The sequence below is a fragment of the Callionymus lyra genome, chromosome 15 (assembly GCF_982586985.1).
Source record: "Callionymus lyra chromosome 15, fCalLyr1.hap1.1, whole genome shotgun sequence".
Lineage (NCBI taxonomy): Eukaryota > Metazoa > Chordata > Actinopteri > Syngnathiformes > Callionymidae > Callionymus > Callionymus lyra.
The window spans coordinates 21,762,397-21,834,485 of NC_141832.1; the positions used below are offsets into that span (position 1 = coordinate 21,762,397).

At 39.6% G+C, this 72,089-nt stretch overlaps 3 protein-coding genes and 2 long non-coding RNA genes across 5 annotated transcripts; 3 read left to right on the forward strand and 2 right to left on the reverse strand.

The window, feature by feature from the left end:
• Positions 1–7,205: 7,205 nt before the first annotated feature.
• On the forward strand, positions 7,206–13,378 carry LOC148065348 (alpha-2,8-sialyltransferase 8F-like). Its single transcript, XM_087808383.1, has 8 exons — positions 7,206–7,225; positions 7,385–7,459; positions 7,589–7,715; positions 9,173–9,285; positions 9,343–9,435; positions 9,504–9,927; positions 12,803–12,922; positions 13,109–13,378. Exons 1-8 carry the CDS (start codon positions 7,206–7,208, stop codon positions 13,376–13,378), a joined length of 1,242 nt encoding a protein of 413 aa, XP_087664509.1.
• Positions 11,772–28,957, forward strand: LOC148065349 (alpha-2,8-sialyltransferase 8F-like). Its single transcript, XM_087810150.1, has 7 exons — positions 11,772–11,833; positions 21,987–22,058; positions 22,567–22,641; positions 27,147–27,273; positions 27,390–27,502; positions 27,567–27,659; positions 27,733–28,957. The coding sequence occupies exons 2-7, from the start codon at positions 22,012–22,014 to the stop codon at positions 28,169–28,171; spliced, it is 894 nt and encodes a 297-aa protein (XP_087666276.1). The 5' UTR covers positions 11,772–11,833; positions 21,987–22,011; the 3' UTR covers positions 28,172–28,957.
• A 6,252-nt stretch (positions 28,958–35,209) lies between these two features.
• Positions 35,210–38,213, reverse strand: LOC148065350 (uncharacterized). Its single transcript, XR_015713462.1, has 4 exons — positions 37,931–38,213; positions 37,003–37,077; positions 35,414–35,538; positions 35,210–35,331 (listed from the first exon to the last, which is right to left on the reverse strand). It is a non-coding gene; the product is annotated as an uncharacterized LOC148065350 (long non-coding RNA).
• Positions 38,214–41,393: 3,180 nt separating this feature from the next.
• On the reverse strand, positions 41,394–46,932 carry LOC148065351 (uncharacterized). Its single transcript, XR_015713463.1, has 3 exons — positions 46,584–46,932; positions 42,580–42,642; positions 41,394–41,508 (listed from the first exon to the last, which is right to left on the reverse strand). It is a non-coding gene; the product is annotated as an uncharacterized LOC148065351 (long non-coding RNA).
• Positions 46,933–58,767: 11,835 nt separating this feature from the next.
• Positions 58,768–63,134, forward strand: LOC148065352 (alpha-2,8-sialyltransferase 8F-like). The gene is made up of 6 exons (XM_087810153.1): positions 58,768–58,876; positions 61,972–62,037; positions 62,112–62,186; positions 62,356–62,452; positions 62,587–62,699; positions 63,038–63,134. The coding sequence occupies exons 1-6, from the start codon at positions 58,800–58,802 to the stop codon at positions 63,132–63,134; spliced, it is 525 nt and encodes a 174-aa protein (XP_087666279.1). The 5' UTR covers positions 58,768–58,799.
• The last annotated feature ends 8,955 nt before the right edge of the window (positions 63,135–72,089 follow it).

The following is a 72,089-nucleotide window of genomic DNA, read 5'->3' on the forward strand; positions in this document are numbered from 1 at the left end:
AATCTCACGATAGATTGCCCAATTCATTCTTTCCTTAACACGGATCAGTCGTCCTGTCCCCTTAGCAGAAAAACAGCCCCAAAGCATGATGTTTCCACCCCCATGCTTCACAGTAGGTATGGTGTTCTTGGGATGCAACTCAGTATTCTTCATCCTCCAAACACGACGAGTTGAGTTTATACCAAAAAGTTCTACTTTGGTTTCATCTGACCACATGACATTCTCCCAATCCTCCATGTGCCCTCTGGCAAACTTCAGACGGGCCTGGACATGCACTGGCTTAAGCAGGGGGACACGTCTGGCACTGCAGGATTTGATTCCCTGTCGTTGTAGTGTGTTACTGATGGTAACCTTTGTTACTTTGGTCCCAGCTCTCTGCAGGTCATTCACCAGGTCCCCCCGTGTGGTTCTGGGATTTTTGCTCACCGTTCTCATGATCATTTTGACCCCACGGGATGAGATCTTGCGTGGAGCCCCAGATCGAGGGAGATTATCAGTGGTCTTGTATGTCTTCCATTTTCTGATAATTGCTCCCACAGTTGATTTTTTCACACAAAGCTGCTTGCCTATTGTAGATTCACTCTTTCCAGTCTGGTGCAGGTCTACAATTATTTTCCTGGTGTCCTTCGACAGCTCTTTGGTCTTGGCCATAGTGGAGTTTGGAGTCTGACTGTTTGAGGCTGTGGACAGGTGTCTTTTATACAGATAACGACTTCAAACAGGTGCCATTAATACAGGTAAGGAGTGGAGGACAGAAGAGCTTCTTAAAGAAGAAGCTACAGGTCTGTGAGAGCCAGAGATCCTACTTGTTTGAAGTGACCAAATACTTATTTTCCACCATAATTTACAAATAAATTCTTTAAAAATCCTACAATGTGGATTCCTGGATTTTTTCACATTCTGTCTCTCACAGTTGAAGTGTACCTATGATGAAAATTACAGACCTCTGTCATCATTTTAAGTGGGAGAACTTGCACAATCGGTGGCTGACTAAATACTTTTTTGCCCCACTGTATATATAAATTCTGAAAATATGTTTTTTACCATAAGATATTTTCTGTTCTTTGTTTGGACAATTTCCAACCCATTTGATGTCCTTTTAAATATATAATACCAATTTGTTCCTTCTTTAAGCATTAAGTAAAGTCTTATTAGTTTGAGGGAAGTTGTATTTATCTCAAATCATGATTTCTTGTGATTGGTAATTTCTACATCGTAACTATTTCACCAAATGTCCAAAGAGTAGTTTCCTAAAACTAAAGTTTTTCATACATACATTTAAACCTCTGCTAGTCAAGGTTTTAGCTTTACTCATGTTGGCTCACGTTTCTTGTTCACCTTCTAACAAGGAGATCATTTCATATATTTAAAAGTCTGCAGTGGACAGTGGCTTTTTATTTCTCCCTCACTGGAGAGCTTCTCAACACCACCTCTAACAGGATAAGAACGATCAGAAGTTATGAGAAGGTCAGTTATGAATCTATTCAGGTGGTGATCAGGGCGTTGTGTATGTGTCATGAGTTGTGTATTCCAAACTTTGTAGATCTGTGGATGTTAAAGTTTGTCATGTTTTGACTTCATGGAGAAGAGAGAAAGAGAGGCGGGGGTTTGAGGGAATTATTTCATTATCTCACACACACACAGGGAGCAGGTTGTAGCAGTGACACTTTTTATCTAATTCAATTTAAAATTTAAGACATCATGTGTTTGTTTGTTTATCTCTGAGATCAGTGTGTTATTTGTAAGATCTATGTGAATGTCTTGTGTGTTGTGTGTATTCAAATGTGTTTAATGAATGTTATAGTTAATTTGATCAGGTGTCAGTCAGACCAGATCTACCCATAACAGAAATACAGTATTTATTCTAGTTTACTCGTTTGCTTATTCTTACCTATTTTCTTTAATATTCACTTCAAAGAGATGTCCTCTTGGTCTATAGGTGTTTGGTTTATTCAACTAGAGAGAAGAATGTCATGTTTATTTTTCTCAGTGTTTCTTTTAATTTATCTCTTAATCTATTGTTTTTTTCTTTGACCTTCCCTCCTACAGTATTTCAGTCTCTATTTTTACCATTTTCACTATTTAACTCTAATTCCCAAAGAACAATATATCATCAATTTCACTCACATCAAGATGGAATGGTTTAGTATAGTCTGTATAGTCTAGTCTCTATAGTATAGTCTGCAGGTGACAAGTTAGCAGCTATAGACAGAGTCAATTTTAATTAGTTAAAATAAAATTCAGCATCGGTTGACCACAAAAGTTTTTGTTTAGTGCCTTATGGCATCATAGCTCTGAGTGGAGCAATCAGAGTATGGTATTCTGGGATTACATTTTTACTGTTACATCTTAGACTCAGGAAGATATCATGTCTCTAACAGGCTATATTTGTCTGCTTTTTCACCGAATCGCAAACAACTTTGCATTTCTTAATCATGTGTCTCAGGGCCCTAGCTTCTCCACCAGCAACCACAGCAATAGCAACATGAGGGACAAAAGTGTCAGAGAGATCACAGAGAACACCTTGTTCAGTTGTTAGTTCAACTTCAGCAGCCACAACATCAGGACCCACAAAAAATGTCACCACAGGCAAGAGTGAAGTTCATATTTGTGACCAGATCATGCCATTTGTCGTCATAAGCAGGTTCATCATCATCCAAGACATAGTTCATAGTGCAGTGTGGGGGGTCCAAAGGGGGATCATAGGAATGAAGTCTCAAAAGTCCTTTCAAGATCAGAGAAACCATCAGATGTTCAATCACGTTGAACCAGTACACAGGGGCCTCCCTCTCTGGAGCAGAAGTTCATTCTTGGTGGAGAGTTGGGCGAGGTTGAGTTCCTGTTTGTAAAGCTCAGAAAATTGAAGGTGTCACCAATAGGGAACTGGACCAAAGTACCTGGACTAAAAGCCAAAGATGCACCATTGTTGACCAAAATTCTTTGTTTGTTTCCATACCCTCGTCCTCTTCTCCTGCCAGACCCATGCTCTCCAGCCAGTGGCCAATAGGGAGCTATGATAGGACCCTAGAACATTCATCAACTTTCATCTCTCTATCTTTAGAAAAGCACTTTTAAGTATTTAAGTTGAATCTTAATTAGCTGTATCCGGAGCTCAATAAGAGCACTTTGTGTAACTATTCTATTTTTTGTGAATGCACAGAAATGAGTAACGTTTCTTATTTTTCTTCCCTGTCAGGAGCTTTAACTTGTCACCTGTAGTAATAGTTATTTTCTCTTAAAAATATGAGGTTAATAAATGAATAGAACAAATTAATAATAATATCGATAATATTAATAATAATGCTCAAAATAATAGGTAAAGAAGCAATTACCAAAATAAATAATTAAATGAAAATATGAAAGGAAGAATCTAAAAATCTAAATTAAGAACCAAAACTTTAATTAACTAATTAAAATATTATAAAATCCAAGATAATAATAAACAATAAAACAAATAGTAAATAAAGATATTAATAATAAAAACAATAAAATTAAATGGAATAATTTGAAAATAATATATTTACTATAATATATACCATTTAATTAAAATTATTAAAGTCAAAACAATAGTCAATGAACAACTTAGTATTTATTTATTATTATTTATATAACTTCCTAATTAGTTCATATATATATATATATATATAGCACAATTGACAAAAAGGAATAGGAGTGACTGTCTTAAGACCAAATACAACATATAACTTAATATTCCTCCAATAATTAAAAAGGTAAAAATCCAATCACTTGTTTACTAATAATAAAAAGACAGTACGTCAACAGGTCAGAGAGACACACTATGCTACGTGGAACGAGACTCTAACTGGCCTGTCGTGTCTAAAGTGTTGAAGTAACAATCGCTCAATTAGCTTCCAAACACCCTGGATAGTAGACCCCTCAACTATTCCATCTATTTCAACCCCCGTCAAACTAACTCTAAACTAATCACCAATGAGACTTTATCCATCACCGTGATGTTCGGACAAAATTAACTAGCCCCGACTATACTGCCAAATACCTGTGGAGCCTCTCAACACAGAAACACAATGAGATCTAACTGGCCTACACACTGGCTGGCAAAGCCTTCGGACCAGGATATTTCTCTGGGAGAGACCCCTCAAATCCCAAATATCCCCAAATTTATGATGGCCACTTGTCTTAACGGAAAAGTACCGTAATTTCCGGACTATAAGCCGCACCAGCTAAATTTAGGGGAAAATACAGATTGCTCCATATATAAGCCGCGGGCGTTTTGATGTGTAATTACCGTAGTATATAGGGGTTCCTGCTACCACGGAGGGGATTGTCGGGACAGAGATGACTGTTTGGGAACGCAAAGCGTCCCATTTATTAACAATAAATCTTTCAATCATTCAAATCAAACTTTCACATCTTTGACATGGCGAACAGCATTCGTGCAGAGTACAAATAATACAACGGTGCAAAGTAATACAAAGTGCTCGCCTGTAACACGGCAGTAAAAGTGCAGTCCCGCGGCCGTTTACGTTATCAAAATAACCAGCCTACTACCGGTACCGTCTGCTCTCTGTGTGTTCACCCAGTCCTCAAGAAAGTTTTCAAGTTCCGGCCATCTGCTTTTATTACCTCTGAAGGATTTTTTTGTCTTTTTGCATTGAATCAGTTCTTCATGCTGCCGTCTCCATCGTCTCACCATTGATTCATTGATGTCAAGGGTACGTGCAGCAGCTCCATTTCCTTCTTTGACAGCCAGATCAATTGCCTTTAACTTAAAAGCAGCATCATATGCACTTCTCCGTTTGTTTTCCATATTGAGGGTGTTTGCATGAACACTTCCTTCGCGCAAACTGTGGCTGACGCTCTCCTACTCTTTGTTTTGCTCTCGTTACCTGGCGCCAGATATCTGCCTCGTAGTGTTGTGTCGTTCGCGAACGATTTGTTCGAAAGAATCTTTTTCGAATCTTTTGAGTGAACGTACTGAACCGAATCAATTCATGAAGTGATTCGTTCCTTTCTCAGTTCAGTTGAACTCACTCTGCCGCGATCGTGCCGGTGGGAGGATTCTATGATGATGATTATCATGATATGATGATGATGATTCTATGATTCTATGACTCGCTGAATCCTCGGCGTCAGCGAACTGCTCAGCTACTCGTGGGTGCGGGGGGAGGGGCTGAGGAGGGAGAGAGGGACTCCGCTACACAACATTTAGTTTTAAAGGATTTCTTATTTTAATAAATGTTTTTACTTAAACGAGGCCTTTTTAATTTATTGTTGATTGCATTTAAGTTTAAATTAAATCTTATTATTATTATTATTTTTGTTTTATTTTGTTTTATTTATTAAGCCGTAGAAAAGCTGCACCGTTGTATAAGCCGCAGGGACCAGAACGAGGGAAAAAAGTAGCGGCTTATAGTCCGGAAATTACGGTACGTCTACATTAATCAACCATAGGCCAAGTACCCTAACTAGTTTAGGAATCTGGAAAAACGTCAGATGCCTTTTACATGCCTTACATTGGTGATATACTCTGTTGATAGAAACATTTATTTTAACTCTATAAAGTAATGAGAGGCTCTACACTAGCATGGAATCAAAGTTATGGGAGGATTCGTTACACTCCAACAGCTAGCCCATTTATAGGGGTGGAGTTTTCTGAGGAGATTTTGTTAGCAATTTTTGGTCAGGGAATAATTGCAGGAGCGGTCTTATGGAAAACATCTGAGGAAAAGTGAGTGTTTTCTTTTTTTAATTTTTTAGATCTTAACTTTTAAAAACGACCACAGTTGTTATTTCTTTTCTACTTTTTCGATCATATGTATGCATTTATAGCTGCATTTTATCCAAAAGAGAAGGTTTATTTGTTATGCCCAGGTGTAAAATTGAATCTCGACGACGTAAGATAATTAGTTAGCACCAACACTAAAACAACTGGGACACATTATTTAGGTGTGTTAACAAGATATATATGGTACGTATACATGAACTTGTTCATGAAAAAAACTGTTTTAACAGTGGGATCCCTACACTGTATTGTATGTGCTACGATACATCTATATATATGATCCTTTACTATCCCATTTACAAGGACCAAGCAATATTGGGGTTATTTCAAAACCATTCCATATCAGAGACATCGCTTACGAACAAAACCTGGAAGACCACAAAGAATGACATGGTCGATGACAGAATAATTGATTCCCTAGTGAGTAATCCCGGCCTCATATTGGTTGGCACACCATGTGTGTCCAAGTTAGATGCTACAAAATCAAATGTTTGTGAGCCTCAAAAAAGAGAAAGGCCAAATACGAATTTGCCAATCAACATCTTAAAAACCCTACATTGTTTGCTTTGTTTCAACAGCATTACAATCAAACATGGACCTCCAAAGATGCTGAGACAACATATTAAGAACGTGAAACATTGTAAAGGCTGCAAGTGAGTATATCACATATCTTTGTCATGGCACATAATGATAAAGGGTGCTTTAATGTACCTACTAATAGTAGTATAAATATATGAATTTTGAAATGTTTCTTTTATAATATCAAAGTGTGTTAAAGTGTAGTTTAACAAATATTTGAAGGCTTACTACAACAATGTGCATTCAGAAGTGCAACTGCTACAATAATGAATGAATAAAAGATACTTTATTGAGCTCCGTGGAGAAACTCACAGAGAAATTTACAAGTGGTGCATTGGAAATGGCGAATTTCTGAGCAGTTGAGTTGAGTTCATCTTCTGCCTGACACATGAGAAAGTTTTGGGGGATTTTATTGTTAAAGGGACAGTGCACAAACAACAATTCGTCAAATACAAATATTTAATAATTAAATCTAGTTGACACATAACTATACAATAAATAAACAATTATCTGTCTGAAGCATATGTTGACAGACATACATTTTTGTGTCGTCCAGTTTCAGGGTGTTTTTTCTGTAACTAAATTATTTCGACTGAAAGCTGAAAATATACTTTCGGCCATTTTCCAACAAAAATTGATTAATTAATTCATTTTCTACCGCTTATTTATTTATGGAGGTTGCAGGGGGGGTTGTCCCAGTATCTTCGGACGAGAGGCGGGGGACAGCCTGAACAGGACGTCAGTCAGTCACAGGGCACACAAAGACATACAACCACTGACACACACACTCATACCTAAAAAATATTGCCCAAGTTCCTAATCAACCTCTGTATGTATTTGGACTGTGGGAGGAAACCGGAGCATGGAAACGCAACAGGGGAGGTTTTTTTTGTCCCATTGGCCATAGATTTGACACATGTGATTTAAAATATTGGAGGGACGGAGGAATGGATGGATGGATGCTAATGTGTGTTGTTGTATGTGAGCTCACATCAACATGATTAACCTATACAAATGTTTTGTGCACAAACTGACTCACAGGGCACTTGTCGATAATACAGTAAAACTTTATTCTAAAACCTGGAGGCGGAACAAGCAGAATTACCGGGATTTCAGGTAAGTTAAGATCTGTAACATTTGTAAGATTGGCCAACGGGAACACAGAGTTTTAAACTGACTTGATGCAGTTTGTCTGCAAATTTAAATGGTGTGAATTTAAGTGCGAAAACATAACATACATTGCAGATCCTCGCTGCACATGCAGTGCAATGCCTTTGACAATGGGATTGTCACTCAGACTAACTCTCCTGTTGGAACACACATCACACAAGCTTACGTGGTGAAAGAGTCCCTCTATAAACAACTACCAAAGGTGAGCATGATCAACAACATCTTCACATGAATTGGTCCTCAGAAAAGTAACTGTAGGTTATGTTATATTATAGCCACTTGGCTAAGTTTCCAGTGTCTAATATACTTGAAGTGTTTTATTCAAGCTCAGAACTATAAGATTTGGTAACATGGACCCATAGAACACAGATAAACTGTACAACAGAGCCACTGAGGTCTTCATGAGAAAAGAAGGATACATTTAATTTTCAACAACGTATGCGACATGGAGGAGATCCACGTCATTTGTATTTTAAAGGGCAAATAATGTTAAATGTCAACTCTTCTGACTGACTCACTTCAAATGTTGAAGTATTCCTCTCCAAGTTGCAGTAAGGCACTCATCATGACCAAGTTTTGAAGTTAATACTTTATAACGAGAGGTTATGCTGACACTTAATCAACAAATGAGTTTCCCTTTAATATGTTTTGAGATTTTATTTTATTAGTACTCAATCGATGGTATCACAGTTCATTCATTTTGTACCACTTTATCCCTTATGGAGGTTGCGGGGGAGACTAGAGTCTATCCCAGTTTCATTGAGCGAGAGGCAGGGGACACCCTGGACAGGAAAACAGTCTGTTGCAGGGCACACAAAGACAGACAACAATTCACACACTCATACCTACTGTAAGGAAATGACAACTTTACTGTAATCAATCATCTAGATTTAACACACATTTCAAATAGTCACTTGATTCACTGATAATCTTTCATATTCAATTCATATTAAATAATCATTGCATTGCATCCATTCACTGCAACAACTCAGGTTCACAGGCCCAGGTCGGATAAAGCCTTTCACACACTGAGAAAGATTAAACAATCCCAGATTCCCAGCAATTCTGTGGGAACCTGTTTGAGAACTCACACTGAAAGACACAACAGTCCAGCAAGTCGCTGGGAATAGATTCTCTCTAGAAGACATCAACCTTTGCTACATTTCCAAGATGACCACGTGCGGCGGCCTTCTTAGAATCAAGTGTTTACAGTTACTGAGTAACCGTGTGCCCTGGTAACACAGTTAAAAGGCAAAAATGCTTCAAATTTAAAAATGAATTTGGATCCACACATTTTTTTTCAGAAATAACAGCTCACAGCTTCACTAACACAAGTAATGAACAAACTTTGTGTAACTTTGAATATATTTTGGTGTACTTTAAGTAGTTGTTGATTAATATATTTAAATAGGCTTAATTTTTAAAAAAATTTGATCTATGATCTTGATTTTCTTAGTTTCTGTATGATACACCAGCCATGGTGGCAAATTGACGCTATCGTGAGGTGGATTTGTTAAGGTTGGACTAAGTATGACGTCACTGCTGGCCTAGGGCTGAAATGCATGGCCCACCACTGGAATAAGGCAAATCAAACAGGACATAATTTACAATATTTGATGACCAATGTTTGAATTTATTCTTAATTTATGACTTTCTTAGGAACATCCATTTTTAAATAAAACATGGGACAAGTGTTCTGTTGTTGGAAATGGAGGAATCCTCCTTGACAGCTGCTGTGGCAGGAAAATAGATTCAGCTGATTTTGTCATCAGGTAAGATTAAAAGTTAATTTAATTGAAAAAAAAAAAAGAAGTTTCGTTTTTATTTAGGTGCAACTTACCTCCATTGGGAAAAGACTTTGAAGACCATGTGGGCACCAAGTCTAACCTTGTGACTTCCAACCCAACCATATTTTTAAAACTGTAAGTGACGCTTGCTGTCTTTGTATATTTTATGTAGTGTCTTTCTCTAACTTAACTTTATATTGTAGGAGAAACCACACAGCGTTATTGAAGAGGTTTAAACCATTTGGCGACTCCATGATTCTGATACCTGCTTTCGGCTATCTGTCCTCTTTGGCCTTCAAAACCGTCCGCACTCTGAAACAATTGAATAATCCATCTCGCCCTGTTTACTTTAACCCTAGTTATTTGTCTAAGCTCACTCAGTTTTGGCGCTCCAGAGGTGTGAATGCTAAACTCAGCAGTGGTTTAATAATGGTAAGCATGGCTCTGGAGGTTTGTAAAGAAGTACATGTGTATGGATTTTGGCCCTTACCAATTCATCCCTTTGGACTTCATTTCTTGCCACATCACTACTATGATGATACACTCCCGAAATTCCATAAAATGTCAGTAGAGTTTAAATATTTGCTAGATCTACATACACAGGGAGTAATCAGACTGCATCTGGAGGTCTGTGAAAATTAGTTTTCTTTATTTTACATTACATGTCGTTGACTCGTAGAGTGACTGCTAAAAAATCTTTTTTTTTCAGTATCCTTTTGTCATGGAGTTCTTTTTAAAGAAAACTTGTATTTGCAACACTGCAATACATATAGAGTATTGAAATATTTATTGATTGAAGAATCTTGTGTTTGTTGAACTCCATAACAGGCCTGTGTGTTATATTACATAATATTACAATTTACTTGATGTATTTTTTCTTTAAATGTATTTATTTTAGTTTTTGTAATACAAATAAAAACTAAAAAGGTGAAAGGTTAAATGTATATTGGGCACATCTTTCTGGAGAACTCGAGTGCAAGACTACCAAGTTAGATACATTTTAAACTGTAAGTACTTAGACAATGAAATAAAGTTGTTTAAATGTGTGTGTTGAGTTATAGTCCGTTTTTTCTGCATTACTTAAGAGGTGTCATTTTTCTCTCCGCGATCAGAACAAACAAAGTTTAATAAGTTAACTACTGTGCGTTCATTTATGATCAATATTGATCGTTAATGTAACTGATGTGAACATCAACATGGCCACTGAGTGCCGCCAAATGGATGAACCAGCTGATTCGGACGTACTTGACCTACAGACCTTGTGGGAATTATGAATGTTTTACCGCTCTTTTCAGTGTTGATACATATTGACTTTGATGTGGAAAGGTTGCTAAGCACTTTTTTTTGTGGATAAACCCCATTAGTACATCAGTCCCCTGATGTCTAGAAAATGTACACAATATAAACAAACGATTAATTTTATTCCTTATCTTTTATAAAGTTTATGCTTTAAGACTTAAAGAGATATTACATTATTGGTCATGTAAATAAAGTTTTGTTGTTGAATTCAACGCACATGCACAATTTTTCTGATTTCTCAGATTGTACAAATTAAGACATGGGCCAATGTGCCTGTGCATACGTTTCTTCAGGGATTGCGCAAATTTCCCAGATCGCACACGGACGAATCCACATACGCCAAATGCCTTTTTCAAATCAATAGCAGCACATTTTTCGACCATTTCAGGGATTTGGTTTGCGTTCATGGTTTCCACTCCGACTGCTTTTCTGTCTTTAAGAAAGTGGCCTCCCCATGCTTTAGTTATTGGGAAGTGAGACAGGGTCCTCTGTCCATTGATATTCATCATCTGTGTGTTTACTTTTTATCTAATCTCCTAGACACATTACTTTCTCCCTAATCTCTCTCCAGCATTGTTTTTGGGTTATTTGGTTTTCAAATGTATTTCAAATATATATCTTAAATTCAACATTTTTATATAAAGTCAATCTCTCAAGCTATAATGTTTATATTTATTCTATAAACCCTGTTCAAACAATAAAAACTATCAATATGTATACATATGAATGTAACATAACACAAAGATCACTCATCAACCATCAACATTAAAGAACACTATCATATAATGTATCTGGATTTAATTAACAACATAGCAACTCATGCAAAACAATTCAAAAGGGAAACTGAGAACAGAGCTGAACAACAAGTAGATCCTGATCTACCGGTAAGTCACAAATAGGTTAGGTGAAAAAAAACAAAAACAAGAATGATCGCCCTCATGCCTTGTTTTTTTTCATTTTTATAGTTCATAACTATTGTTAGCTTATATCTGTGATATACTTTGTTCATAAAAACATTTATAATCACTATTTAAAATAAGACGATGGGGCTTACACTAGAAAAGTAATGGGAGGATCTTTAATAAAGGGGTGGAGTATAGGCAATTTGTTTGCCCACAGTAGAGAGAGAGCATAGTGTCAAATCACCTGAAGCAGCAATGAAGACCATTTCACTAGCAATTTTTGGTTTGGGAATCATTGGAGCAGCCGTTTTATGGATTATATCTGATCAAATGTGAGTGTTTTTCTTATATTTATTCTTGAACATAGAAATTGACCTTTGAAAAATCACTACAGCTTTTTTTTCTGACGACATCCATTGTTATAAAACTTTATTAGGATCCTTACAACTTCCTTTTTTTTCCTTGTTGAGGTCAAAATACAAAAATGATGTTATTGGATGGGTTGCATCATATATTTGGACTTTAACTTTCATTAATGTTCTGATTACAATGTTATATTTTAAACCAAGTAGCTAAGAAATGCTTTGGTTGTAATAATTGTAAAACACACACCCACACACATAAGATAAAAATAAAGTGTTGTCTACCTATCTAACTATACATACTCTTGTATACGGTTCATAAATAAATTCACATCCTTACCCAAACAACTTCTCATTTACAATGTAATCCTGAAACACCAAAAGTATATTTCAATTAATTTATTAAAGGACCATGTATATTAGAAACATCAGCGTTATTGTCTTTTTTGTATTTAAACACCAGCAGAATGGATTTGAAATAAAATCTAGCCCTTCAGATTTTAATTTAGAGTTTGTTTACGTCCAAATCAGGTGAACGGTGTATGGATCAATGTGTTCATATACAGTTTCAATCAAAATTATTCAACCCCCAATGCAAACAAGGTTTATAAGAAAAATGTACAAATGAGCAACCATTTGCAATAAACAAACCAAATGGAACAATACAAATGGCTCAACACAGTTAATATTACAAGCAGTTTCACCAAATTCAACACAAAATAAACAAATATCTGTTGATGGTGATGTTGTATAGCATGTTACAAATATGGCTAAGTTAAGAGAATTGTCCACAAAGTTCAGAGAAGAGATCCTTGCCTTACATAAACAAGGAAAAGCTTACAAAAAGATAGCAAGGTCACGGAAGGTTCCTACAGGTGGAAGCATAGTTGGTAAGTTTAAAGTGAAAGGAACAGTGGCTACACTACCTGGATGTGGCAGAAAGAAGAAGTCATCAATGGTTGCTACGTGAGGAGGCAGGTGGTTAAAAATCCTCGACTGACTGCGGAAGGCCTGCAGCAAGACTTGGTGGCAGCAGGCACTGAGTTTTCGGAGTCCACAGTAAGGCGCACACTAAATGCTGAAGGGCCCCATGCCCGAATTCCAAGACGTACACTACTGACCCAAAGACACAAGAAAAGTCAGCTTCAATTTGCTAAACATTATATTGAAAAGCCAAAGAGTTTTTGGGATTCTGTTCTTTGGAGCGATGGAACAAAACTGGAACTTTTTGTGCCTATGAATCAGTGGTATGTCTGGAGGAGGAAGAATGCGGAGAAGAACACCCTGCCTACAGTAAAGCATGGTGGTAGCTCAGAAATGTTCTGGGGCTGTTTTGCTTCCTCTGGCACTGGAAACCTGCAGCGTGTAGAGGGCAAGATGGATTCCATCAAGTATCAGAAAATCCTGGGAGAAAATGTCGTGCTGTCTGTGAGGAAGCTGAAGCATGGACGTCATTGGACCTTCCAACAGGACTGCCAGGGTGCGGAAGGAAACCCAGGCGCAGAAAGTTTCTGATTGTCAAACTTGACAGATTTATTAGCAGCAGGCAGAGGGATCATCACAGGTAGTCCAGCAAAATACATCCGACAGGTACGATATCCAGAAAAACAGGTCAAGGGCACAGGCAGGCAGAAAAACGAGGAGACGTACCAGGGTCAAAACCGGGAAGGCGAAACAATCTCGAATAGGGAGTCTAAAACGTGAAACACAAACTAGACGAACACGGTACAACATGTGTGACGAACCGACAAAGACTGAGGGAGAGTAAGCAGAATATGAAGGCTGCCAGCAATCACTGGCAACAAGACAGGTGGAGACAATAACAATCAGCAGGGGGAGGGACCGGAAAGGAAACCCCTTAGTTATCTATCATAACCTCAGGTTCTACGAATTGGTGCGAAGCCCTCTTATGGCTTCGCTATTGGTTTACCCCGAGGCACCGCCTCGTCTCTGAGAAAGCTTAATGAACTCGCCACCCAGCAGGGGGCAGTCCACTTCCTATAAAGGCGGGAAACACCCGCCGCACTTCCTCCAACTGAAAACTCTGCGAGAAGGGCGGCCGCTGGGCGACGAGGTTAGAGGGCTTCGCACCAATTCGTAGAACCTGAGGTTATGATAGATAACTCAGGGGTTCTACGTCATTGGTGCTCCACCCTCTAACGGCTTCGCTATTGGTTTAACCCAAAGGCGAAGCCTGACGGGATAAATGTACCCCCAGCTGGACGCCGCTCCTGGAGCAGCATCGCTAGGGCCCCACCAGCCCAGTATCCAAGTCTACTGGAGCCGTGGGCCTCGAGGGGGGCACAGCAGTGCTCAAAACTGTATGAGCTACTGATCCCGCCGTCACGTCGAGGAGATAGGCCTTAGCAAAGGTAGACGTGAACGCCCAAGAGGCAGCTGAGCAGATATCCTCTGCTGCCACACCCTACAAAAGAGCCACTGAGGCTGCCACACCACGGGTGGAATGTGCCCTCAGACCGCTAGGAGCGGTTCCAACCGCTGCTTGGTAGGCCCGGATAATGGCCGATCTCACCCAATGAGAAAACCTCTGGGAGGAGATCGCCTCTCCCCGTCGGCATCTACCGTGGCAGACAAAAAGGGCATCAGAGCGCCTAAACACGGCCACCCGCCGCAAGTAACAGGCCAACGCCCTCACTGGACACAACAGGTGAAGACGTTCCTGACCCGGGTCCGAGTGGGGCGGCGGATGAAAGGCCTGCAGCGTGATGGTCGACGCCCGGAACAAGGAACTCAGAATCTTTGGGTGGAACGCTGGGTTAGGACGCAAAGACACCGAAGACTCCTGGACGCCAAAGGAAAGACACTCAGGGCTAATGGAGAGAGCACAAAGCTCACTCGCTCTCTTTGTGGTTGTTAGTGCCAGAAGGAGCGATACCTTGAAAGACAAGATATCCAGTGGGACTTGGTCAAGAGGCTCAAAGGTCAGCCTGTGAGAGAGTCCAGTACCAACTGGAGATCCCACTGAGGGCTGGAAGGCCTTGCAGGAGGTTGAAGCCTGCAGGCACCCCGCAAGAAACGTGCCACCAGAGGGTGGGCGCGAGCCGAAGCACCCTCAAACCCGACATGCCTCGTCGCTATGGCTGACGCGAACATTCTCAGTGTCGCCACAGTCCGTCCGCTATCCAGCAAATGTTGCAGGAAAGACAGGATAGCGGAGACCAAACAGGAGCTGGGGTCCAAGGACCTGTCTGAACACCAGCGGGAGAAAATCCCCCACTTTGAGGCATAAAGCCTGCGTGTTGACGGGGCCCGGGCGTTCTCCAGCGTGTGGTCCAAAGTCCCGCTCAGCTCGTCCCGTGCAGGAGCCACACCTTGAGAGGCCGGCCCAGCACCGGGGGCGCTGTCAGAGTCCCCCCTGCCTGACACAGGGCAGCGGGGGCCCAAGGGATGGCCCACGGGGCCCCGACCGCTATGCGCACCAGCTATGGGAACCAGAGTGCCCCCGGGGAGTCTGGTGCTACTAGTATCAACCTCAGCCCCTCCCGCCTCGCCCTCCGAACCAAGGGGAGAAGGAGCCGCGGAGGAGGGAAGGCGAACAGTAGACCGTCCGGCCAACTCGAATGGGCTAAAGCGTCCACGCCTAGTGGGGGGCAATCCGATGCCCTGAGGGAGAACCAGAGAGGACATTTGAAGTTCTCCTTGCTGGCGAAGAGGTCTGCAACCGGGTGACCGAACCGAGACCAGATCTCGCTCGCCACTGCCTCGGACAGACCCCATTCGTCCTGGACGGCCCCCCTCGACAGTCTGTCCGCTACTGCATTCAGCTCGCCTGGTACATGCTGAGCTCTGAGCGAAAGCAGGTGACGGTCTGCCCACAGCCAAATCTTCTTTGCCACACTCAGAAGGGCTGGGGATCTGACTCCACCTTGGCGGTTTATGTACGCCACGGCGGTGGAGCTGTCGGATAGCACTAGGACGTTGGACCGTGACAGTTGGGGAGAGAGGTGAAGCAGGACGTTGTAAATCGCCTTCAGCTCTAGCCAGTTTATGTGTCTGAGCACCGGTCTGCTCCAGACCCCGTTGGCATAGGCCTGACCCGAGGTGCCTCCCCAACCTGTCAGAGAAGCGTCTGTGAACACCTGAGTGTAATGAAGGACGCAACCCAATGGAACTCTCCGTCTGAGGTTGGCTAGAGAGTTCCAAAACTGGAGCGGGAAGGCGCACTTTCCGACCTTGTTCCCGCTTGAGGTCTAGCTTGAGACGACCAAACCATCTCTGAAGCTCCCTCATATGCAGCAAGCCCAGCCGAACTACCGTGTGAGCTGCTGCCATGAGCTCCAGGAGGGACATAACAGTACCTGCTGTTGTCACATGACACCGAGCTTCCAGCAACTGTGTTGTCAGTCGGAGAATGGGCTGGATACGCACGTCCGGGAGGTGCGCGTATCCCTCCTCCGAGTTCAACAGTACCCCCAGGTAAACTAACTGTTGAACTGGAGTCAGAGCGCTCTTGCTGAGGTTCACCGTGAACCCCAGGGTGGCAATATGGCTCAACACCTTCTGTGTGTGAGCATAACTTTTTGCCTCTGACCTGGCAAGGATCAACCAGTCGTCAAGATCCTTACCCCACTCACTCTTAATGGCTCCATTGCCGCTTCCACACACTTGGTGAAGGTCCTGGGTGCCAGAGTGTAGCCGAGCGGAAGTCGAGTGTATTGAAACACACGATCCTCGAGGGCGAAACGCAAGTACTTTCGATGTCTCTTGACTATCGGTATGTGAAAGTACGCGTCTGTCAGGTCTATAGATGTCATCCAATCTCCTGGACTTACACCTGAGAGCAGTTTCTTGACCGTCAACATGCGAAACGGGCGGGTAGCTATGAATTTGTTCAAATAGCTGAGGTCCAGAATGGGCCTCCAACCCCCGGTCTTCTTCGGCACTAGGAAGTACCGGGAGTAAAACCCTTGCTGTGTCTCAAATCGCATACTAGCGTACTAAAAGTTAGTATTTTTAGTACGTTAGTGTGTCTCAATTCTTAGTATGCGAAATTTAGTGCGCCATGCATACTAAATTGGCGTACTAACACGCCCACAAAACTAGCATGGTTCGATGGACACTAACCATACTAAACAGCCGCCATTTTAGTGACGTTTTAAACGGAAGTTACGTCATATATAAATGCATATATATGCATATACTTAAATGTGTATTTTCAGCAGCAGTAGGAGGATAAACACGTCTTCGCTGCTGATACCAGCTTAAATATCTCGAGATTATTTAGATTCTCATATTTTTTCTTTATTTCTTTTTCCAAAGTTGCAATACGTGCTGCCAGCAGGTGGCGGCGATAGCGTTCAAACAGCTGCTTGAAACATCGTTAAATAGAAGTAGAAGAAGAAGCTGTCATGTGATTTCCGGTTAGTGTGTAGCTTCAGGGTTTGATTTGAGACATACTATCTGCGGAGAATTTGCGTACTAGTTAGTATGCATACTAAACTGATGCATACTAACTTCTAGCATACTAAGATTAGTATGCGATTTGAGACACAGCACCTGTCATCATCTCGGCTGCAGGAACCAGTTCTACGACCTCCTTCTGCAGCAGAGTAGACACCTCGTTTCTCAAACAGGATAATTTCTCCTGCTCCGCCACACGATTCCAGGGAATCCCTGAAAAACGCGGGGGTTGACAGGCAAATTGGAGCGCATAGCCCCGCCTGATTACTCCCCCCAGCAATTTGGAATGAAGTAAAACCAGGCGACTCCAAGCCGAATAGTGTTCTGTCAGAATCGCAGCCCTGGCGAACTTTGGGTTGTCCTCCGGCCCGCCCCCACGAACGTCCAAGAGCGGGCCGTAGACGAAAGGGCATCACACAAGCCGCGTCTGTATCTCTTGAATCAACAGAGCACGTACTCGAGTTGGATTCACTAGAACCCCCACTCTCATACATAAAATCCGGCTCTGTGGGAGAAACGCGCAAGTGCGCGTGAGAAACCTCAGATGCGTGTCGTGCGTGTTCCCTTTCCCCCCCGGAAGTCTTCCCAACTCCCTGAGCACTTCTTAGTGTCACCGGAGCTGACAAAACCCGCGATGTGGAGGAATGTGCTGGAGAATTAAACCGGAGCTGATGTGAGTTTAGAATAGGTTGCGCGCGCGTCGGCACCGCATCACTCACCAGGTCCCTTACATTCTCAAGCTCCGCTGGCGGTCCTGACCTGCTCATCACTCGTGAGATCCGACCGCCACGCACCTCTCCAGTTGATTGACCAGAAGAGGCGGAAGCTCCTCGCCCTTGCCTGGTCTCAGAACGGCGAAAAAACTCGCGCGTAAAAGCACCATGTTGCGTCAGTTCCATGGCGTTTCCTCTTTTCCGCCGCCATACGTGACGTCCTCCACGGTGCCAGTGCTTGTTGACAGCACTGTGGGGGAAGGAACAACCTCCGGTCAACATAGACACGTCCGGACTAGTTCCACTCACCTCAGCTATCAAGCTCTGTCGGGCACGAGCGCTGGTTGACGCGGAAGTAAACACAGCTGACTCAGCAGGTCTCGCGGACCTCTGCGCTTCTGTAAACAAAACATATGTGGTTGGAGTCTGCCCCTCATTCGTGTGGACAGACTCCGTTATTACAGTCTCGGCATGAACCGGACTAAGGGGTTTAAAACCTCCTTCGAACTGTGTTCTGAGAGGAAACTCACGCCGTCTATGAACGGCGGAGCATGTTAGCTTAGCATTAGCGGCGAAAGTTTCTAATGACGCCTGTGAATACGTCACACTCACAGGCGGAAACACATGCACACTACTAACATCACTCTCAGAACGAACCACAGAAACGTCATACGTTTTCTTCGTTTTATTCACATAAATCCCTTTAAAGGAGTAGGGGGGAGGAGGGCTCCCCCGAGAAGACTCCTCGCCGCCTCTGCGTCCTCGCCACCGCTGGCTCCGCTGCGGCTGCTGGCTCCGCTGCGGCTGCTGGCTCCGCTGCGGCTGCTGGCTCCGCTGCGGCTGCTGGATCCCGCTGCGGATCCCGGCGACGCTCGCTCGTCGCCCGCCGCGGCTGTTGCCGTTTTTGCTGGTGCTGCTGGGGTGGCTGGCTCTGGTGACGCTTTTAGTGAACTGGAAGCCTTTGCCCATGAGGAATGGGCTAAGATTTCCCAGGAACGCTGCCAGAAGCTGGTGTCTTGCTTTGCATCACGTTTGCAGCAGATCATAACAGCAAAAGGGTGCTCTACTAAGTATTAAAGTTGCTTATCATGAAGGGGTTGAATAATTTTGAAATTGCAGTGGTCATTAAAAATGAGATGTTGTGTTGTATTTGGAGAAACCACTTGTAATATTGTGTTGGGCTATCTTAGTTGCTCATCCTTGATTTGTTTTTTGCAAACAGTTGCTAAATTGTACATTTTTCCAATAAACCTTGTTTGCAGGGGGGGGTTAATCATTTTGATTGCAACTGTATTGTGCTTAACACTCACCAAAAGATAAGGACAGATCATTCCATCATCAGATGTATTTTACTCCCTCATTGTCCCATTAACAAAACTTAAAGGGGTTAAGATAATTTAAATGATCTTGCGATAGACTCTCAATATGACATGCCCCGACAGTTGTGATGCAAGCCAACTGAAACCCATCACAGAGACAGAGCTTACAGGCTTAGTTCACCCAAAATGTATTCATTTTCTAATCACGTCACTTCCAGAGTAGACAGAAGTATTTCCTGTCTGCTTTGCATGTTATTCTTTGAACCTCTGCCATAAACAAGCTTAAGTATAGTTTTTCCGGAACAATTCTTATTTTCGATTCATCAATACAGATTGGACATTACATACGAGCAGTATGGAGGATTTTGGATATTTTTAAGTTTCTGTTTGGACAAAGATGAAAGCTGTCCGACTTGGATGCGCAACAGGACTCAGACACAGAGAAGGATGGTTTAACAGTATTTTAATATTTTCAAAAAGGTCAAACAAAAAAAATGTAAAGGACCATGCATGGGGCTCACCTTGGTAGGCTTTACTTGGCTGACATGGAACGTAGGGTGGACACGGAGGGACCGTGGCAGACGCAGGCAAACCGCGACCCGGCCTATGATCTTGGAAATGGGGAATGGACCAACAAACGTCGGCACCAGCTTTCTCAAAGGGACCCTCAGGTGGAAGTTCTTGGTTGAAAGCCAGACTTTCTGGCCTGGCTGGTAGGCGGGAGCGGGTCGTCTCCTGCGGTTAGCTATTCTCTTAACCCGGTCCCCTTGGTGTATGAGGACCTTCCGGGCGGCTGCCCACGAGTGTCGGCAGCGGCGGATCATGGTATGAGCAGAGGGCATGGACACTTCTTGTTCTTGGTCTGCAAAAACAGGGGGCTCGGAGCTATACACACATTTGAATGGTGAAAACACTGTGGCTGAGGTGGGCAAAGGTTTCCAATGAAACTGCGTTTTCGTGGAGAGGAGCTGCTGTTGCGCTGAAGCCTCTGATGAACCGCCTACAAAAGTTAGCAAGTAGTCTATACAACCTCTAAGAGAACTGTCTTTCTTCTTCCCAAAAAATAAATCTGCTCCGGCTGCTGACGAGGATGGAAGTCCCGACCTCAGTGAGGTTTCAATGTAGTCTTTAATGGCCTCCCTCTCTGGGCCGGAGACAGAGTAAAGACGATTTAGGAATGGGATTAAGTCTATGGTGCAGTTGTAAGGTCTGAGGGGAGGCAAAGACATGGCCCTGGTTTTACTAAAAACCCCACGGAGGTGGTGGTAGTAGGCTGGCACAGAGTTCAGGTATGCATACCCCCAGTGGTTCCGTGGTCTATATAGAGTTATAGTAAAAAGTTATTTGCCATTAAGAGCCCTGGCCTTGATGGGTCTTAACAAAGTTTCAGATTTCAGACCCAACTTGCCTGCTAGTTCCCCATCGATTTAACTCTCATCCGCCCCCAATTCTATGAGTGCAGTCAGACCTGTGGTGATGGCGTGGTGCGTTACCTTTATGCCCATAAGGTTCTGCGGATCAGTTGCCATTAGCTGACTCACCACCAGAGGTCTCTTGAATGGGCAGGAGGCGACCGTGGGGGTTAGACTCCCCACAGTAGAAACATTGGCTCTTCCGCTGACGTCGTCGGCGCTCCTCCTGCGTTAGTCGGGCCCGGCCAAGCTGCATGGGTTCATCCTCCACAGCCATGGGGAGGGTGTGATACGGCTCTGAAGGAGTGCAATAGGCATTCGGCCAAACTGGTGCTTGAGAGCGTAGAGACCTCCCCGAAGTCGATTCACCATCTTGTTGTTGCCGGAGTTCCCGAACCCGGTTGTCCGTCTGGATGGCTAGGGCGATAAGTGAGTCCAGGTCCGGCGGTACCAGCAGTTCTTGTAAGGGTGGCGCCAAATCTCTTCAGGAACTCGTCCTATAGTGCGTTAGAGTTCCACCCGCTCTCCGCCGCCAGAGTGCGGAAGTGGATGGCATAATCACAGACATATCTTTTGTTCGGCCTTATTCCACTTAACTCTCTAGCCTTCCCTCTTTCCATACTAACTGGGTCAAATGTTCTCATGAGAGCAGTCTTAAAGTGTGTGAATGAACTGCATAGTGGAGACTCTGGCGCCCACTCTGCCTCAGGCCATGCTTTCGCTCTTCCTATCAGATAGGAAAGTAGAAATTGCAATCCTTGATCAGTCTATAGTGAATGCATAGGGGGAAAGTTCAAAGTGTATGGAGCAGTCTAAAAAGGAACAAATTACTCTGTAAATAATCCCAACCCTTGGTCAACATGAGGGTGAGAAGAAAATTTGTGAAATTTGAATTTTAGAATTTAGAATTAGAATTAAACACAAAATTGGAAGACCACAGGGAATAACTATGGAGTGAAGAACCCCTGCCTCACATCAGTTGGAACATCCTCCAGTAGTGCGTGGGTGTCAAAGTTACATAGCACAAGATCCTCCGACTTTGACACTTAATTTGTGCTGGGCACAATGAATCAAAAATACATTCTCCAAAATGAAAGATTTGTTGTAGTAACTTCACTCATCAAGCAAATGGACAAGGACAACCATACTTAATGTTAGTGCAGTCAATCAGTTGGCTGCTGAGACATCTTGGGCCCAGATATATACATATTATACAATGTTCTGATTAAATAATTTGTTTTCTCTGTTTCCTGAGCAGTATAATCCATTATGAACCTCCAAGGATGCTGAGAAAACCTATTAGGGCTGAGAAGTTTTGCAAAGGCTGCAGGTAAGTGTTCTACATCTGCATAACAAAAGTCTACAAGGGCACATTGTCATCAGGGATGTCCACCCTTGTAGATTTAAACAAGGGGTGTCAAACTCAATCAAACAAGGGTCCAAAATCCGTTAGCCACCGAAATCACGTGCCAAACAGTTTTTTCATTTTGTTTGCCATTCTGTCATTAACAGGAAGTATGACTCCCATTTTCTTTTATTTTTGGAGGCTCAATATTATGTTAATTAATATTATATGTGTTTGTCCTACTCTATCAAACACTCACCAAGTAAAATCCCTTCCTTGACCATCATTTCACGGTATTGGGACTTCTCTTTACAACTGTTAACATCAATAAGCTGTGTTCTCTAGTTTATATTAAATACTGGTTTCTTAAAATGTCAAGATATCAACAACAACATTAATCTACTTTGGATTTTGGATTGGCTCTTGGAATCTGTTGCCCTGGAGCATTGAAATTGGATAGTTGATAGATGGAATAATGTCACATTTGTTACAGGGCACTCATCAGTAATGCACTGGAACTGTATTCTAAAACCTGGAGGTGGGACAAGGAGCATTACCAGGATTTCAGGTAAGCATGTTCACATCCAACCAGGGCCTGTCTTGTACAGTTTGGCCAATAGGGACACAGAGTGTAGTCATTACAATGAAAGCCTGTTATAACAGGTTTAAAGGGTTTCAAATTTGGAGGTACAGTAGATGTCGTCGTGATTTTGATCTCTTTAGGCAGACCGTTCACCGAGAAAGGCTACGTCACTCTTAGATTTAAGTATGGAACTATCAGCAGTGAGGCAGATTTTAGGGTCCTACCTAGTGTGTTGGATGTCAACGCTTTATTCAGGAGCAAGACTGAAAAAGAAGGTCTTAGAAGGTTAATAATAAGATCATAAAGTCAAATCTGAGATTTAAAGGAAGCCAGTGCAGCAAAGACAAAATTGGGGTTTTGTTGAGAGTTAGGATGCTAACATACCTTAAGAGAGTGATTGCTCATTGATATACACAATTGATGATATGTGATCAATTTATACATTTAGTTGGGGTTTTAGAATGTACTAGTAAAACCTCCTAACCTCAATAGCCAAATTCTGATTTACTGCAACAATTTGAGAAAGTATACACTTTCCTCTCAATGTTGGTTTTCAATAGAGCAAAAAAAAAGCAAGAAAAGATAATTCAGTTTTTTTAGACAAATCATTACACTGATTTAATTCAATTGTATTCTCTGTCTCTATGATTCTATAAAATGTACTAAACACAAGTTTAACCTTTTTTATAAAAGCACAGTAATGAAAATGTGCAGATTATATGACCTGCAACCCAGGTTCATTGCGCTAAAAATAATTTAATATATCACAGCTTTTTTTTCTACAGATTGCTTGAGACTGAAGTTAACCCAAGCAATGGTACGAAGATTCGAACGATTCAATTTTAACATTGTACTTATTGCCAATTGCACCAATTTGCCAATACAAAAATGCTAGAGCAAATGAAATCCAATGCACAGTGAATCTACTGATGCAGCCCATCTCATTTATTTGTATCAATGCACCGATGGGAATCGATAAATCTCCACTTCTCTATTCAATTCAATTCAATTCAATTCAATTGTATTTAAAGTGTCTTATCATAACAAAGTTATCTCAAGACACTATACAGTTGAAGTAAGACTACAGTTGATTAAGGAAAAATAGATCCCAGCAATTCCACAAAGAGCAAGAAGCGAAACACTGTACAGTGAGCTGTACAGTGAGCTATGCCGAGGAAAAACTTCCTTTTAGAAGGCAGAAACCTCGCTTTGACCGGCCGGGAGGAAGGATGGGGGGGTAGACAGATGGATAAGGAGAGGAGTGAGGGAAATTATAGTGAGAAAAAAAAGAGGAGAGTGTAGGAGAGTCCATGGAGGTGCTGGAGAGAACTTCGGGATCTGATGACATGCTGAAGATCCTGGATCAGCACCAGCTCTGGAGGTGGAGCCCTGGGGCTCCGGGAGAGAAATAAAAAGGTGTGGGTTTAAACTGCACAGGTGATGAATGTAATGCAGAAAAGAAGGATATACAGAGCTCGGTGTCTAAAACTCCTCCAGCATTCTCAGCCTATAGCAGCTAAGATAAACAGTTAAGTTAGTTATAGGCTTTATCGAAAAGTAAGGTTTTAAGATTGTTTTTAAACATAGAGAGGGTGTCTGCCCTCCGGACTGAAGCCGGTAGTTGGTTCCAGAGCAGAGGGGCTTGAAAACTGAAAGCTCTGGCTCCAAATCTACATTTAGAGATTTGTGGTATAATAATAGATCAGAGTTTAAGGATCGTAAAGTCCTAGAAGGTTGGTAAGTTTGGATTAAATCTTTAATGTATGTTGGTGCTAAACCATGTAAGGCTTTATAGGTTAGGAGAAGGATTTTAAATTGTATTCTAAATTCTACAGGAAGCCAATGTAGGGAAGACAGCACAGGGGAAATGTGTTCGCGCCTCTTAGTCTTAGTCAGGACACGAGCTGCAGAGTTCTGAATGACTTGATATCTGTAATACATAAAATGGTTAAAACTCGAGTCTGTTTCTGTCGCTCCAACACGACGTCACGTCCGGGTGTTAATACTTTGCTTTATGGAGAGAAAAGGTCAAATGCAGAGTGTACAGGTCGTTTATTCGCCGCTTCAAGTCAAACAAAGATACAAACTTTTACGATCGATCTAACATACAGGACTGTAGTTGTGTTAGCTGATTTCTTTCATCTGGCTTCATGGATAAGTAGAGTTGGGTGTCATCAGCATAACAGTGAAAGTTTATAGAGTGTCTTCTGATCAAGTCCCCTAGTGGGAGCATATAGATTGTGAATAGTATTGGACCAAGAACAGAACCTTGTGGGACACAATAGCTGACCTGAGTGTGTGTAGATGAGAGGTGGTTGACATGTACATAGTGTGTTCTATCCGACAGGTAAGATTTAAACCAGTTAAGAGCGGTTCCACGTATGCCTATATGGTTTTCTAGCCTCTGTCGAAGGATTTGGTGGTCAACAGTGTCAAATGCAGCACTGAGCTCTAGAAGAACAAGAACTGAAACATGGCCCTGATCAGAGGCCATCAGAGATCAGTAGGTCGTTACTAACTTTAACCAGAGCGGTCTCTGTGCTGTGGTGTTCCCTAAAACCAGACTGAAACACCTCAAATTGATCATTGTTTACTTGTTACCACTTTCTCCAGAAGTTTTGAAATGAAGACAAGATTAGAGATCGGCCTATAGTTAGTGAGAACCTCTGGATCAAGAGTGGGTTTTTTAAGCAGAGGTTTAATTACTGCAACTTTAAAAATCTGAGGCACATTGCCTGATGTTATTGACAAGTTAATAATGTCAAGTATGAAAATGCTAAGTAAGGGGAACAGTTCTTTAAGTAGCCATGTGGGAATAGGATCGAGAAGACACTTTGTTGACTTTGAGGAGGAAACAACCCGGGACAGCTGTTGAGGATTTACTGGTAGGAAGGAGTCAAAATATGTATCAGTCATAGTGTCTGTGTCCGATGAGGCTGCACCGGTTGTATTAGAAGAATCTAGGAGATCTTGAATCTTTCCTCTGATAGTTACAATTTTTTCATTCAAAAAGTTCATGAAAGCACTGCTACTGAGATGAGGAGGGATGGACTGCTCAATGGACTGATGGCTCTGTGTCAGCCTGGCTACAGTACTGAATAAGAACTTGGGGTTATTCTTATTTGCTTCTATAAGTGATGAGTAATAGCTAGCTCTGGCTTTGCGAAGAGATGCCTTGTATATTTTTAACTTATCCTGCTACTCCTGGTAGAATTCATTATGTTTTGATGGACGCCATTTCTTCTCTAGTCGTCTAGAATCCTGTTTTAATTTACGTGTTTCCTGAGTATACCAGGGAGCAAGACTACTTCTGTTAACAGTCTTTTGAGTTAGTGGTGCAATTAAGTCAAGTGTGTTATTCAACGAGCCTGTAAAACTGCCCACAAAGTTATCAATGTCAAGGTGACTATGGGTAGAGTTTCTTGACACACTGAGGCTAGGCATTTTACTGAGCACTGAGGGAATTTTTTCCTTAAATTTGGTAACGGCACTTTCAGACAGACATCTTTTGAGAGTGCTCCTGCTCTGTAGACTTGGGTCTTTTAAAATGAAATCAAAGGTTATTAATTGATGGTCAGAAAGAACTGAATTCTGAGGAGAGACAATAACATTTTTTTTTCACGTCCATATGCTATGACAAGATCTAATGTGTGCTTAAAACAGTGAGTTGGTTCATGTACATACTGAGAGAAACCAAATGACTCCAGGATAGAGTGAAATCCGCTAGCTAAGCTATCATGGACCATATCAACATGGATGTTAAAGTCACCAACAATCACTTTATCTGATTTAAGCACCAGGCTGGTCAGGAACTAATAATAATGATAATAATAATCATTCTAGATTAACACAATTATTTCCATATATTTTGCTCGTCACTCAACAAAAATAAAGAAAATCCCTCCAAATGCTGCTGTGAGATCCAGGACTTTATCCACTTAATGCGTTTTTTCTGCTATGTCTTTTTTTCTACAACAAGAAGACCAAGGGCTGACAATGCCAGTCGCTTCATATTAGTGTCGTTATCCATCGTATTTTTATTTTACTTTTCGTTCGAATAGTGTCAAAGCATTTGCAGTTTTCACTTCTTTGTGGTGTCAATACAGATGAGCGCGGGTGCAGCGCCACACGCTGTTATGGGGGAGAATAACGTCTCGCACATGAGCAGAACGTATACTTTTGGACATTTCAAGAGACATGCTTATGACGCAGAGTTGAAGCTCAAGGCAGTCAGTCATGCAAACGTTTGACTGCAGTTTCTTCTATTCTATGCGCCTTATAATCTGGTGCGCCCTACTTATGAAAACAGTTATAAAATAGGCCATTCATTGAAGGTGCACTTTATAATATGGTGTGCGGAAAATACGGTAGATAAATTACTTTTCATTAAGTGCTACTCATTTAAAATGACTTAACGTTGTTTGCTTTTGATTATATTAACAAGTTAAACGTATCAATTTAAAAGTCTAACAACATAACATACATTGCAGGTCCTCGCTGCACATGCAGTGCAATGCCTTTGACAATGGGATTGTCACTCAGGCTAACTCTCCTGTTGGAACACACATCACACAAGCTTATGTGGTAAAAGAGTCCCTCTATGAACAACTACCAAAGGTGAGCATGATCAATGCCGCCTTTAAATATATTGGGCAAATCCAACTGGACATTATTTTAATATTTTATAACTGATGATTGAAATAGATGATCAATTCATTAACACTTTTTTTTAGGAACATCCATTTTTAAATAAAACATGGGACACGTGTTCTGTGGTTGGAAATGGGGGAATCCTCTTTGACAGTAACTGTGGCAAGAAGATAGATTCAGCTGATTTTGTCATCAGGTAAGATATAAGGTTTCTTAAATGGAATAAATAAACAAGTAAAAATGCTTTCATCCTTTTTAAGGTGCAACTTACCTCCGATGGGAAATGTCTTTGAAGACCATGTGGGCGTAAAGTCTAACCTTGTGACTTCAAACCCAACCATTTTTCAAAAACTGTGAGTGAAGCTTGGTGGCTTTGTATTTTTTTTTTTACCCTATATCTTTCTCTAACTGAACTCTATTTTGTAGGAGAAACCACACAGCGTTATTGAAGAGGTTTAAACCATTTGGCGACTCCATGATTCTGATACCAGCTTTCGGTTATCTGTCCTCTTTGGCCTTCAAAACCGTCCGCACTCTGAAACAATTGAATAATCCATCCCACCCTGTTTACTTTAACCCTAGTTATTTGTCTAAGCTCACTCAGTTTTGGCGCTCCAGAGGTGTGAAAGCCAAACTCAGCAGTGGTTTAATAATGGTAAGCATGGCTCTGGAGGTTTGTAAAGAAGTACATGTGTATGGATTTTGGCCCTTCCCAATTCATCCCTTTGGACTTCATTTCTTGCCACATCACTACTATGATGATACACTCCCGAAATTCCATAAAATGTCAGTAGAGTTTAAATATTTGCTACATCTACATACACAGGGAGTAATCAGACTGCATCTGGAGATCTGTGAAAAGTAATTTTCTTTATTTTACACTACATTTTGTTGACTTGTACACTCACTGATAAAAATTCTTTTTTTTTCAGTTCTTTTTATAGAAAACTTGTATTTGCAACCCTCCAATACATATAGTATTGAAATATTTATTGATTGAAGAATCTTGTGTTTGTTGAACTCCATAACAGGCCTGTGTGTTATATTACATATAGGTACAATTTACTTCATGTATTTATTTTAGCTTTTGTATTACACATAAAAACGAAAAGGGGAAAGGTTAAATGCAATATTGGCCACATCTTTCTGGAGAACACGAGTGAAAAACTACCAAGTTAGATACATTTGAAACTGTAAGTACTTAGACAATGAAATACAGTTGTTAAAATGTGTGTGTTAAGTTAATGCGGAAAACCTGATTATAATTCAAGAGGCTCAGAGCAGTGTTTTAACTCAACTCACTTATTCATGTTGTTGTTGTTTTTTTTGCTTTAACGATGGTCGTTAACCTTCAAAAACATAACAGCAAAATATTATCTGATCATTAAAAGTACATCATGTTGATTTTATTAAGTCAATTGTTCTCTATGAAATCAATGCATTTTAGAACATATGGCAAATTAACAAATTCATGCATCAGATTTAATCAAATCAGGAATTAATCAAAATAAGGGATACATTACTCATATGCTGAATTACATTTAAACCATTATTTTACACCTTTATCTTTAAATACTTTTTTAATAAAGATTTCCTTACCTTGTATAAGATTACAATATTTAATTATTTTATATATTGATGTAGTTTCCAATGACGCAATCAATAAAGTTCAGCCTTAATTGACTTAAGGGATTCTGGACATACTGTACACCTGAACCATTTCCGATTTAGACACATTCCACTCCTTGGTGTTCGACTCTGTTCTTATGAAGATATCTTTTATTAGCAGGTTTATTTTGGGCCTAAAATTTGCAGGTATGGATGGTTGGCAATCATCAGTTTCGTTTTGTTTCCCTGAGACAGGCAGGAAGGTGGATAGGAACCACAGGACCCAAACGTTAGCGAGAACTGGCACACACATCTATTAGCATTCGAACGTATTGAAACAATACTGTATATTGTATCAGTACATGATCTTAGAAATCAGCAGCCCATGTGTGCTGCATTATATTCATAGTAGAAGACAAAACATCCAGGGGCCTCATGTACTAAGACGTTTGTAGATCTTCTACTAAATATATCCATAAGCTGAAATCCAGATGATGTCGCAGCACAAAAATATTCAGATGTATAAATCTGTGAGCAACAAGAATTTAGGCATTTTTCCTTGGTACATCCCAATCAACCTAGAATAAATCGCAGACTTGTTCGTCCCTTTCCACGCCCTTCTTTACATATTTAAATAATATTTAAATGAACAGAGTCCATAATTTTTCTCCCCGCGATCAAAACAAACAAAGTTTAATAAGTTAACTACTGTGTGTTGATTTATGATCAAAATTGATCATTAATGTAACTGATGTGAACATCTCAACATGGCCACTGAGTGCCGCCAAATGGTCGAACCAGCTGATTTGGGCGTACTTGACCTACAGACCATGCAGGAATTATGAACTTTGTACTGCTCTTTTCAGTGTTGATACATAATCACTTTGACGTGGAAAGGTTGTTAAGCACTTTTTTGTGCGTAAAAACCCCTTAGTACATCAGTACACACAAACACTAAATGATTAATTTTACTCCCTGTCCTTCATAAAGCGTATGCTTCAAGACTTGAAGAGACATTATGTTAGGTCATGTAAAAACATGCACAAATTGTTTGCTTATTTCTAAGTTTATACAAATTAAGACATGGGCCAATGTGCCTATGCATACGTTTCTTCAGGGATTGCAAATGCCTTTTTCACTTTCTCCAGACTTCTTCAGAGAAATCAATAGCAGCACCTTGTTCGGCCATTGCAGGGATTTGGTTTGCATTCATGGTTTCCACTCCGACTGCTTTTCTGTCTTTAAGAACGTGGCCTCCCCATGCTTTTGTTATTGGGAAGTGAGACAGGGTCTTCTGTCCATTGATATTCATCATCTGTGTGTTCATTTTTTATCTAATCTCCTAGACATATTACTTTCTACCTATTCTATCTCAAGCGTTGTTTTTTGGTTATTTGGTTTTCAAATGTATTTCAAATATATTTCTCAGATTCAACATTTTTATATAAAATCAATCTCTCAAGCTATAATGTTTATATGTATTCTATAAACCCTGTTAAACAATAAAAAACTACCATCAACATGTATACATACTAATGTAACTTAACTCAAACATCAACATTACAGAACACTATCATATAATGTATCTGGATTTAATTAATAACATAGCAACTCTCTTTCCCAGCCCATTCATGTAAAACTATTCAAAAGGGAAACTTAGAACAGAGCTGCACAACAACAAGATCCTGATCTACCGGTGAGTCACAAATATGTTAGGTGAAAATAAACAAAACAAGGATGATTGCCTTTTCATTTTTATAATTCATAACGATTGTTAGCTTTTATCTGTGATATACTTTGTTCATAAAAACATTTATAATCACTATTTAAAATAAGACGATGGGGCTTACACCAGAAAAGTAATGGGATGATCTTTTTTACTTCACGCTCAGTGAAAAATAAATAAGGGGTGGAGTTTAGGCAATTTGTTTGCCCACAGTAGAGAGAGCCTAGTGTCAAATAACACCTGAAGCAGTAATGAAGACCATTTACTAGCAATCATTGGAGCAGCTGTTTTATAGATTATATGTGATCAAATGTGAGTGTTTTTTCTTATTTTTATTCTTGAACATAGGAATTTAACATAAATCACTACAGCTTGTATTTCTGACGACATCCATCTTTATAAAACTTTATTAGGATCCTAACAACTTCCTATTTTTTCACTGTTGCTGTCAAAATACAGAGTGATATATTAATGGATAGATTGCATAATATATTTAGACTTTAACTTTCATTAATGTTCTGATTAACATTATATATTTTAAATAAATTATCTAAGAAATGTTTTGGTTGTAATCATTTTAACACACACCACCCCACACTCCAAAGTTTTATCTATCTTTACATACTCTTGTACCCAAACAACTTCTCATTTACAATGTAAGCCTGAAACGTATAATTCAATTTTTAAAGCACCATGCATATTATAAACATCAACGTTATTGTCTTTTTTTGTATTTAAACACCAGCAGAATGGATTTGAAATAAAAATGTAGCCCTATTTACGTCTAATCAGGTGAACAGTGTATGGATTAATGTGTTCATATAAAGTTGCAATCAAAATTATTCAACCCCCACCTTGGTAGGCTTTACTTGGCTCACATGGAACGTAGGGTGGACACGGAGGGACTGTGGCAGACGCAGGCGAACCACGACCGGGCCTATGATCTTGGTAATGGGGAATGGACCCACAAACCTCGGCGCCAGCTTCCTCGAAGGGACCCTCAGGTGGAGGTTCTTGGTTGAAAGCCAGACTTTCTGACCTGGCTGGTAGGCGGGAGCGGTCGTCTCCTGCGATCAGCTATTCTAATAACCCGATCCTCTTGGTGTATGAGGACCTTCCGGTCCCACGTGCATCGGCAGTGGGGGATCATGGCATGAGCCAACACGTCCTCACACCCGAGGCATCATACCGTCCGACGCCGTGCAATGCCCCTGGGCGTCACTAGGGTGACGGTATAGGGGGGACAAAAACGTTGGTTTTAGCCTACCCGGGTAACATTTGACGCGTCGCTCAACTCCTCGTTGCCATGGTAACGTGACGTGACGTGTCGCTGTTGTCATTTGGCTACCGTAATTCTAAAACTATGTAGCGCACTTGAAATGTCTAATGTCAACACTGCGATTCTACCCCCGATTGTGCTTAACGACCTTGACCACTTTGAGGTGGTACACGGCGACCATAAACCGGTAAAAAATGCTTAATTTGTATTTTTTTGAAGCTTGGATTGTTCACACATCGCGGAAGACAAGAGGCTCTCGCGGAGTAATACATGCTTAAAAGGTCCTGTAAAAGTGACTATATTGTATATTTTTAGGTGTTTCAACTCCACAATGTTGACATTGTTTTATGTTAAAATAAAGTCTGGATGTGCTATTTCGCTTGATAATCTTTATAATCTGGTGCGCTTTCCTATGAAAATAGAACCTTTCATTGAGATTGCGTGTATGGACATATGTTTTCTTTTTATTTAGCTGCGATCATGAGCGATCTACGTGACGTTTGTCAACAGTAATCGCGATCCTGCAGAGGTGACGTCACACACGCTAAAAAACGGGAGTTTAGAAAAACACACATTGACAAAGTAATGATCCAGTTCCTTATAAATGTTCCTTGTTTATTTAACTTGAAAAATGTGCATTTAATCTGTATTTGACCTCAATTGTTTTACACAGCTCAGGCGTAGAATCTGATCGTGTACGGAATAAAACCAGATATTGTGCTTGTTTGTTTAAAAGCGCTATGGAATACAATTGTAGATGTGTGCTTGTATAAAGACCGAGTTCATTTTTGTAGTTTCAGCGTCAGCTAAAAAGTTTTCAAACTGCCGAACTCCATACGCAACTTCCTCCAAACCTCCGGATGTTGACGTCACCTGTTGTTACTCGTCCCAGAACATGCGTTTTTGTCCTCACGTTTGTGCAGTAACTTGACGGAACAATGTGCGCGTCATTCGTCTTTTGAGGTAAGATATAATTATTGCTTTAAGTCGACTTTGTTTGGTGTTATTTAAATGTCCGCGCTCCGTGGGAAAAGAATCTAGAAAGAACAAATGGTTTTAAAGCATTTTTAATGTACATATGATTTTTCTTGTGTGACGAGAAGAAAAGACAATTGGAGAGGTAAGATGGAGGAGGTGTCAGTATGGAAGGACCCTTTTCCCGCCGAAGAAACGTCAACCAATCATAAGGGTTTGCCCCTTTTTATGATCACTAAGTTTCAAAATAAGAACTGTGTTCAACTTAGAGAAAGTGTGTTGTTTCCTCCAAAAGATCAGAGCGTACCTCTTAACATCAGGGTGTACCTCGTAACATCAGAGTTTATCACCTCCCGCGTGATAAACTGGTTCATCACCAACTTTGCCTTCAAGACGATCTCCGGCCTCCTAACTTCAGCTCCTGCAAGCCCAAACTGAGGACCGCACTGAAGGACCCGCTTCCAGCATCCTTCCAGACTCCGCAAAGTTTCGTGAGTTTCTTTTTAATATCGACCAGACCGGTCCGATTATTCCAATATTCGCAGCACGTCTCCCAGACTGTGAATCTCCATCAAGAAGCAAACAGCCCATGAATCATCCTTACCTCCCGTAAGAAGAAAGTGTTCCTGACCTAAAGACTTTCCCTCAGCAAAGTGAACATTCCAGGCGTTCAGCGCATTCACGTGAGGTGTCTACAACCAGGAAGACGACACTGTGATTCATCGGAACGTTTGGTCCCCTCGTCGAAATAACTTTGATTCCCTCGTTCCTGACTGTCCTCCTCATCATCCTCTCCTTCATCCTCATCCTCCAACTCTGTTGACATCCACCCGCTTGCCACCTTCATCTGGTCTCCAGCTGCTGCCTAAACCTCCGTTCACCATCTACCGTCAAGTAAGAAGCTGATCACTTCATCTTGAACAAATTGATTTGTGTCTGGGTTGTTTAATATGCGGGTAGTCAAGTAAGATTTCGTACACGATTCTTTTCCCGTTTCCGTTTTTATTCTCGGTTCCAAAACTTACCATAACATACTCATTTTTGTCATTCATTATTCATTCCTTTTTAAATAAATTTATAAAACGTCACGTCGTTGTTCGCGTCTCTATTCTGGTGTAATTATTGGTCAATTTAAGAGCCTCTTACTCAGTAAAGAACAGATAATCACAACAAAAAGTAGTAAACTTCAGTTAAATGAGATTGAGTAAAACTAGTGTTTCATAGTTAATTAATTAGGCCAATTAATTAATTATTATTCACGTACATTTAATAGTTTCCCTTGCACTATAAAACAAGGGTGGTGTCCCCTTTCTTCAGGAAAATCTTACCTAGAGGCAATTTTAAAGTTAACTCTACCAGAACTTAGATGTTCTGAAAATAAACCTTTTTATAAGGCATATAAAATCACTACATGTCTTTTTTTTCTCCTCGCTTTTGACACAAATTCTTAAAACTGTGGTTGGCATGAAGCTGGACTCACTGGTGACATTTTCTGAGAGGAGATCACTGGACAAACTACTGTCCATCATGGATGATGACAGTCATCCTCTCTGCCCTTTCCCATGATGCAACACTAATAGACTCAAGGAGTTATTCATTCCTTGGGCTATTTAATTGTACACTTCTGAGTTTGGGGGCCGGAGTGAAGTGAAAATCGTTCTATCCTTTGTCTTTGTTATTTGTCTTTGATCAATGTTCTTTATCTTTAGACTTAGATTGTGTCATCTTGTTCTTTATTATTTCTCTTTGTTCTTGTTCTTATTTTTATTTTTATGAATAACCGTCTGTATTGCTGTGTCTAATTGGAAAAACAATTTCCCGAAGGACACCTCCTAAGGGATCAATAAAGTTCTACCTAACCTAACTAACTAACTTAACCTAACTTCACTAGCTCCCCATCACCTACTATATCAGCTACAAGATCCTCTTTACTTTGAAACCCCTCAACAACCATGCCACAGACAGACACTCAGATCTTTAGAGAGCCATCATGGGGTCCAGAGCCTTTAGCCAATAAGCCCCTCACCTCTGGAAGTCCCACATGATTTTCCATTTGGACCATTTTTAAATCTTAACTTTTAAACTGGCTTATTCTAGTTATATTTAGTTAAACTCTTGTTTTATTGGTATTTTATAAGACAGTATGTGTGTATGGTGTGTGTTTTGAAAATTTGGATGCAGAAAAGGCAATCCACACCCAGCTCTGATAACCAAAAAACATTGCTTTAGCAAATCTTTATTCAAACAGGACTAACATGGAAAATATTATTGAACACTAATTAATTAACTAACTGATTAAACAAAATGGTGATATAGAAAATGTCACGTTAACTTGGCAGTACAGGCTTGTGTGCCTGCCCCGTGAGCCACTGCAACACCATTCTGCAACTCTCTGACTCAGTAGTGTCCACACTTTCACTGTCTGGGCCAGTTCTTCCTGTGAAAAAAAGAAGAGCAATCATGAACATCTGTACATAACTATTACAACGTAAATAATTCAAATAGTTGAGGCCGCTAACCATCATCTTCCAGCTCCTGAAGAAAATCCTGAAAGTAATTCTCATCTTGCAAAAAGGCAATAGCGTGTGGAGCCCTTCAAGCTCCAGTCGGGTCTGCAGTGGTCTATGACGTAGTTTTCATCCGGCTCATAAAAAAAAATATTTTGAGCTGTAATTTACTGGAAACTTAATACAATCAACAGCAAAAGGACAACATAGCAATAGCTCTCCGCAGCCCTGACAGAAAAATGTAAGACTTAAGCAAGTCACCCTTCTTTACACAGTAAATGCAGCAACAAAATATAAGTACTTTGTAAGTAGTTAAAAGTAGTTATTATTATTGTAGGATCGTCCGAGAAATATTAAGAGTAATCTGAATCACTTGAATAAAAAATGCTTATTCTTGCTGTGCATGTCTTGCATCTTTCTGACAAGACAATACAAATAATATAACTGAAGTTTGGATATTTGAAAATTATTTTGAAATTTTTTAGACTTATTGTTGTTTAGTTTCACCAGCAGGTGGTGATAGGTTTTTTTTTTTTTTACATTATTATCCTGTTGCTGTACAAAGAGTCAACCATCCAAACTCGGATACATTAACTCATTCGACTATTTCAAATAACGCCTAAAAACAAATCCGTTCAAGACCACCTCTTGCAGCTGACTTAATATACTCAACATTTGCCAATTAATCCATTTATGCTACTCTGTTTTTAATATGCTCTGATGTTTAAAATATAACTGACCTTGAGTATGTCATGAAAGGCGCCTTAATACTAAGTCTGTTTGAATTTATTATTATTATTATTATTATTATTATAAACTGTGGATATGTGTAAAATGTTAATGGAAGTTTGGAAAAGTTCAGAAAGAGTGAATGGTGGGGTTATGAGTAGTGATGGTCATCTGAAGCTTCATGAAGAAGTGTCATTATTTTCAGAGCACACTAGATGGTGGCCTCTGTCTAATAAAATATCACATTTTATAACTGATGATGCCACCTACTGACTTTTAGCCAACATGGCACTGCTTAATGAAGCTTCATGAGCCTATAACCAGTTATGACTTTGCATGAACTTGAAAAGTAAAAAGTGCCACTATTTTGCATGGAGACTTTTTGTGTCTAATTTATTCTTCCATTGATTTCATTTGTGAAAATCTTCTTTTCTGCTCTGGTTTATTTACTCATAATAATTTTGAGGAAATTCAATTTAAGTTGTAGTAATAGACACATGTAGTTTTTGCAAGAATCTGGAAGGGAGACTTTGACAATAGTGGGGTGTCCTTGTTGAGGATTGCGTCTTCTAATCCATTGCACCGTTTGTGCAGCAGAGATCTGTAGAATGATTCGATATTTGAGTAACTATAGATAAACTCAGAACCTCTGAAGAAATTAAAAAAGTATCTAGAGGCCTCATCTTGTATAACATCTTTACAAATGCAAATCCAAAATTTTCTGATTCTGCTATTGCTTCTGCCAGGTTCGGGAATACATTTCCACAGTGTCATCAATAACTTTCCTGTAAGGAAACTGTTATTAGATCAGATAAACCTTATCCAAAGTGTCGGAAAGATGAAACTAAAAAGTTGTAGTTTGTCTTACTCACTTGCAGCCTTTACATAATTGGGAAGGTTGTCTTTTCATCACTGGTACAGTATTTTTTTCAATCTCACTGGTAAAACTAGGATAATAAAAAAGAGAAAAAAAACCAACAAATTAATAGTTAGCAAGTGCTTATTTTGTCCAGGAATGCGTGCATAACTTAAATACTTATTTGCTTTGAGTGGCATTGGTCTGTAGTGTATACAACCATAGACTACAGAAATCTAGCTACATTTCAACATTCCTGCTAATCCAACTTTAAATATCTCTAAATATCTCTATATTTAGTTATGTCAATGTAAAAGGGGAATAAAGAAATGGAGAAAAAGTTGATGGAGCTTGAATCTAGGGCCAGACACAACAACCTCAGGCTCCTCCACCTCCCGGAGTCTACTGAAGCAGCGGACGCCAGCAGCTTCCCTGAGAGCGTGCTACCAGAGATAGTTGGTCTGTCAAATGCCAAGTTTATGATTTAAAGAGCGCACAGAATCTTAGTCCAAAGGAAACCATTAAATTACATGGATAATAATTAATTAATTGGCCTTATTAATTAATTATGAAACACTAGTTTGAATGAATCTCATTAACTGAAGTCACTATTTGTTGTCGTGATTAATGTTCTTTACTGGGTAAGAGGCTCTTAAATTGATTATACAATAAAAATGAAAAATTGTAAAGGCAACTGACCCACTTTTTATAGGATTTATTGAAAGAAACAGAGAAAAGGGAGATCAGTTAAGAAAAATGTAAAGTAATGATGATGCTTATGGAAGGAAAAATGTTAATTAATCAGGAAGTAACTGACTTGATGGCTTTGTCAACTTCTAGGAAAGCTTTACAACTTATTTTAAGCTAATCTTGCTACCTCTGATCAATTTGAAAAATCCCAACACATCAATCAATGCAAGAGTGACAATGTTACAGTTTCTTACGTCGTCGAGAGGAGAGAGGAAGGCGTGATGATGACGAGGAGGATGAGGAGGATGAGGAGGATGAGGACGAGCGTGAATGAAGGCCCTGGATCCAGTGATGTCGGGTCTTCTTGGGTCTGGTCCTGGTCCTTTGTTGCAGGCTGGCAAAGATCTTCCTTGAGAGAGTTGATGTTACCAACCAGAGACATATCTTTACTCGGCTCAAGGGTTCACAAGTCTTTGATGCACAGGTATTTCTGGAAGAGCAGTTTGGTTGCTGGAGCTTGGATGCGGGCAGCTTGCTTGCGTCTTGAGGAAGTAAACAGTTAGGAAGCTTCTCACCAAGTTGCAGAAAGGGGAGGGGGAGGAGTCAGGAACGGGGGGGGGGGGGGGGGGAGAAGGGGATGACACCCCAAGAGTCCAGCGTGAAGTGTCTAGAGAGACAAGAGACAAGAGTCAAGAGTGAGCCATTTCATGTGGCTCTTTTTAAAGCCATCCACTCGTGCTCCTAAGTGGTGGGTGACATTTGATTCCACCAATACTCATGAGTCAATAAGATTGACTAGTTGAAGTCACATTAATTTTACCTACATTTTTATCAGTGCCTCCTCCTTATAGTATAATAAGGGAATACATATCTTCCAAGGCCTATATTGTGATGGCTCTTTCAATAGTTATTATAACCCAATGGATGGATGGATGGATGGATGGATGGATGGATGGATGGATGGATGGATGGATGGATGGATGGATGGATGGATGGATGGATGGATGGATGGATGGATGGATGGATGGATGGATGGATGGATGGATGGATGGATGGATGGATGGATGGATGGATGGATGGATGGATGGATGGATGGATGGATGGATGGATGGATGGATGGATGGATGGATGGATGGATGGATGGATGGATGGATGGATGGATGGATGGATGGATGGATGGATGGATGGATGGATGGATGGATGGATGGATGGATGGATGGATGGATGGATGGATGGATGGATGGATGGATGGATGGATGGATGGATGGATGGATGGATGGATGGATGGATGGATGGATGGATGGATGGATGGATGGATGGATGGATGGATGGATGGATGGATGGATGGATGGATGGATGGATGGATGGATGGATGGATGGATGGATGGATGGATGGATGGATGGATGGATGGATGGATGGATGGATGGATGGATGGATGGATGGATGGATGGATGGATGGATGGATGGATGGATGGATGGATGGATGGATGGATGGATGGATGGATGGATGGATGGATGGATGGATGGATGGATGGATGGATGGATGGATGGATGGATGGATGGATGGATGGATGGATGGATGGATGGATGGATGGATGGATGGATGGATGGATGGATGGATGGATGGATGGATGGATGGATGGATGGATGGATGGATGGATGGATGGATGGATGGATGGATGGATGGATGGATGGATGGATGGATGGATGGATGGATGGATGGATGGATGGATGGATGGATGGATGGATGGATGGATGGATGGATGGATGGATGGATGGATGGATGGATGGATGGATGGATGGATGGATGGATGGATGGATGGATGGATGGATGGATGGATGGATGGATGGATGGATGGATGGATGGATGGATGGATGGATGGATGGATGGATGGATGGATGGATGGATGGATGGATGGATGGATGGATGGATGGATGGATGGATGGATGGATGGATGGATGGATGGATGGATGGATGGATGGATGGATGGATGGATGGATGGATGGATGGATGGATGGATGGATGGATGGATGGATGGATGGATGGATGGATGGATGGATGGATGGATGGATGGATGGATGGATGGATGGATGGATGGATGGATGGATGGATGGATGGATGGATGGATGGATGGATGGATGGATGGATGGATGGATGGATGGATGGATGGATGGATGGATGGATGGATGGATGGATGGATGGATGGATGGATGGATGGATGGATGGATGGATGGATGGATGGATGGATGGATGGATGGATGGATGGATGGATGGATGGATGGATGGATGGATGGATGGATGGATGGATGGATGGATGGATGGATGGATGGATGGATGGATGGATGGATGGATGGATGGATGGATGGATGGATGGATGGATGGATGGATGGATGGATGGATGGATGGATGGATGGATGGATGGATGGATGGATGGATGGATGGATGGATGGATGGATGGATGGATGGATGGATGGATGGATGGATGGATGGATGGATGGATGGATGGATGGATGGATGGATGGATGGATGGATGGATGGATGGATGGATGGATGGATGGATGGATGGATGGATGGATGGATGGATGGATGGATGGATGGATGGATGGATGGATGGATGGATGGATGGATGGATGGATGGATGGATTCTTTTTACACGGAATTCTTTGTTGTAATTTTGAGCTGCAATTCTGGTATGATTAAAGTTATTATTATTAATGTATAAATCAATTAATTGCGCAGAATATGTAAGTGGAAAATAATATAATGGTATGTGTGCAGGTGTGTAGTGGTGAGTATTTTATCACATTTTAGTTTGTAACCATGTTGTTAGTATGGTTGTCAAAAGTATCGATATTCAAAAAATGTATTGGCTAAGGGCAAAGGGCCCTCGCTGCTTCTCTTAAAGTCACAGATTGAAGCCGAGAAGGCATTAGGTTACTTACGCAACTCTGGGTTCTCTGATGACATAATTTAAGACATTTATATGGACCTGATCCTGTTTCTGGTGTTCCTGTTTACTTGTTGTTGTTGTCATTGATGTTACTGTTCTGATCTTTCTTAAAAAAAAATATCATGACTCTTTTTGGTATCGAGTTGGAAATTCTGGCATTGTGACAACTTAAGTTGTTAGATGAAGATAGCATTATATTGTATTAGCTCATTTCTGTTTGATGATTTTGTCTCTTTTTATCTTTAATTTGACTTTATCTCAAATTATATTTTTATTTAAACAATGTGCTGTTTAAAAAGTTGATAAAATTGTCAATATATTTTAAAGAATTCAAGTCAATCAAGTGGCAACAAAGTTTTGGCAGGTAACAACGATCAGATCCATTTGCAATTGAATGCTTACACTGGAAAAAAAAAAGTTATTTTTTTTATGAGAGAACTTTTATTTTATTGAAATAACATTTTTAAAATCAATCTCCCAGCCCCAAATGTAGTAATAATTTGATGTGATAATATAATTGCATAAATCATTCACCAAAACCTAGTTTCAAGTGACGGCTTTGCTCCTTTTTCTTGAAATTACTTAAAAAATCCTGTGAAACAATATTTGTGCCTCAAACTCCCAATATATGGAAAAATAATAACCCCAGTGATAAGAGACCAGAGACTGTCAAAGATTTAGGTTATTATAGCACCCAAGGCCAGTTAAAAATAACAACTACTTTTAAAATGAGCTAAGCCATTTATTAAAATATTAACTTAATTACCATCTCATTCATCTCTGCATGAGCCAGGGTCTGGTTCATAAAAGCTCATCTTCTTCGATGGGTTTGGCATTCTTTCGGTGATCTTTTTTTACATTTCCTGCTGTGTCATTCGTTCTGTTGAATACATAAAAGCACAACACATATTAAAAAGGTGGTTAAATGTCTTATCTAGTTTTAACATGTAACTCTATCTCATACTTTGGTACAACATTTCTTTTACATTAACGTTGTACATTCAACATTGTAATGATGTGAACACTGCAAAACAACCACACAATTGAAGCCTGGGTTTCCGACTAGTTCTTTTTTTGATACACTTGTAGCTCAGTAAGTTATCAAAAAATATTTGCTCTCTGCATTTCCGCTCAATGTGCCGTTATAGCTAGCTGTTTTCCTGGCGGTTCATATGATCAGCGCACTGCAAGACCGATGTCGAGTACTACATTATATTTTACCCTCGTAAAACATTTGTCCACATTGCTCCCGTCGTTATCTTCCTTTTCTGTTGTTGTTTATAACATGTCTTCCTCACCGGCTGCTGATTGAGTCTACTTTACACTTATTTACGGGATTAGTGCCCCCCACAGACAGGACAGGGTTGATTAAGTAGTGACGGTGTCAACGGGACAAGCCCTTGATCAAATAAAATATCGAAATTTGCCGTCAGAATATCGGTTATTTATTGCAAAAGAGAGCACAAATATATATCGTGATAAAGATTTTTCCACCACCCCTATTAGCAAACTGAATTTTTTGTGAGAGAATACATTTACTTGATTTTTTTTTTTCTTGTAAGTTTACTTTATTTTAGTTAGCTTTGTAAACATAGAAAACAGGGTGTTTTTTCAGTTTTTCAGTTTTCTTTTCATTACAGTTAACTTAAAGTATTTTTTACTCCTTACCAATTTAAATATCATATTATTCTGATTTTGTATTAACTATATTAATCTTATAATACCCCAATAATAAAATGGTTAGAAAGATAAGTGATTATCATAGTGTTTTCCTAAAGAAAATGTGAAATCAGTGTACCTACCATCTAATAAATGTTACAACCCTGATTGTTTTCATTACGATGATGGTTCTAAATAATGTAATTTTATATATATATATATATATATATATATATATATATATATATATATATATGCTGCACTATGAATATCATGTGAATTACTTACTTACATTTTCATGTGCTTTTTCATCTTTTCTTCTGATTCTGATCTATTCTGATGGAGTCAATAACCCCTGCGCAAAAAAAATATATTCAGTGGAATACAATTATAGATTTCTGCATAAAATAATACATAATAAAAATCACATGGATTACAATATAGTCAACCCAACAGATTATAAGAAACAACCAAAATGTTTCAAGTCTGAGAATTCAGTGAGTACTTGCTTGCTCTTCATTTGCTCTGTCTGAGTTCCGTATCAGATGCATGAAATGAAGCTGGGATGAGAGCAGATTGAGTTTATGGGGAGAACTCTTTTATACCTATACCTTAGTCTCAGTTTGGTATCACACAGATCTCATAGTTCTATTTTTGAATTTTCTTTTAGCCCTCTCAAGCTTTTTGAAAATAAGTATTGGTATAAATGTGGTTATTTAATTTAAATGTTTTGAGGCGCTCTCCTACAGTTTACCTTTTATTCAACCAAAACTGTTACTGTAAGATGTAACTTTGCTCATATAAGAACATTCGTTTTTCAAGATAATTAACGCAGAACTCTGGCTAATCGCTTCCCCCTCCCTCATCTGTCTCAGTCTTAAAGGAACAGCAACATGCAAAACAACAAATCTTTTGTTCAAAAATGTTATTTCATATTTGTGCATACCTAAAGGGACAGTGAGTAGAAAAAGAATGAAGTTTAAATTTTAGGTGAACTTTCATTAACTAACATTTTATTTATAGTTTGTTTATATATAGCATGTAGACAAACCAAGAAAGTGAACATTATATGAAATTATATTTAATTAGAAAAGTCAATAGGGTTTTGCTGCTCCCAGTGTTTTATTTTCTGTAAGAAACCGGTCCAAATGGCTCTTGGAGTGGTAAAGGTTGTCGACCCCTGATCTAGCTCTTCATAGGGGGACCTCAATGCGTTCCCAGAAAATGTATTGTATTGTATAATACAAACATGTTTTAGGCAATAAACACATGCATTGTATATTACAAACATTGTACCCCAGGTTCTATTATAACTAAGGTTTTATGAATGTGTGCTATGCCCTCTACAGGCTGTCGCTATGGGTTACTCATTCCACTGGCTGAGAAAAGTTAATGCACTTGCCACCCAGCAGAGGGCAGTATTCTCCCCTATATAAAGCCTCACCTTCCACAAAATGGCAGTATTTGACACTCGGGCTGCTGGGCCACACCTGTATGGAGCGCGCATTCGTAGAACCTTAGTAATAATAGAAATAAATTTGGGTTTTTACATCATGCCTCATTAATGCCCGCTACAGGCTGTTGCTATGGGTTACATCATGCACAGCATTGGGGACAAGTGTACCCCCAGAAGACTGTGCTCGACGAAACAGCTTTTTGCAGCCGTCCCTGTATTGAAAGCATGAGAGGGAGCTGTAAAACTTTGAAAGAGACCACTTCAGTCTTAATGCTGGACAAAACAATGGACAGAAAGCGAAATCTAGACAGAGTGTGAACAAGGATTTCACGACAACAACGAGATGATTAAGGAGAACCCCACAGCTTGTTAGCATGTCAGCTGACACCAACACAAGCAGCAGAGTCAGAGTGAACAAACCGTCTGCTCCAACGATACAACAACAAGACTCAGGAGAGCGCATCACAGAGGAGTCAGGAGACCCAGGGAAAGAGATCTCGACGGCAGTCAGATTCTTGAAGCTCCAAGCAACAAAAGGCCTAGCGGGAGGTTATGATGGGAAGAGTGGCAACCACGAGTGAAGCTAATGCAGCTGCAGCATTCACCTGAGGCGTATACGCCGAATATTTTGCGTCCACAAGGGCAGTGATTTTCAACCTTTTTTGAGCCGCGGCACATTTTTTACATTTACAAAATCCTGGGGCACACCACCAAACAAAATGACACTCTAACACAGTAATAAATATAGTTAATATGTTTTTTAATGTGTTTATACACTCACTTAGTGTGAAACCTGGGCCTGTTTCGATGAACACAAAATGGATATCCTGGTAGGAATGGTAGAAAGACACACTGAAGCTCAGCTCACACAGATATGTGGTTGAAAACGGGAGCAATGTCAAAATAGCTTTGTTGGCCAGAATGGCAACAGATAACCAAAAACTGTCCAAAGGCAGATCAGCAAATTTTAGCTTTAAACTACGACCTTGTTTCAGTTAAATGAGTTCCTCTTGCTCCTTTAAAGTCATGTCCTTTCCGGCAACGGATGCTGAGCTGTATGGGTCCCTAACCCAGTCAAGGCATTCTGTGAAGGCTGAATGGAAATAAAATGACAACTTCACATTGCAGCAGTGTTGCCATCATGCAGCTTCACTGTGAGTGGGAACATCTCAAGGCTGCCACGCTGCACATGTTGTTGCAAGAGCTGCAACTTTCAAAAATCTGTGCGTGACACGAATTCAAGCCCTTTTCCTTTGTTCATCAAAATCAACGAAGAATTCAGACGGGTTCATCCCTTTCCATGCCTCTATTTCAATATGTTGATCATATTTAAATTAAGCACAATACTTAAATTTCTCCTTTCTGTGATCATGAAAAAAAACAAAAACAAATGAAAAGATGAATTCAAACTAACAGTTTATATTTGTTAATGTTAATTAACATGTCTGACATGAATCACACTATTGTAAATGAGTTCAGATGTGCTCGGGTGTAAATGTTTATATTTTACATACACGGTTATTAACAAGAATACTGCATTTACGGAGGCGACCGGTGGATGATTTAAAATTTAAAACATCTTTAGATGAAGTTTAACGAGAATAAAACTGTTAATCAGTAACTTAACATCATCATCGCTTTGTCTGAGCGTCTGAGCGTCATTAGAATGTGTGGCTCATCTGCAACTGTTTAACGTGTTTGTGTTTGAGCGTATTCTTATAATATTCGTGAGATAAAGGTAATTTACGAATAGTCATCATGTGATGTTGTATAAATACAAGTGTGTTTTAAGGATGTATCCTTGATCAAGTGATCACATGAGGAAAACCAGCATTTGTTGCGCTTTCATTGGAACCTGCAGCTTGACTTTAATGGAACTGACGTGATGTTTGTGTGACTCTCGTAGAGAAGACCTGACCCGATCAAATGCGCATGATTTTGTTCGATATATTATTTAAAAAAACAAGCTTTTAATTCTATATCGTTTTTCTGAATTGCGTAAAATGACTGTCGGGAAGTCCGCACGTTTTGCCGTTTTTATTCTTGATTCATAAACTTTGCCGTGCGTTCACTGGAAGAGGCTGGAGCTCAGATTGGCTGCTGTGCATATCAATCAATTCGACAACCAATCGGCGCAATAACTATTTGATTGACATGCACAGCAGCCAATCTAAGCTCTCTTCAATATTTTCTTATATCATATTTTATTAAATCAAGCGATCTGCTTCGCGATCGACCGGTAGAGCGTGTTTGACGTATTGGACACCTATGTCTGAAAGGGACAGATGCGCCTTATAGTTTATATATGAATAAAGTTCGAAAATAGACCATTCTTTGATAATTTGCGGCACACTGGTTGAAAATCACTGGACTAGGGTCTGAAGAAAAACAAGCTAACCTCAGCTAAGGAGCGAGATTATTAAAATGACCTGCCGGTGTAGGTACAATTTCGCTCCCCCCCACTTCCTATGCAATGATGTCACACGCCTCATATGCGAATGTCTCTTTCAAATATTTTTTATTGGTTAAAGAAACGTCAACAGAACGTTTACATGATACTTTTTACCACACATAAAACATATTTATTGACGAAAAGACGATGTTCGTCAACCTAATCACTTTCCGTTCTTTCATTTCCTGGTCTGACGATATGCGTGACTTTGAAACCAACGGAAGCGCTACATGTGACGAAGCCGCTGATTGGCTGAAGCTGTTTTACTAATAATAACGAACAACTGTACAATGCAATACAAACATTCGAGTTCCGAAATAATTTGCTTTTCAAATAACAAAGATGTTAGAATTCCTTGAAATACTTGGACCTGCAATACCTGGCATACCTATTTCACAGATCAATCTCTGCTCATTTAACGGCTCCAGTCTTTTCTGACAGTTTTCCAAATAGAGGAGGTGCTTTTAGAACTTTCTGAAAAAGAAAAAAAACACAAGACAACCAAGAAAACAGAACTTTGGAGCAAAACACCTGAAACCACATGGAGGAAATGTTTTGTATACAAATCTTCCTTCTTGAGTAAATATTAACCTGGACATATGACAGCCTTTCAGTATATTCATGAGCATGTGACCTCTAGGTCACAACACTCAAAAAACAGTAATAAACTGTCTGACCACCAATGGTTTATCATGCTGGCATGTTTCCTTTTTTACTGAAGAAGCTCAAATTTCAGACACAATACTCACCTCAATCCTCCAACTCAACATTGGAAAAAAGCCACCTTACCAGAATGTACAAGGACAATGGAGACTGGATGTGTAACTATAGGCAAATAACTGTGAAGGCAGTAGGTACATGGTAGGGAATGTAAATACTCTTACTTAAAACAACTTACTTTTGCCTATGGCATTAGACTGCAAGAATGACTGCAGTATGCGGTACCTTCTGAGTAAAAGTCCTGCAGATCTCCCCATTTTCCAGTCCGAGTGTAACCTATGGAAATAAATATAAAGGTTAATCCATTTTATTATTCAAAGAATAACCTTAATGTACATGTGTGAGTGATTCTAAGCCATATAATTGAACACTTTTACCTGGTAAACTGTTTTTGAATTCCAGGCCACACCCTCTGCAGGAGTCGATCGTGTACATCCTGTAGTTACAACTTATGTAAGCCTTTCAAACGAGGGAAAAGCCTTTCAAACGAGGCATCTATAAAGGACAGAGAGCACACAGTATTTATCCTATGTATAACTTTATATTAATAAAGTTATGAATTATGTTAATTCTATAAAATTGACGTGCAAAGCAAGCCACTGAACAGGGTTTCAGTAAATTTACGAAACCTAATAATGCTCTGGTAGGAACTGTCACCAAACCCATCAGGTTTAATGTAGTCAAGAAAGAAAATCTCTTTCTTTGCTGGGTTCAGGGTATAGGTATATAGATATATATGTATAGCAGGTGAACAATGGTTACAAAAAGATTAAGAAATACATTTTTAAATTGACTCAATGCGAGCAAATAGTTATCTGCTCCCCTGTCTGTCGGCTCCAGGCAGGAATGACGATCATATCTTTCAAAGACAGATCATCCTAGAATTGAAAACAACAGATTTAGATATATCATGTCACAAGTATAAGCAAAAACAGGAATGTGGAGATCTTACAGGAAATGGACTATTCCCTTTCTATTCCCGCCCGAAAACATTTAAATAATAAGATTACAGGAAGACAAATTAGGATGTCTCTTAATGGGGGAATCAGTGACACAGGGAACTTGAAAGAACAATTTGGTCGGAAAGGACGACCCCCTGTGCGGGAAATTTGCCTTAAATATAGCGATGTTTCTACAGATCGGGACCAGTCTGCCCGGGGCTATTGATCTGTAAAGTTGTTGGGAATTTACGCAGAGTTGTACTTTCATGGAAAACCTTTTTTTTAAATTATTTTTAGTGACAACATTTATTAAAATTGAGTCATATAAAATAAAAATTCTTCATAGGAACAATATATTCCTGTGTTATGTTTGAGTTGGTGTCACTGGATTGAATAATGGAGAAACTCCGGGCTCGGGAGGGGATTTATAATCCAGGGTGTGGAAGAGAAATGAGACTAGATTTCCTGGTGGTGACTTGGCTGTGATATGGAGCAGATTTAGGCGTTCGATTTACAAAGGTGTAGAGTGTGGCGTGTTGCCAAAATCAGTGGGGAATGACACTCCGACTGTTGCAAGAAGGGGAAGTGATTTAAACTAGAAAGACTGAGAAGATGCGAATGGTGAATGACATAAATTGTACAGTGATGTGCTGGTTTTTGGTGCTGATGTGGTGGAGACATTGACAAAATTTGATATGAACAAAATGGCGGCTGCTGTTTAACCACCAATCCACCATGAGACTTCAGACACAGAAACTGAAGACACCGTTAAACTTAAAATCCACGAGGGGGTTCTAAAGGGTAATGTGGTCTCAAACCCCTGAGGAGATCAATCCACACGAGAGGACAACCCGGAGGAAATCTGGTGTTGGCGTAAAGAATAAAGTAAAAACGAAAACCAGATGCACAGAAGCAGCCTCCGCTTGTGAGGAAGCGTTGAGTTTGATGTTAAATCATACCAAAAAGGGAAAAAGAGGGAAATTACTGTTAGACAAGTACACAAAACATTGCTTGATCAAAACTTTGAACATGCTGTCAGAATTGAAGCTGATGTTCACATAAATGAAACTAGTGGACAAATAACTGATAAAATTTGATAACAGAATTTAAGAATAACATTCACTCTGCTACCAATGGGGACATAAGAGAGGAGTCCCAGGGGCCACACCCTATGTTGACACAACTATATAAGAGAAAAATCTCTGAGGCCTTTGCTAAAACAGAACTGTGTTTGCTCACACAGGAGCAGGGGGGTATTCAAAGATCCATTGTGGGCTGCAATCAGAGCTGTCTTTCGACGACAAATTAATCTTGAAGCACTGTATAAAGCTACTATGGCTTATGATTGTTCTATGAACCCTGGAGATTTTTTGACCAAAAATATGCGCTGATCCATATGAAAATCCATTTTTCTGACAAGTATGTTTCAGTGGACTTCCGGTATCTGTGAAAAAAGCTCTTGTGTCTGTGAATTGACTCAAGTGGAGGAGGGCTGGAATGTGGAGTCTGATGAAGCATTTGTGGCTTTGAAACAGATCTTACACTCTACCAGAGTTCTCATGGACATCTAAGTGAAAAGGTTGCAAAAAAAGGTTTGTGTAGTTCAGTGGCAAAGTCACAGCGTAACTTTACCAGACAGGGGGATGTAGTGAGGACAGAAAAATTCTGAAAGAGGTCAGCCAACATGCATCAGGGCACTGGCTGCTATCATAAAATCAATACAGAAAACTTGTCATCTAACTATGGCTCATCACACCATTGTTCACACAATTCATGCAGTAAAAGCCCTATCGGACTCACCACATGTCCAAAGAGTAGTTTCCCTAAAACTACATTTGTTCATACGCTTTTAAAAGTCTGCTAGTCAGGTTTTTAGCTTTACACATGTTGGCTCATGTTTCTTGTTCACCTTCTAACAAGGAGATCATTTCATATATTTAAAAGTCTGCAGTGCCCTCACTGGAGAGCTTCTTAACACCACCTCTAACAGGATAAGAATGATCAGAAGTTATGAGAAGGTCAGTTATGAATCTATTCAGGTGGTGATGAGGACATTGTGTGTGTGTCATGAGTTGTGTATTCCAAACTGTATTTCTGTGGATGTCTGTTAAAGTTTGTCATACATTTAATATGAATAAACCTGGAAGTTAGCAGAGAGTTCAAATGATCAGCATGTTTTCACTTTATTGAGAAGAGAGAAACAGAGGTTGGGGTTTGAGGGAATTCTTTCAATCTCTCACATACACAGGGGGCAGGTTGTAGCAGTGACACATTTTTTTTAAATCTCTGAGCTCAGTGTGTTATTTGAAAGATCTATTTGAATTTCTGAAAGTGTTCTTTCAGCAGTAGATTGTGTGTGTCCAAATGTGTTTTATGAATGTAATAGTTAATTTTATTTATTTATCTACCCATAACCGAAATACAGTATTTATTCTAGTTTACCCTTTTGCTTATTCTTAACTATTTTCTTTAATTAATATTCACTTCAAGGAGATGTCCTCTTGGTCTATATGTGTTTGGTTTATTCAACTAGAGAGAAGAATGGGATATTTATTTTTCTTATTTCATAGATGCTGCAGTTTTGGCTTCTTAGGTTCAGGTTGACTTAAAGGCTCTTCAACCTTTTATTTTTATTTTATTTGTCTCAGTGTTTCTTTTAAAACATCTCTAAATCTATTCTTTTTTTCTTTGACCTTCCCTCTTACAGTATTTCAGTCTCTATTTTTACCATTTTCACTATTTTAGTCTAATTCCCAAAGAACAATATATCATAAATTTCACTCACATCAAGATGTAATAGTTTAGTATAGTCAGGAGGTGACAAGTCAGCAGCCCTACAAATAATCAGTTTTAATTTGTTAAAATAAAATTCTGCATCGGTTGACCACACAAGTGGCATATGGCGAGCTGCTTTCATCATAGCTCTGAGTGGAGCAATCAGAGTATGGTATTGTGTGATTAACTTTTCACTGTTACATCTTAGACTCAAGAAGATATCATGTCTCTAAAAGGATAGATTTGTCTGCTTTTTCATCAAATCGCAAGCAACAGCAAGCATTTCTTATTCATGTGTCCCAGGGCCCTAGCGTGTCAGAGAGAGCATAGAGGACACCTTGTTCAGTTGCTAGTTCAACTTCATCAGCCAAACTATGACAAAAATGTCAGACATAGTTCATCATCGGAATGAAGTCTGGCAAGAAAAATTAACACACACCATGTGTGGTGCTTGTGTGTGTGTGTTTGACACTGAAGCAAGTGTGTGTTTGTCGCTGAAGCATGTAGTGTGTGTGTTGGGGGGAGGATGCAGAGCGTGTGTCGTGGCCATGGAAACCACACAGATTGTAGTGTGAGTGATATTTTGATATAATGCACTGATGTTAATTTGATGATGATCTAAACGTCTTATTGACCTATAACAGCACAAGTTCAGATCCCTGTGGTGCATAAAGAACCTTAAAGTAGTTATTGAGAGGTGGATTCATTCAAACGTGCGCCAGTGAAGGCCTATGTGTGAAATGCATGGTCCCCCACTGCGATTTTCAAGTGCCGCAGCGAGAAAAATTCTCCAAAGATAAAAATATACAGACACAGACAATTTTAACAAAAAGACTGACAATACGACGACAAAAGTATTTTACCAAAACAGGTCAGAGGACGAGACTATAACCAGTCTGTCGTGTCTAAAGTGTCGAAGTCACTGCCGACGAGAGACCCCTCGGTCGCTAATACGCTTCCAACACCCTGTGGACAATAGGAGACCCTTTAACCATTCCACCTATTTCAACACCCGTCAAACTAACTCTAAACTAATCACTAATGAGACTTTATCCATCATCGTTTTCGCAAGAATTCACTATCACTGACTAAACTGCCAAATACCTGTGGAGCCCCCTCAAAGAACAAAGAAACACAATGAGATCTAACTGTCCTACACACCCACAGCTGAGGATGTCTTCTCTGGGAGAAACCCCTCAAATCAGATATATCCTCAAATTTATGATAGCTACTTGGCTTACGGAAAAAGTACGTCTCCATTAATCAACCAAAGGCTTATCCTATCCTAAAGTCAGATGCCCTGTAGAGGGAGCCACTTTGCTTCCACCCCTACTCTGAATCCCAGGGGTTACCAGGTCATGTAACCCAGTCTCTTCTGCCTATCAATTCAACTTAAATTCTCATCATAATTTTCCAACAATTCTTCTTCTTAAAAACCTGAACCCGGGATTATGTTGTCTACACTTAAAACAACAACAAACAACAACTGACCATGCAATACCCCAAAAAACGAGCATCAGCTCTATTGAAAAATATCATCTAAATTTGGGACAGAACCAGAGACTTACGTTTATTCTTCCAGGCAACCAAAACTAAAAACTATATGTAATCTTTCCCAATCAAAAATACGAACTAAAAAAATCTATGTAAAAAATAAGATAAAAACTTTCTCACCTGATTCCTGAAGTAAGGTCTAGTGGCCACTCTGGTTGCCTGGAGAACAAGCTCAGAGTTCGTCTCAGAATCGAATAGGCCTTCAGACCACCAGATCACGCCAAGGGTCACGGCATCAAGTTGTGGGGGTTTTGCGTTCCGGTGAACCGACCCCTCCCCAGTCTCGTACGTGGTGGTGGAAAATGAAGGACAGACTCATGGATATTGCTCATTTAGTGAAATATGCAAAAGTCAGAGACAAACTTACGTAAACACAGGCTCTAGCAGGCAGAGAGATCTATCGCAGACGTCTTCGAATGCCAGAATGCAGAGATCTCACAAAATGGTGGATCTTTATAGTATGAATATTCAGGTTAACACCTCTAGTCATTTGTGCATGTAGGATTGGTCAGTAACTGTAAACACTTCTAAAATGGCTGTCGCATGTGGGGGTCGTGGAAATTCACCATATTTTGTTGACTTTTAGAGAGAATCTGTTCCCAGCGACTTGCTGGCCTGTTTTATCTTTCAGTGTGAGTTCTTACACAGGTTCCCACAGACTTGCTGGGAGTCACCAGATAGTTTAATCTTTCTCAGTGTGTGAAAGGCGTTATATGACCTGGGCCTGTGAGTTTGAGTTGTTGCAGTGAATGGATTTTAATGCAAGGCAATGATTATTTAATATGAACGATTATCAGTTAATCAAGTGACTATTTGAATTGTGTGTTAAATCTAAATGATTGATTACAGATATTTTCATATCCTTACAGACTCTGCTGCCGTGTGGACACGTCTGTTGTGAATATAGTGAACGTGAAGGAGGCACAGGAGAATGATGGGATATATGAAACAGGAGTTTGGAAGCAAAAAGATGCTGTTGAAGATGATTCAGCCATTTACAGATTTGGGGTAAAACGGTAAAATAGTGGCCCCTGCAGGTCTACTACAGATATTGTGCAAAGATTCACATGAAAAAACTTGCCATGGCTCAATAAAAACAATGAGTCACCTGATTAGTCCAGATTGGTGGCATCCTTATCTAAAAGAAACTTTTACAATTCAAGCAATTATTTTTCTGAAGCATGTTGAGTGCAGATGACACAATGTTAAGAGAAGCAATTAAACTGGATTGGGAGCTTTTCCCATTCCACCAGGTCCTGGGCAAGACTGTGGAAGAAGCCTGGGACATTATTCATAAATTTGGCTCTGTCTATCATCCACAAAGTTAAGGTTTGGTGGAAAGGATGAACAGAACAATAAAAGAGAAATTGGCGAAACTCTGCAGAGATAACCAAAAAGATTGTATAAAGCATTTACCAATTGCTCTTTCGGGTGTGGGATAGTCACCAATGGCTGACCTACAGGTCACGCCGCATGTCGAAGAGTGGGTGTTAGTAAAACAGAAAAAGTTTCACTGGCATGAGGCCCGCTACTCCGGCCCTTGGCAGGTAAGAAAAGTTCAATCTCACTCATTAAAAGTTCAACAGGGGGATCTTGAATCCAACTGGATTCACAAGATTCGCTGTGTTAAGGCACCAACACCGACAGGTAATTCATTGGATCAGGTAAAGAACTAACTTTCTTGAAACAGGAATGGTGGAGATGGAGTACCTGGAGGAGCCACCAGGTGAGATGATGGCTAATTACAGAGGACTGCCCAGAAATTAGAAATAGAGCAAAAATAAGAGTTTTTGATGGTGGGTGCACTCTTAACCACTCTTGTCGTTACTCTTATCTTCTCTGCAGTTTGGTTTTGGACAGTCACGATGAGTGACAGTGAACAGGAAAGGTTATCTGAGGCCTATTATCAGAAATGCATGAACAGCCTTTATTGTAAAGTTCTGTGGAACGGAGAGCTTCTTGTCAAAAACAAGACAAACCTCAAATTCATGAAAATCGTGGAACCAGCCATTCATGCCAAAAATAGAACTAGAAGGGCAGCTAGACCGACATTGATTGATAAATGTTTGCAAAAAGTCGGCTCCAAAATTGAACGAGATTACAGCAAAGGTACTGACATGAAATTTCAGTATGACTTGTGTGATGTCATAAAATGTGCACGAAAGGAATAGAGTGGTTCTCTGTACACTGATATGATAACCACTCACAAAAATGACCCCATTCTTGTCACCATTAAAGGTATCAGTGAGAGTTTTGAAGGCAAGTATGTTTGGGCTTCTGACTGTGGACGATTCAGTGTTGGAACTAACCCCATGTATTTGGCTTTGGGTGTGGAACATAGATGGCATGACACTGTTGGACTGATTAAGGTCAATTTTAAAGAACTCCCCACCACTACTGTTGGACCTCATTGTATGACCCCCGCTCCCCCCACTCCTCAGTTTGTGTCTAACAATGTTCTAGGGTGGGATCTGAAATGATATAAAGACCAACCGAACACCTGGGGTAAGTTTCTGGGCCTCAATGACACCAACTTGTGGTTGACTGATATTTTTAACTTAGCTAAAAGTTACCAGACTTAACGTCCATGGGACTGTGTGGTCTGTGCTACCTAGTGGTCCCTGCTGCTATTACCTTGAATGAAGAACCCCAGACTGACTTTGTCAAAATTGTTTTAAGTAAGTAAGTAAGTAATTTTTATTTGTATAGCTTTTCCAGACCAGGGTCACAAAGCTTAAACAACTAATGACTCAAGACAACCTGGACTCTGAGTGTGAAACTTGGGATGAAATGTACCCACTAACAACACTGACTGGGGCCCCATTATTTGATTTACAAGTGAAAGGAAATTTCACTTGTTTCACAAGAAATGACAGTACACCCCCACCTATGACCCCAAAGGCAAAGGTGAAATTGCCTTTAGGTAAGGTTTCTGATGATTTCTGTGTTAAAATGTTTGACCTAACCAACCTTCCCTCGAGAAAATATTTCTCTAAAGTTAGGTCTGACATCTGGTGGTGGTGTGGAACACCAAAGCTCTATGATCACCTCCCACATTATTGGGTAGGCACCTGCACCTTGGTAAGTATGCTATCTCCAATCAGCATTGTCACAGTTAACCAAGATTTCTGGTCAAATGCCCAAGATGACAAGCCCCTGACCTCCAATGCTAAATTCAGAGCTTAATGTGAAATTTCAGGCTTTAATGAAGGTGATACATTTTACGATGATAAGATTGCAGATACCACTTACCTAGATGCTATTGGCCAACCTAGAGGTGTACCAGACAAATACAAAGCAAGAAACCCTGTGGCTGCTGGTTTTGAAAGTGTCTTTCTCCAGGTTACTCCCAACAAAAACCTAGACATAATCAACTTCCCCCATTATCAGATTCAGAGGCTTGTTATTTTTAACACTCTATTAGCTGAAGGTGTCCATGAACAACTAATTGCTACCTCCTTAATGATTTACCAAAAAAGAACAAGAGGGCTGCAGGTTTTTGTTCCAACCAATCAGGAGGACACATTTTGACCAATCAGGTGTCTTAGGAGTGTAATCAGTTGATTGTCAGTCTGGTGTTGCTTGTTTTATTCGCGAGATATTTATGCCGGTATATATATATAATATATATATATTTCTTTCTTTAATAGTTTCTTTGATATAATCTTAATCTCAATATATACTGTATGTTAATTAAGTTTAAAAAGGGGGGGGGTAACTTTGTGTGTTCATTTATTGAATAAATGTACAGTTAATTATAAAATAGATGACATTTCCTCTGCTACCAATAAGAAAATAATGGTTAAAATAGAAGAAAATCAGACGTGGGTTTAAAGAAACAATAATTGCCTTTCTACTAAATTGCGGTGTAATCTCCTCCCCCTTTAGTTTGCTTTTGAAGAGGGTCCAATAATTAAGGGAATCATTTCTGCCCTAGACTGCATATGTTGAGGAAAACTGAGGGTTTGAGGGTTTTGAGGCGGAAACCATCTTGAACCATAACTTTTGTCTCGAAAGCTCATAAAATGTACATGTAAATTACCTGGATTTAACTCCAGTTCTATTAGTACATTCAAAGCACTCTAACGGGCTTCGCTATTGGTTTATCCCTTGAGGCTTCCGCCCTGAATAAGTATAATCTACTCTCTGCCCAAGTGGGGGGAAGGGTCCGCCCCCCTATATAGGCCCTCTGCTCCCGTCATTTATCTCCCTTTTGAAACTCAATGACGGAGAAGAAGCAGCTGGTAAAACAGTTAGAGTGCTTCGCATATACTAATAGAACTGGAGTTACATCCAGGTAACTTATATTTCTATTCCGTACATGCTCCGCCCTCTAGCGGGCTTTGCTATTGGTTTATAACCTAGGCAAACGCCTTAGGGAAACGTTCACTCCTAGCTGGGAAAAAGATCTTCACTCCGTTACTAAGAAAAGAAAACCATCCTTAGCTTTTCGTTTTTGCTAAATAAAGCAGTTCAAACCTAAATCCTGTTTTTTGGTTTCCTGCCCAAGTCTTTTGACTTCACTCTTTTCTTCATCCATTGTAGCAATTGGCAGTGCTAAGATGATTCATTACCATGATCTTTTACTTAATTAAGTATTGTTAGTGTTGCAAGGTCAAGTCAAAGTAGCTGATGAAATTTCCATCAATGAAACACGACTTCATTCATTTGTAGCTGTGTGTATTTATTTAAGGTTAGCCACTGATATCTTTTATCTACTTCAATTCAGAACCAATAAACAATAGATTATAAAAGTTATCTCATGTTATTTCTAAGTTATCTCATGGTATACACAAGGACCTCCTTCTTAGACTACGGTCACATGGTGGACAAAGAAATTAATCATAGTTAATTCGATGAAAGGCTGGTGATGCAACATCTCTACTTTTCAAACACAGGAGATCTTTAGAAAGAAAATTGTCCATCATTGATGATGCTGAAAACCCCCTGCAAACAGTCAGAACAGAGAAGAGAGCTCAGTTAAAAGGCTCTTCCTCCTAAGAAGCAACACCAACAGACTCAAGAACTTCTTCATCTCTCATGCTCTAATTCAATAACTCATTTGGAGGCAGGCATGGGGAACGCAGGAGTTGGAGTTATGGAGCAGATGCGGCTGACCATGAATTCAGATTTTCTTGTCTGGACAGAAGACACACACAGATTTGTTTGGCTTTCCTTATTTTTTCCCCCTAATATCCAGAAGGAAATTTCCCATGGATTAATAAAGTCATATGCAATCTAATTTAATATTCTGATTTATAGTAGTTTATCATCTGTGTGCTCTTTTCTGTCTGCTGCTGTGCGGCGGTTGGGATTCTAATTTAACAAAACAAATTTAAGTATAAGTCAAAGACAACAAAAGTAAACACAGAATGCTATAAATGGTTTTCTGATGTCTATGTGCCCAAAATTATTCATGCTCTGACATGAGCATCTTTTTAATTGCTATATGAGATATGTATGGTTTTGAACACATGATAACCCATTTTGCAGTGATAGTTTTGGGTAGAAAAGTCTGGAGCTTTTGTGAATGGAGGCTGGAAATTTGGTGTTTGAAGGTTTTGAAAAAAATGGTAGATTAAACAAGAAATGTGCTTCTGTATTTATTTTACTTTTAAACTCAAAATAAATTATTTAAACGTTTTTAATAAAAGCAGTACACACGCTGACAGCAGGAGTCGCCAAATACCTACTTTTGATCACTTTTAAAACACTGAAAACCTCTTTAAACATGTAACTAAATGTATTCCAAGCTTTATGTTGAAAACTAAAAGAAATATACACACATACACATTTATACAATCTCTATCTTTGTATTGTCACAAAATGAACGACCAAGAACATAAACTTTACAACAATATAGATCACAACATAAAATATACTCTTAAATCCTGTTTTGTGATTTTGAAAATCCTCCTAAGACAGGACAAGTTTTCCACTTGAAATGTACGTGTAGGAGCTTGCAAAGGCCTACGGTCATTCCTCTTGCTTGAAGAAAGCTCATTTTCCTGGTGCGAGTATACCCAGCTCAACAAGACAGAAGTCAGAGCATCAATCTGAAACTGAGATTTGAGAAGGTGGAGACTCTAAAAAAGTATTTCCCGAAATGTATTGTTTCTAATGTAAATATTTCAATGAAAAGAGAGTTTTGTACAAACAGACAGTACAATAGAGGTCCCAGATCTATTCAAGAGACACTTAAATCAACACATTGGTTGCCCTTTAAGTTTTAATATAGCACATGAAATATTACAGCTCATCTTCATAATACATTTTTTATTTCATTACAAACTTTGACTGCCCTAGAACCGCTATTTCATAACGAAGATAATACTGGAATCTTTGTCGTTTAAGTTACAATACAGATAACCGCTTGTGATAATAATGCCCTGTATTGATTACAAAACGCAACAAATGTGTGGAGTAAAGACAAGGAGGTATTACAGAAAGATTTTTAAAAAGTGATGAATATTCAGGTTTTTCTGTATATCTTGCATCATCAGATTTTCTTTTGTGAAAAATCTCAAGAGTGATCGAAAGGAAATGGGTGTGTTTTGTCTGTTACTATTTAATACATGATGTGCCAATGGTTCAGGTCACAACAGGGTAGAGAGATGAAGGGCTTGATTTTTCTCTATCTTCTAACGCTTGGAAGCTTGGCAGTTACTGTGTTGTTGTTCTCATCTAACGAGTAAGTGGAACTTTCATTTTGCCTTCTTGTATCTAATCGCATCATTTACCTCAGTAAATTATTTTAGAAATGACTAATGCATTTTTACCACTCACAAAAATAATTAATTGTAATTTCCAGGTGTAATTTCCAGGTGATTGTCATTTACATTTGAACCATTGCATAGATGTTGAGTCAACAATCATAGTTTTTATAAACCTGATCTATTGTTAAACATGTATTCAATTCAAACCAAGTTAAAAGGAAGTTATCAACTTTTAATTGTGATGATGCAGAGGACTCAGTTGCATACCAGACTAACGTGAATAATGAAGTGATTTTAATAAAGTGATTCTAATAAAGTGGTCAAGTCTCTTGAGGTGGGTCAGGGATCAAGTGGCTGTGCAGGTGGTAGAGGACAGGGCCGGAGCAAAGGCAGAGGTGGACCGGGTCGGAGTGCAGGAGGTGGGGGGCCCAGCCGAAGTGCAAGTCATGCTGGCGGGTGGATTTATTTATTTTTATTTATTTATTCATTTATTTGTCAGGGACGATGCAGTCAACATAAATAAAATACAAGTTTGCAGTTGATGTGATGCATTAAGAATGTATAGCTTGTGCTAGTTTTCAAATCCTGTCCCTGGTTGGTCCTTTTTACAATATTTAAAAATAAATATATATAAAAATATAAAAATATAAAAGTCTATCGTACAAAACTAAACCAAACTACAGTACAATCAAAAATAGTTTACATATACAGTGCTACTTACAAATGGGTGCATATTTGATTGGTTTTCAACCAGCCCTTTAACAGAGTCAGGGCTGCCAAGTGTCACGCTTTGAGTTTCACAGTCACATAATTTCACCCAAGTGGCAGCATTTATTCAATGAAAAAAAACACCCACAAAGCTGATTTTGAAATAAACCAAGCGCACAATCACAGCATTTACAATAGATGATAAAACAAAGTACTTATCCGAGTTCCTGCGTGTTCGGTCAATGTTCTTTAGAAAGAAAGAATAATCCACGCTTGATGTCCTTGGTCAGTTTGTCCATCATCACTTTTCTTCTGCGTCTCCCCTCAATCTCACACAGGTACCTCCCCTCACCTCACACTCCCCTCTCCCCTCCCATCAACCCATTAAAAAACTTCCCCCCCATTTTCCCACCATTTAAAACAACATACACAAACAGAATATACAATGACATAATTTATAAAGCATCAAAAATAAAACAGACATGCTCATATTTGCCAAGCCTTAACTACACCGACATGTTGCTGAACCTCCTTTGGAATTTGAGTTTGCCTATGCAGAGTCTTATAAGCAGCTGTACTGGGCAAGAAACCATGTAGGCAGGGACTCCCCAACGAGTAAAAATCGTGTTATTGAGGATCTGAGTGACCTTCGGGGGTTTTCGCATCTGTAAGGGCAAAAAACTCTTCCCATTTGGAGTAGTTGTTCACTACCACCATCAAGACTGAGTTCCTTGAAGTCTCCAGGTATTGCAGGTGTCTTTCTTGAGTCTTGGAGAAAATAATGATGTCATCTATGTAAACAAAGCAACACCTTACCTGTAGTCCTCTCAATACCGACTCCAACAGCCGCCCAGGCTGACATTGATGATTCAATAACTCTGTCTTCCAATATCTTTTTTTAACCCTTCCTTAATTAGAAATTGTTTTTGAGTCGACACTTGATATGCTCTCTTCCTCACTGGCACCTCATCAGTGGTCAGGATTTGTGTCGAACTAAGTAAGTTGTGCCTTTCTTAAGGGACCAAACTGAAGTCCATTTCTGCAGCAGTGGCCTGACTACCTCAGCTTGAGGATTCATATACAGAGTATCTGTCTTAACATCAGAGAGAGGTTACCTCTCGGCCAAGTACAAGTGGATTGCCGCCCCCCCCGGTAGACTGTACTTCTGCAGGTTGGGCTTTAAAACAATCTGACTTGCGCACATATAATCAATGCAGAGGATTCATGGCATGCAGAGCTGGTCATCGTCGAGCACATGGATGGCTACTGCAACTCTAGAATCCAGCAGGTTCAAAATCATGATGGTTTTGCCCAACGCCTTGCCTCCTTGACCATTAGCCATAACAAATTGGGGTATTTCACTCTGGCCCAAAGAATCTTCTGCACCCTTAATACAATTCCACAATTCACTCATTAATGAGTGAGTGCTACCTGAATCTAGGACTGATCCCCGTGAGCGCCGCTAATACGGACAGGAACAATTAATAAAGAGGGCCGCCCTGAAACCGCCCCAACTTCAGCCCCCCAATTGGCCTGGTTCCGGCCTACTGTTCGATCTTTTAGGTGCATTCAAGGAACCTGCTTGTTGAACTCGATTCCAGTAGTCCTTTAAATTACTCCAATCTTGTTCTATGAGTGAGCCAACTTTAACCACTTGTTCTACGGTGGACACTATCCAGTGTAGGATGTTATTTATAAACACAAATGGTCATACAAAACAATCAACAAAGTTTAACAGTTTTACAACATAATCAAAAAGGATTCCCCTTTCACAACAAAATATAAATTGCTACACCAGAATGATATCTTCGTTCCCCATACGGGCCACCACTATGTAACAGCCTCAAATTACTTACAGAGAGGAAGTCACAAATGCATTTACATGGGGCAGAGCTCTGGTGCTGAACCAGTGACAGCTCCAGAGTGGCAAAAAAACAAAACAAAAAAAATTCTAAGGAGAAAATAATGGGGGGGGGGGGGTTAGCAGGTGGGTTGTAGTACATTATTATCCCTTGTATTATCAAGGTGAACAACCTCCACCACTGCATATGTATTTGTGGAAGCCAGGGAGGTTGTTCACCTTGACACAGAGACAACACAAGGGGTACCAAAAACACATTTGTTTTCTGGACTTCAGGTCACCTTGACTCTGAAATAACACAAGGCTTAAAAGCAATGTAAAGTTTGATAAATAAATTAAAAAAACGGAGTCTGCTTAACTTCAACCTGTGTAGTAAACAGTGTGTGGTCTGTTTATGTAGGACACGGCAACACAGTTTTGAGGCATTTCTACTAACTTCTTTTGTTTTCTTGAGAATCATATATTTAATGTTGGTCTTTTTTATTATCTTTGTTTCACCAGTGGGATGGAAAATAATCTACCAACGATGAGAAGACAGCCCCTTAAACAATTCTGCAAAGGCTGCAAGTGAGTAAGAATAACTAAAACTTTAGTATAGTTTAAGTCTTTGAAAACACTTTCTAATAAGAATTCCCTAACAGGAAGCTCATTAAGGATGTGACGGAAATGTATTCTCGAACCTGGTGGAAGCAACAGCAGCATCGGAAAAAATTCGGGTATGGAATTATGGGATATGCTGCAGTGTGATTTTAAGGCAAAACCAAATGCATTTGTAAAGATGTGAGGCAAATAAGTGCAGAACTCTAAATGTTTTAAAGTTCTTCAGAGGTTCTTCTAAGCTCTTCAGTATAATTACAGATCAAATATATCCCAATATTCCCACAGATCTCTGCTGAAGAAACAGTGCAATGGCTTAGAAGACGCAATCCTCACCAGAGTCAACTCTCCAATGTCAAAGTCTTTGGTCAAGATTATTCCACCTGTATGTAATACATGTGTCTAATAGTGAAAACATGCTTGCTATATAATTTGTTTATTCACATGGAAATGGAAATCCTATCAAGTGCTAACAGTTCATACTTTTTTTATTTTTCTCATTTAATATTTTTTCAACAGGAAAATCCTTTTTCCAATAAAACCTGGGACACATGTTCTGTTGTTGGAAATGGAGGAATTCTCTACGACAGTCACTGTGGGAAGAAGATAGATTCAGCGGATTTTGTCATCAGGTAATTAAGAAATGTTTTCTGCATAATCTTCTCTATTTTTCGGCATTTTACATCAGTGGTTTGCAAATAGAGTGGAGCCTCCTCTACCTCCTCATGGCACACCCATGAACACTCGCACTTTCATTTGTAATATTCATTTTTCCACATATCCTTAACTACATTCTGTACCAATAGTTTCCAAGCGTGTTTGTCTTGTTCACTCAAAACATATTACAGCATCATCTCTTCTCCTCCTTCGTCAGCTACAATTCTTTCACAGATGACCCAAGTTTACTCCACCTTCCACATGGTCCATTACTCTGACCGAAAATGTTTTTGCCTGTTCTTGTTATGTTTAGGTGTAATTTGCCTCCCTTGCATGGTGACTTCAAAACACACGTGGGCAATAAATCTAGCTTTGTGACGGCCAACCCAAGCATTTTCAGAGAAATGTGAGTATTTTAAGGTCTCTAACTAGTTCAAGCCGTCTCTAATTCCTCTTTTATTTTCAGGAAAACACAAGCAAATTACACACAGGGATTGGCAAAGAGGATAAAACCACATGGAGATGCCATGATTGCTATACCTGGCCAAAACCGTTTGGTCTTTAAAACTATAAACTTCCTTAAAGGTATCAAGAGTCCATCTCATCCTGTCTTTCTGAACCCTGTATATATGAGTAAGCTGACACAGTTCTGGCGTTCCAGAGGTGTGAAGGCTGCTCGAATCAGTAGTGGTTTATTCATGGTGAGCATGGCACTAGAAATTTGTCAAAATGTAAATGTGTATGGATTTTGGCCCTTCAATGTTCATCCATTTGGACTCTATTTCCTGCCACATCACTACTATGACAACAGATCACCAAAAAACTTCCACAAAATGCCCGCAGAGTTTCAAAACCTGTTACAGCTTCATATTCAGGGTGTAATCCGTCTTCACCTGGGGACTTGTAAATAATCTTTTCCTTTGAACAGAACCTGACGGAATAAAGAAGAAATATGTCCTTTTACAAATGTGAAAAATGAATCACTCATCGCTATGTTTCCTGTAAGCTGGCATTTAATTATTCTGAGTCAGACCTTTTTTTTCTACTATTGTCTGTACTGTTTATGTATCGATGTGATCTTTGTCACGGACTGAGCAGGAGACAACCTTAGTAGGATAATGAACACATTGTGTGAAGTGTGGAACAGATTAAGTAAAATAAACGTGTCAATCAAAAACAAGAAGAACGGGTTATATTTTTTACATTTTTTTTGGATGATTCAATTGATGTTTAGAATGCAGTCAAACAACAACACTTGTTCTCTTTTATTCACATTAGGTTTCACCTTTCAACCACTAATACACTTCCGCATGTGGACACACAACTCAGACTTTTGGACATGATAAGGTTTACCATCCAGAATTTTGTGGGCTTGGAAATCAGTAAAAAGTCATACGATTCAAAAATCAACCAACAAAACTAAACACCGACACCAGGAAACTCACCTGGTAGACATGAAATACAATTATGCGATCGCTTAATTGCCCACGTAACTTTATATAAAATTACAACTCCAGACAAAGAGGTAAAATTGTTTAAATCCTCAATCTCAGATCCAGAAGGAAGATATATCATAATATTTCCCTAGCAAACAAACACAATATGACCAAAGTAAGTATACCAACAAGGACAACCCAGACATCTTCTACACCTTATTCTTAAATCTAATTGATTTACCCACTTCTGTTCTGATTATAGGAGGTGACTCTAACACTGTGCTTTATCCAGGCCAGGGCAGATCCAGTTTGGTCACAAATACAGACCTTCACTATGATATTTAGTTAATAAATAGTATTTGAGGAGTATGGACTTGCTTAGAGCTGGAGACTGAAACATCATGATGAGAAAGGATTTGAGTACTTCTCACAGGTTAGTACACCCTTCCTATAGAATAGACTTTCTTAAGTAAACCTGTGGAATCAATTATATCAGAAACAAAAATACATAATTTAATAGCAAGGGACCAGTCATACTTGGTCTTAAAATTAAAACTTATTTGAGTTCTTCCGAACTCTTCCAGGTTTAACGCATCTCTACTGAAAGATAGAGAATTTGAAAATGGTTTTAAGGAAAAAATGCTTCTTATTTAGAAACTAATGACACAGAAAACTTCTCTTCTCTGGGAAACAGCTTTTTTTTCCCTCCATTTCCTAGCAAAATAAAATGACCGAGGAACAACAGGAAATAGATTTAGAAAAAAAAAACTGGGAATATAAAAATAAAACTTAGGTTACACAATGGCACCAGGCAGGAGTCTGCTGTCCCCGTCCCTCTTTGCTCCTTTTATTCAACCTCCTGCAGCAGCAATCAGGGGAAGTAGCATAATTAAAGGTATCCCAACAACAACTAGGGAACAGAATAATCCTTTATGCAGATGACGTGCTGATCTTCTTTAGGAAGCCAGAGCCCTGGAAAGGACAAAAAAATGTCTTTACATTCAATATTTAGGAATTCACATCTCCCCTAATTTGTTAGAACATGTATTTCTCTTCTCTCAGAAGATACAGGATGACCCAAATCACTGGACACAATTACTGTTATCACTGTGAAATAATAGCAACAGCAATAAAAATACTATTTAAAAAAAAAAAAATCAATTATCTATTCACAATAATTCCCGTAAATCCCAACTGTCAAATCCGTAAACTCAGCTGTTAATTAGTTCTTCTAAATGATCTGAGACTCATCCTGGATTGACAAAGAACTCAACAACTTACTCCTAGCTAATCTTCCATTTGTCACACAGACTATCAAAAAACGTTTTAAAACACTGACAGTAAATACTGTCAAAATCAAACACTTGCAGAAATAGCCCCTTCACTCCGTTCAGCCATCTGGCAGAACCCCAATTTCACAACAAAAATGATCAATTTAAGGAAGGAATACACACCTCCACCATATTATACAAGGAAACTAGCTCATTGGTAAGAGTCAAATAAAAATAATATAATAATAATAACTGGATTTTAAGTGCCACCAAAAAATAGTTATTCGAAACTATTTAAAATGTACAGATGTCAGCAGTGTCAGGTCTAAATTTGCATAATCTTAAAGTTCTAAAGCTTTAGTGATACTTGTGTGACTTTAGATAAGGACGTCAGTGAAACAGGTATTTCTTGTCCAACCACATTTCAAAATGGCAAACCTTTAACACCAGTGCCATTCAGCTACATTGATTATTTTATGATCAGTGAGTGAGTGAGTGATTCAGTTAGTCAGTGAGTCAGTGATAGCTATTTGTAAAGCGCCTGTCCAATCCTGGTGGGTACGTATGTGACGCAGGAGATTATACTCAGATTATATACAGGATAAATATATTATCAAAAACGCTTTCAAACAAGATAAAATATTGATTGTTCCTCTTGTTTTCTTATGCTTAGATGGGTTGCGATCGCAGGGGCAGCAATTTCAGCAGGGAGGCCCAGATTTTCCTTAACCCAGCCTCATCTCTAGCTCTTCCTGGGGGACCTCAAGGCGTTTCCAGAACATGTAGTGTATAATGCAAACATGTACTTTACAATACAAACATGTATTAGACAATACAAACATGTACAAACTTTGTATAATACATGTTTGTATCGTACATATATACGTATTGATGAGCATTAAACTGAAACAGGGATGTTCGTAACGCGACTTTTAACTTACACTCTTATCTGTCACAATCCAGGTTAGGCTCTTTAATTTGGTTACCCTTTTACCTTATTTCTATAAAGACTTCTGTTAATGTCAACATATTAAATTTGATCCTTTGCTATGCCTAATTGAGGCAGTTATTTAGTCTTTTGTTCAGTCGCGACCAGAAGGTGTATTCAATGCTGTTGTTGTCAATGTCATTTTTTATGTTAATGTTTGACGATTGCAATGGACAGTTAAAAAGTAAATTTATTGAAGTGAATTATACAGTATAAAGTGGAAAATAATATAGTAGTTACATGTTAGTGTGACATAGTGGTTACAGCTACTGCTGTGTTTATTTTAAACTGTTCTCTAACAGATTTGAGTTACTCAAATGTGAAAGTTTATTGCACGTTAACTTTGCAATACAGATTAGAATTCAGCAACATTCAAGTGCCAGACATCAATGGATGGTGTCGATAAGTGTTTCCTTTAAATAGCTACAACATCACTGGAGGAGGTGGTAGATAGAAACAGATCAAAATATATTTGTTATAGGTTTCAATCCTTTGTAATGCTTGATAAAACACCGACTGTTGGTTGTGTAAAGCCCTGCCATTATCGTTAACAAAAAGTCCTTTGAAAACAGAGGTATGCTAAGAGAGTCATTCTTTGGTGCAGCTGACTCATCGTTCCGAGAAACAGCCGAGATATTGAGCAACATGTTTTGTTTTGTTCTTTTTTTAAACCAGTAGTACAAGTAGATTGAGTCGGTCTAACGATTGAACGACTTAGGCATTGATGAGACCTGGATTGGACTATTTGTCTCCACAGTCAGAAATCAACCACATCCACAACCACAATTCCACGTTTGTATACCAATATGAACTGGTGAATAAAGTTGCTCTTGAATCTTTAATCTTCTTCTTTGAATCAAAATGATTTGGTGGAGGGTCCATCATGTTTTTGGACTATGTGGCTAGCACAGGGACTGGAAACCTTGTTATAGTTGAGGGCCACATGAATTCCTCTCAGTATCAGCAGATTCTCGACAAGAATGTTCAAGAATCGGAAATAAAGTTTTATCTATCTATCTATCAAAGATGAAAATACGCCGGGGTGGGATTTTTCAGCAGGACAATGATCCTTAGCACTGTTCAAAATCCAACTAGGAATTCATGCAGAAGCACAAGTACAATCTTCTGGAATGACCATCCCAGTCCCTATGGTGGCACATCGGTGTCAAAAGTAAGAGAGCATGCACACAGTGAATTTGTGGCGCAGAAACACAAACAGTGAGCTCAAAAAGCTAACGTTGGGCGTAAAACATGATGCTGTGGCGACTAAAAAGGATCAACGAGCGTGCACGTATTGGTGACTCGCTCGTCCTTGAGTCGGATCTATGACCTCTCTCTATCTTCTGAGATTTGAGCACTCTCTCGACTTTTTTTTCAAAATCCGCCCTCCCCACCTCCCAGAACTTCTCACTCTGCATCGATGGTCACTCTGTCACTCCCTCCTCCCTGGTCAGAAACCTTGGCATCTACATGGACCCTGAACTCTCCTTCAAGTCACACATAAACTGCATCACCAAAACATCCTTCTTCCACTTCCGGAACATAGCACGCCTCAGACCCACTTTATCTCTCTCAGCTGCTGAAACACTAATTCACGCCTTTATCACCTCCAGACTCGACTACTGCAATAGCATCCTGTATGGTCTCCCCTCCACTGTTCTTCAAAAACTGCAATATGTTCAAAACTCCGCTGCACGACTGCTCACTCACACCCCCTCCAGAGAACACATCACACCCATCCTACGTCAACTTCACTGGCTTCCTGTAAAACAGCGCATACACTTCAAGATCCTACTCACCACCTACAAAGCCCTAAACAACCTTGCCCCTTCATAGCTGACAGATCTCCTCCACCGCCCCATTCCTCCCCACCGAACACGTTCCTCTGATGCCAACACCCATCTTTTCAACATCACTTACAACACCTGACAAATCACCTTAAAAACCACTCTCCTCTCCGCCCCCCCTTATCTACTCTTTGTATTGTTCTTTTTTCGTATCTGTCTGTATACGTGTCTGTATTGTATGTACTGTATTGTCCCTCTGTATCCTTCTTGTTCTGTGTCTTTGTAAAGCGTCTTTGGGTACCCAGAAAAGCACTATATAAAACTTATGTATTATTATTATTATTATTATTCGCAAATCTTTATTCAAACATGACTACCTTGCAAATTATTATTTAACACTAATTAATTAACTAACTGATTGAACAAAATGGTGACGTTAACTTTAGCAGTACAGGCTTGTGTGCCTGCCCTGTGAGCCACTGCAACACCATTCAACAACTCTCTGACTCAGTAGTGTCCACACTTTCACTGTCTGGGCCAGTTCTTCCTGGGAAAAAAGGAAGAGCAATCATGAACATCTGTACATAACTATTACAACGTAAATCATTCAAAGGGTTGAGGCCGCAAAACCATCATCTTCCAGCTCCTGAAGAAAATCCTGAAAGTAATTCAGGACATCTTGCTCAAGGCAATAGCCTGTGGAGCCCTTCAAGCTCCATTCGGGTCTGCAGTGGTCTATGACGTAGTTTGCATCCGGCTCATAAAAAAAAAAAGATAATTTTGAGCTGTATTTTACTGGAAACTCAATACAATCAAAAGCAAAAGGACAACATAGCGATAGCTCTCAGCAGCCCTGGCATTCATTATCATAAATGTGGGAAATTACCTGAAGTAGCCCTCCTTCCTTTGTTGTCAGGAGCATGCTTAAAGAATTTCTGTTCAATTCCAGACATCAAATCTGTAACGACGCAAGGTGACATTACCTACTATAATAACTATAAATTGATTAAATACAAAACATTGGCTACCTGTCAGGAATTCCTTTCTGTGAGCTCCCGTGTCAATTTCTGGCTCTCCAACATATGATACACGGTGCTTTTAGGGGTGGTTTGTTTTTGTCGTGCCCATTGTTTAAGAGCCCGGTGGAGGAAGTTGGTTCGAGTAACACGGATTGTAAAGATCTGAGGCTGCTCCACTCGTTGTACTAAGGGGTTTTATGCACAAAAAAAACGTGCTTAGCAACCTTTCCACATCAAAGTCCATATGTATCAACACTGAAAAGAGTAGTACAATGTTCATAATTCACTTTGTTCCCCAGATGTACTTTGATCACTGTTACACAAGCTATGCACTACACCCTCATTTTTGAATAAACAATGTGTTGATTGAACATAAGCGAAAAAAATGTGAAAGAGCTTTCCCAGCCGTGACATCAGATAAGGGACTGTCTACAAAGTACTTACAATGACAAAAATGTAGTATTGAAAAATATTGTCTGATTTTAACTAGCAGACTTCCTTTCAAACTTATTTTTTTCCACAAATGGGTAGTAACTTGATATGAAGGTACTCCATAAGTGACATGAATCTGGTGACCATCAGAGTAGTAATTAGAAAGTTATTACAAAATGTATGTGAAAAATTGCATGAAAATAGTTATTTTGAAAATTTAAAAAATAAATTTGAAAAACTAATGAGTGTAGTAACTTGATATGAAGGTACTCCATAAGTGACATTAATCTGGTGACCATCAGAGTTGTAATTACAAAGTTTCTCCAAAATGTATGTGAAATATTGCATGAAAAAAGTTATTTTGAAAATTTAAAAAAATAAATTTTAAAAACTAATGAGTGTAGTAACTTGATATAAAGGTACTCCATAAGTGACATGAATTTGGTGACCATCAGCTACCCTTCAGCGGGCTCACTGAAGAATTCAAGGTGGCATGCATGAAAGAAGCAATACAGTACAGAGACTCCAGGGACTGCTGATGGACACTACCGTTGGCGCCATGACCAGGTACTCAAAGCAGTTGCTGAGAGCATAGCCTTAGCCATCAGCACCAGAAAGAAACATCATGCTCCAAAGAAGGCAATCTCTTTCGTCAAAGCTTGAGTGAGACCTAGTGCACGCCCACAGACGACAACAGGACTCCTCCACACAGCTCCTGATTGGCAGCTGCACGTTGACCTGGGAAAACAACTGAGGTTCCCCCAGCACATTGCAATAACGTCTCTCCGGCACACATGATCATTGTATCAGAGGCTTCAAAACAAATTGATCATGCTGGAGTTAACGGTGCCGTGGGAGGAGCGAATGGAGGAGGCCAATGAAAGGAAGCGCACCAAGTATAGGGACTTGGTGGAGGAGTGCAGGGGCAGGGGCTGGAAGACTTTCTATGAGTCCATAGAAGTTGGCTGTCGAGGCTTTGCTGGACGCTCCCTCTGCAGAGTCCTTGGACGATTGGGAATCACAGGGGTGGCCAAGAAGAGGGCCATTCAAGCCGTAAGTGAGGCCGCACATAAAGCCACTAGGTGGCTATGGATAAAAAGGGCAGATCCGTGGGTTGCTCCTGGGACACAAGCCGGGACCTGATCACCCTGGCTGGGTTGCCTGGACGAGGGTGTTTGATGTTGCGAGACCCGAAACATATAATTAATCCAGGACACATTACTAAGGATGTGTCCCAGTGCATCCCGGAGATTTAGCTTTCAAGTAATTACGAAGTTATTACAAAATGTTCGTGAAAAATGACATAAAAATTGTGATTTTTAGAATTACAAATATAAATTTAAAAAAAGAATTAGTGTAGTAACTTGATATGAAGGTACTCTATAAGTGACATGAATTTGGTGACCATTAGAGTTGTAATTAAAAAGTTATTACAAAAAGTATGTGAAATATTGCATGAAAATAGTTATTTGGAAAATTTCAAAAAGAGATTTGAAAAACGAATGAGTGTAGAAACTTGATAGGATGGTACTCCATAAGTGACATACATTTGGTGACCATCAGAGTTGTAATTACAAAGTTATTACAAAATTTATGTGAAAAATTGCATGAAAATAGTTATTTTGAAAATTTAAAAAATAAATTTGAAAGACTAACGAGTGTAGTATCTTGATATGAGGGTACTTCATAAGTGACATGAATTTGGTGACCACCAGAGTTGTAATTACAAAGTTATTAAAAATGTATGTGAAAAATTGCAAAGAAATATTGATATAAAAGAATTTAGAGGAAAATTTGAAAAAATGTTGACTTTAGTAACTTCATATGAAGGTACTCCATAAGTGACATGAATTTGGTGACCATCAGAGTTGTAATTAAAAAGTAATTACAAAATGTACATGAAAGATTACATAAAAATAGTTTTTTTAGAATTTCAAAAATAAATTTGAAAAACAAATGAGTGTAGTAACTTGATATGAAGGTACTCCTTAAGTGACATGAACTTGGTGACCATTAGAGTTGTAATTACAAAGTTATTACAAAAAGTATGTGGAAAAGGTATATAAAAAATTTTATTTTGAAAATTTCAAAAATAAATTTGAAAAACTAATGAGTGTAGTAACTTCATATGAAGGTACTCCATAAGTGAAATGAAATGTTGACCATCAAAGTTGTTATTACAAAGTCATTACAAAATGTATGTGAAAAATTTCATGAAAATAGTCATTTTGAAAATTTCAAAAAGAGATTTGAGAAACGAATGAGTGTAGTAACTATATAGGATGATACTCCTTAAGTGACATGAACTTGGTGACCATTAGAGTTGTAATTACAAAGTTATTAGAAAAAGTATGTGGGAAAAAGTATATAAAAATTGTTATTTTGAAAATTTCAAAAATAAATTTGAAAAACTAATGAGTGTAGTAACTTCA

Bases quoted from the DNA above. Each gene is read 5' to 3' on its own strand.
- LOC148065348 (XM_087808383.1), top strand. From the start codon at position 7,206: ATGGAAACGCAACAGGGGAG. The intron at 7,716-9,172 runs GTGAGCATGATC...TGACTTTCTTAG, and splicing joins TCTATAAACAACTACCAAAG to GAACATCCATTTTTAAATAA. The intron at 12,923-13,108 runs GTAAGGCGCACA...CCTATGAATCAG, and splicing joins CTGAGTTTTCGGAGTCCACA to TGGTATGTCTGGAGGAGGAA.
- LOC148065349 (XM_087810150.1), top strand. From the start codon at position 22,012: ATGCTGAGAAAACCTATTAGGGCTGAGAAGTTTTGCAAAGGCTGCAG. The intron at 22,059-22,566 runs GTAAGTGTTCTA...CATTTGTTACAG, and splicing joins AAGTTTTGCAAAGGCTGCAG to GGCACTCATCAGTAATGCAC. The intron at 27,274-27,389 runs GTGAGCATGATC...ACTTTTTTTTAG, and splicing joins TCTATGAACAACTACCAAAG to GAACATCCATTTTTAAATAA.
- LOC148065352 (XM_087810153.1), top strand. From the start codon at position 58,800: ATGAAGGGCTTGATTTTTCTCTATCTTCTAACGCTTGGAAGCTTGGCA. The intron at 62,187-62,355 runs GTATGGAATTAT...ATATTCCCACAG, and splicing joins CAGCATCGGAAAAAATTCGG to ATCTCTGCTGAAGAAACAGT. The intron at 62,700-63,037 runs GTAATTAAGAAA...TGTTATGTTTAG, and splicing joins TCAGCGGATTTTGTCATCAG to GTGTAATTTGCCTCCCTTGC.